Here is a 72,089-nt window from a genome sequence, read left to right on the forward strand (position 1 = left end):
TTCTGGGCACAGGTCTCCACCAGGATGAGCAGATGTGAAAAATTCCAGGCAAAGGTTTTTCCTTGGCCTCTAGGGAGTTGGCATACATAGTTATCCACAGATCCGTGCAGTTAGAGGTAAAAACACTTTTCGGCCAGTTATAGCGCCACCTTGGGGCTGAGTTGAAATTGTTCATGTGGCATTTCGTCCTCGGCCTAGTGGGAATGTGCGTGCACAATTTCACGGAAATCACGCGATGTGTTCATGATTTGCAGCATTTTGTTTGAAACTGAGCACTCCTGTGAACTTTGGAAGCCAATCTTAACCAATCAGGATGGAGTCTGTGAAATCTGAAAGACCGGTTTCGTTGAATGGCTCTAGAGAGACTGTGTACCCATTTGCGCGATGTTTGGACAAAGTTTGTAGGTGTACTGTGCAAAAACTTGTTTTGCACAAAGCGGCCTCCTGGTGGCGCTATAACAGGCCGTTCTGGAAAGTTTGGGGCAGAGGTTCATCGTTGGCATCCAGGGAGTGTGTGTGCAAAATTTGGCATCGACCGGGTTAACGGTGGCCGAGATTAGCTGCTCACGGACACACAGACACACACACACACGGACGGACGGACACACGGACGGACGGAGTGCAAAACATACTCTCCCCCCATGCCTTCGGCCTGGTGGAGACAACAACACAAAAAATATATAGCTGCAAGCAATGATGACCGGGCCCTCGCATCCCTGTCCACGTTAGGGGCAAATCAGTGATGACCGGGCCCTCGCATCCCTGTCCACGTTAGGGGCAAATCAGTGATGACCGGGCCCTCGCATCCCTGTCCACGTTAGGGGCAAATCAGTGATGACCGGGCCCTCGCATTCCTGTCCACGTTAGGGGCAGTGATGACCGGGCCCTCGCATCCCTGTCCACGTTAGGGGCAAATCAGTGATGACCGGGCCCTCACATCCCTGTCCACGTTAGGGGCAGTGATGAGCGGGACCTCGCATCCCTGTCCACGTTAGGGGCAAATATCGATCAGAGCCGGGAGCAGAGAGCAGAGATAATGAACTCTAAGCATCTGTGTGAAGTGAGGGGTGAAGTGAGGGGCACTGCTGCTTAAAGCAAACATTAAAAGTCCATAGACTTGGCTGCCACATGACGTTGGCGGGGCTACGGCATAGAGTTATAAAGGATAGAGGCCCCCACTCAGGCTGGTCAGCGCAATCCCCCGACAGCACCCCCAACTCAGACCCTCAAGCAATTGAGTTGTCGGCGTCACAGTTGTCGTGCCTGATACAGACAAATTGGCAGTTTACTGTACAGCTATTCCGAAAAGAAACGTAACTAATTGCATCTGTAACCTTATCTGTACAGTATGTTGAAGAGTTTGCGACTAAATAATAACTACATCGGATCCAGTCGGAACACATGCGTTCTGTTTTCCATAAAGGGAAAGGTAACACTTTTGGACATACAAGGTTTCCACATTGACGGTGACGATATGAAGGTCATTGGATTAACTGTTATCATGGAAACTAAATATGTATTAAATATATTTTCATACGGGAATTTGTATTATGTTTTGTTTAATTCCCTCTGAGACAGATTAAATGTTTATGTATTACTTTTTTGTTAAAGGGAACGAGCAGATGGTTCAAGTCAGTTTGGGGGCCAGTCGAGAGAGAGAGAAATGTTCTGCTCTCCATAAGTACAAAGACAGACTGTATCCCGAGCAGCAGCCTGCATGCTGGCGCAGTGATATCTCTGTTTGTCATACAGTAATACATATTCATGTTTCTCTCATTGTACGCATATTCATTAGTTTGGTTTTTAGAAGATGATTAACAGCCTTTATAGACTTAGTTGAGTATTCATGGAGGGCCCCACTGGAATTGGTTGACAGTATGTTGTGAATTTATTTATTTGACCCTCCATGTGGTCCTATAAGAGTCTCCCTCTAACTCGTATCAAACTTTCCAGGCCATGACCCCCTAAAATAGTCATATTTGAACTGGGGACCCCCCAGCCTGACGAGCACTTCTAACTCCCACACAATAATTGTAGGAGTTGAGCATTCCATTCTATTTTATTTGACTTGGTTCCACGAATAAATATTGTGTTATTGCTGCAATTTCACAATTTCTGACTATGTGGCATTCCGACTATGTCGCTTCCGCGTGCGGTTAGGTTTAGGGTTAGGGACGGACAGGGTTAGTAATGCGGTGAGTCGGAATGGCAGTGCTTTGGTAGCGGGCATACAATGTTGCATATTACGCAATTCATCTTTAAATGAGATCTGTAAGCTTTCGAGCTTGTATCTGCCGCACTGTTGATACTTTTGTGAGACGCTGTACTAGTATGATCAAGTAGGGGCGTTAATCCCCCCTCCTTGAGGGGGTTCCAGGTGGTCCCCAGCTAAATATTTAAGAGTTGGTAACTACTGCATTACTTATTACAAGAAGTCTACACGGTTAGAGAATGTAGAATAAACCGTGTGCCTGTTCTCTCCAATGGTGGCATCATGCAGGGGCGCAATAACCTAGGGGACGCAGGGGACGAATCCCCTGCCAGCGTCACATTGGTCCCCCCCAAATGAGTTAGGGGGTCCCCCCTGGCTGGGGGGTCCCCCCTGTATCCCCCCTGGCTCCAAAGTTATCTTAGGAGTAATACTTTTGAAATCCTGCGTTCATAAACGCGATATATTTTGAAGCATATATTTGATCCACCCCTGTGTAATTCCCAAAATGGTTTGGCCCGTTCTTTGGGAAAGGTTTGGGAGTTGTTACACCGCCATCAGTGACCCAATGTGCTTTGCACTCTGTAATGATTCTAATAATACAGGAACAGGATTCAATAGGTCACCACTTTTGGTGTCACGCACCACTTTTGGTAAGACGTGTATTGACTATATCAGTAGATTAATGGATTTACTTTATCCTTTTCATGTCAAGGACCCCCAAATGGACACGTATTAGCCCGCGGACCCCCCCCCATTTGAAGAGAAGAGAAGGACTCCCATAAGAGAAGATTTATACAGCTCGGACGGACCCTATTTTAATGCCATTTCTAGCTGTGGGACTCCAATTGATAATCAATGTTAATTAAAAAAACTGAGAGCGTCCACATGACATGCCACAAACTATCATGTAGTTGTACCCCATGGAACTCGCTCAATGACCTCTGGGGGTCCCCGGACCCCACTTTGGGAATTATATTATTACACCATTTTGGGATTTATGGGGAAAGGAGGAGATCGACGCCGCTAATGAAAGCACAACTGTCAACACCAGGTAAGGCGCTGCAGGTTTTCTATCCTCTTGAGTTGCATGGGTTTAACACTAACTACATCCTCTCCTGAAAACTTCCCAGGTGTTGTACATTTTATATAGGATAGGCTCAGTGGCGTCACTACGCAGCAACAGGCCCTGACGCAGGATGGTCAAGAGTGCCCCCCCCCCCCCCCCCCCCCCCCCCACACCAAGCCGCTATATAGAAACAAATTAACCATGTTTAAAACAACGGTTTTGTATCAGACCAAACACTACTCTAAAATGAATAGATTCAAGCTGTGGCAAGTGGCATTATATATCAAATTCGGTCTCTTTTCTGTTTAGCCAATTATGAAAAGAAACTAAGAAAACAGCCAAAACAATGCGCTGTCAATCTATAAGGCCATGTTGCACAGCACGGAAAACTAAAAAGCGGCAATAATCAAGTACTGTAAAACACTGGCATTTTATTTTAAACTATTCATTTTGTTTCTCAAAGCTGTTTTGACCACAATAAATGAGCTGATGGGCAGAATTGATAGTTAGTTGCGCAGCAGCGCGCTGTATGCGCCCATGCACAAGTCAATTAATTATGCTCAAGTCCTCCATGTAAAATGCAGCAACATTCCATTTCCAACACAACAATGTCCATATGAAATCTCCATATCTCCATATGAAAAGCTTCGTTTGAAGACCACCCACAGGCAGCAGGCCACCTTGGACAGCGGGTTGAGAGGAGAAAAAAAGAGAGTAAAAAAAGAGGTGAAGTTGAGCTATAAAAATATGGTGACGGCGCACCACGAAAATTAGACAGCAATTATGTAATTAAATAAAAAGGCTCTGCCTCTGCGCTCTGCTTACCTTATAGGTGAACCTTCCGGATTTTCTCTCTGCAAAATCATCTATCAGGTCCTTCACATCCAGCTGGCGTGCACGGGTATTCTCGATGGACAGAGTGGCAAGTCCACTGAGCCGACCCTGTCCCATTGTACTCCTCAAATAACTTTTGATCAGCTTTAATTTTGAGAATGACCGTTCGGCTGATGCCACTGTGGTTAGGAAAAACAGCAATACAGTGCAGACTTCGCCAAAACTAGCACTAATGCTGCTGTTCTCCACAATAAGCAGTTTTGTGAGCTCTCGGATGGTCTTCACGTTAACTAATGCTGTCTCTCAGGCACTCACGGAATGATACAAGTTGAATGGGGAATTCACAGGTTAAGTCGTGATTGTATTTTTCTACAATGGTTTGTGACGTAAAATCAACCTCAGTTAACAATATATTGTTAAGGGGCCCGGCCGCCTCGTTTATTTTTATTTTTTAAATTTGCCACCTCTTTTTTTTTTTTTCTCCCGACCTGGGTGTGCCCTCAGGCGTCATGGGCCCCCACGCAATCGCGTTGTCTGCGTCACGGTAGTGACGCCCCTGGATAGGCTAACTTACAGATCAGATGGTCAGTGAGTTTTGACCTGTTCGAGGCGCTGCTGATAATGTGGTTAAACTTTTACGTTTTGAAATGGGAGGAGGAGGAATCACAGCCAGGTAATTCATAATAATAATAATAACTGTGCCAAAACGCAGTTTTGTATGTACATTGAGTCACTGGAACAACCTCTCTGTAGTCCAACCCCAAACCCTAACCATAACCCCACGTTTTTGTGGTTAAACCCCCCCATCCCCCCCTCCCCTAGGGTGGTGGGGGGGACGGATTTTTCGGCGGCGCCGCGGCACGCTCTATATCCCCCCCTAGCGTTCGGTAAGTCTTGCGCCTCTGGCAGCATGGAATTGTGAACAAACTCTCGTCTCACCCAATGATAGCAATATTGTATGCGTTGTTGGGTCTGAGAGGGCGCAAAATAATGCAGAATAAATAATGGACCTTGATATGAAAAGGGTTGAAAACCACTGGTCTATCTGATAAAGTTGTTGATGGCGATGGCATCAAATGTGTCGATGTGCTTACGCAGAATGTGATTCAGCACATGTACTGACTGAGCCAAGCACATCAATGTCAGTCCTACAATCATCGTCTCTGTCGGGTGGAAACCAAAACTGTTACTTTTCACCATTCACATAAAATAAATAGCAAAAGTAGCAGATCTACAAGTGACACATTTTGAGCTTGTCCATCTGCTACTTTTACTAGGCTATATATTTTTTTATTTGTGTCCTGAAGAGTAACAGTTTTGGACAACCGGCAAAGTAAAATTATTCAGTTGTCTGTATTTTAATGTCGGAAGCCTGTTTGTTTCTGAACCAATCAGAGCGGCCCATACCTTCAGGCTATGGAACATTAGAATCTCAATCATTGCACCCGTGTAGCAGCACTACTGTTTGTTTACAGGTTAGAGAGAGACAGCCAGTCAAGCATGTTTGCTACTATGGCTCATTTCTAACCTATAATGTGTTCAGATACATATTTTAACGTGCTGATTAAGTTTAAAATGAGTATGCTAATAATACACTGTCTGGATGTCATTTTGAATGAGATTCAAAACGGAGTAGCCCTGTAATTAAAATCAGGTGTGTTTGAATGAACGTGCAGCTATGGGAATCAAACAGGTGAATAAAGTACTGATCACAAAAAAAATATTAATTCATATTCATAAGAGTAGACATATGTCATCACACGTTTTTGTTCACAGGAAGTAATTAAAATTGGCTTTTTAGGGACTTTTGATTAAAAAAATATTCACAAAACATGGAAACGTTCCCATTGTTTTGGCATCTATTGTCCTATTATTTTTTTGGCTTTTGGCTTTTCGCTTGGCATACGCTAACGCTCTGTGCAATTATTAGCTTGTCATTGACTCGCATGTTAGCGCGGCGGAAAGAATGACTCGTATCTCCTAATCCAGGGCGCTCTCCGTGGTGATGAATGGATCGATATGCTGGCGCTTCATTTCTGCTCCTCATCCGTCTCTCCCGCAAAATATGAACGATTTTTGGATCATATATCGTATAAATTAAAATGATCGGGATGTTAAGGTCAATTTGTCAAGTCAACTTTTTTAGGAAAGTGTTTCCGGTTCATGGCTTTCAGAGTAAAAGCGATCAGACAACTCCGGCACCCCAGAGCTCCTATTTTGATGCACTTCCGGCACTAAAAGTGACGACAGTTCGCCACCTAGTCGTGATCAGAGACATAGGCTTCACTTACACGGTCACAACAGATTGTTGTATAGCTGATGCATGAGACTTGTTTACTGATGCAAGCTCGCAATTCATTTCCAATGGGAGTCACATGGTTTGACACAACATTTTTGTTGTAAGAGGGGGAGGGGGGCAGTCGAAACACAGCCGAAAGCCGTACAACAAAAATGTTGTGTCAAACCATGTGACTTCCATTGGAAATGCATTGGGAGCTTGCATCAGTAAACAAGTCTCATACATCTAGCATGCATCAATATTGTATGCTAGATCGAAAGGTGTGAGTGAAGCCGAACAACACAGCACTGAAACCATTACAATGACTAAAACTCCATCAGTATAATCCTAACCATCCATGACAATTGTATCAAATTAATGCAATTAAAATGTTTGTGGAAATGTCATAATGTCATTTTTCATTAGTGGAAAGAGGCCCAACATATTTTCAGATGGGTGGTCCGCGGCCAAATGCATATCAATTATGGGGTCCTTGACATGAAAACGTATTTTGCTATTGGTGTTTAGCTAAGAACAATTTGAATTTAAGTGGAGCCATGATAGATAGATAGATAGATAGATAGATAGATAGATAGATAGATAGATAGATAGATAGATAGATAGATAGATAGATAGATAGATAGATAGATAGATAGATAGATAAAACCTAACCTACGTTTTCTGAAAACCGTCAAATTCTCAATAAAATAAATAATGTTCCTGCATTGTATTGCAACAGCTAATGAGACACAGAGGGGTCTCCTGGATTGAACGGTATAACAACATATAGTTACAACAGGTCTACATTCCACTGTGTGTAGAGGTTGAGTTGGTAAAGAATGCTCTCGCCAGCAAAACTGAAACCACAGGCTACTACGGGTCATACGGGTAGATTATAGAGTTTGTTTCAAGTGAAGGTCATGTGAATTGTTCCAGGAAACACACCTGCTTGGCCGGGGTCAGTCAGGCCAGGTGTGCCGCAGTCGCGTCCGTCCCTCCGTCTGTCTGTCATTGGCCACTCTCCATTGCTACGTGTGGATTAACACTAGAAGGTCTGAAGAAAAAAGGGCAAAACTAGCATGTGCTTAAATTCATATTTAGAAAATGTTCCAGATGTCAAACATTTCTGAGATGATAGAATGGTGATTGTTGATGATGGTCATGGAAGAGGGACCTTCTGAAACCTTCCTGGGCAAAGATAATTAATTTTAAAATATTTAAAAAACGGTCAAAATGACCTCTCAGACCTAGCTGGCAGTGGTGGGACAAGTGACAAAGTACATTTACTTTAGTACTGTATCTAAGGACAAGTCGTAGCCTACTTGAGTATCAGTACTTTATTTACCGGTATTTTAATGTTTTAAATGTTTTACTTTCACTCCACTACGACAAATATTGACACTTTTGAATATAAGTATATTGGTTTTTTTTAAGTATCTATACTTTGCCTCAAGTATACTGCTGGGATCAAGTCCACTGCCGCTCGCCTCACCTTCTATAGGGCTACGAGGGGTATAGGGGGCGTGTATGGGTGGGGGTGCGTATGGAAGGGGAGGTATAGGTGGGTAGGGGGCTAGGGGCCGCGTACGGCTGTGCGTGGAGTTCGGGTGTATAGCCCACAGTGTGGGGGTTTAAAAGGCGCGCTGGAGTGGTGATGTCCCTCCAGCTCAAGCATCAATCAACATGATCCCCATTGTGCTGGCCTCTTTGTTCATAGCTGCTGGTAAGAACATCTGGTGTCTCTCTTTCTCTCTCTCTCTCTCTCTCTCTCTCTCTCTCTCTCTCTCTCTCTCTCTCTCTCTCTCATTCTACCTCCCTCTGTTCTGTCAGTATGTCAGTGTCGTTTTCGTGTCGAGGACCCCCAGATTGATCTGTATTTATATTCGTATTGCAATTACTCAAACTTTTCCCAAACACATTTCATTATATTATATTATTATTATATTAAATAAAAATAAATACAGTTAAAATAATCTCATGACTTTTTTCTATATATCCGAACTATAAAATATAGGGTTAAAGTGGCTAGACAATTTTTTATGCTACAGTATAAGGAATTTCCCTGGACCCCACTTTTAAATGCTCTCCCCCTCTTGGCATCGATCGTCATTGATGGATAATTTGTAATTATTTAAGATGTATTGTTTGTGAATGAGTGCCCTGTGTCCTGCTTAATTATAAATCTTATGCCATATGACTTATATTTCATGTCACGCTGTTCCACTAAGTTAAATCTCACTTCTCCCCTAGCCAGTGTGAGATAAAGAATTGTTTTTCTCCCGTTTGCCACAGATTACATTTGAATCTGTGAGAACTGTTATTTGACCTTCTAGCTAGGTAGACATTCTGTCTCCCTCGCTCTCCTATTTATGTCTTAAAAACGTTATATTAGTCGGCACGGCCATATCTCCCAGCTATAGGTGTCGCTGTAATTCACTTTCTGTTAACCTCTGAACTCAAATTGAATGTCAAAGGGATGTTATGACTTATGCCCTTTAAATTGTTGTCACTGATGATGATGTCAGTGAGAGATCTTTTCAACGCTGTACGGACATACTATTATTTCTCTCCCGATATAATTGGTATTATGTCAAATGGAAAATCCTAAGCTTTGGCGTGTGGACTTCTCTTCTTTCGTGTCTGTGTCAAAATCATTATAAGGTATTCTGGTATACTCTGAAATACTTTTACTTTTTTACTCTTTAAGTATTGTAGTTTTCCCTCTAAAGTATTTATCCTTAAAAGGTTATTAATATAGGATTGCAGTTTTATACGGTTAACATTATAACATTAAAGATAAAGTTTAATATTCACTTGGTTTAAAAGGTTTATAACCATTTTTGGTAAGACTGGTACTAGGTACCTTTGACTTGAGTACTTTTACTCAAGTCTATATACTATTATATTCTTACAATGCTCCCCTTACAATGGAGCTAGGAGAAAATTGAATAATTAGGTCAAAATTTGTGTCAGAGCCTGTGTCTATGTGAGACATGACCTTTGACACGATCTAAATGTCTCAATATGCTCGTCCTCTTCCTCGTATTCATCGCTGTTTTCTTTTCTGCCGGCGGGGGTGATGGAGGAGGTGAAAACTCCTCCACAAAAATCTCCAATATGTCTTATTGTGTGTGTGTGTGTGTGTGTGTGTACACACATGCCTAGTTCAATGCGGGGACCAGAGGCTATACGTCCCCCGTGCGCAGCCTGCATGAACAGAATAGGCTCTGTGCCCCGGCGGTGAGAGGGGGCAGACGGGCTAGACTTTGATGTTGTCATGCGGAGCGACGCGGCGATAAATCATCATAGCGATATTGATTATTACAATGAACAAGCATAAACACACAGTTCACTTGAACAATGTTGTGGTACATAAGATATTTGAAGACGGATATGCATTTTAGCCTGGTGCAGTGCTGCTAGACAGCCAGGTAGTGAACCTGTGAACAGGGCTCTGCAGAAGGCCGCATGGTTGAGGGTATGTTAGCAGCGTTACAGAGAGCTGCATCCCAGCTCTCTGCCGGGGCATGGGACTCCGAGTGCGAAATTGCGATTATGCAACAGCTTACCCTAAAGCTTACACGTCAACTCAATGTCATTGTAACGAAGATTTTCGAGCGAAATTTCTTTTTTTTTCAATTACATTTATTATAATATGACCTAAATGTACCGTCAAAAACGCTAGCCTGAGCTAGCAGCCACTTGTTGCTAGCGCGGCACGCCGTAGCCCTGTTTCAAACAGTTTCAAACAGTTTTCAGTCAGACCACGTGATGTGCTGTACCACCCATATTAATTTCGGGGCGTGTCAGTGGCCCTTTAAGTTATAGTGTATTAACATACACATGTTTTTTTGGCAATGAACATTTGGAGCATATGGTAGGCTATTGATGTGGCACGACTGTGTGTGTGTTCTGTTTAACAAATACAAACACAGAGATTACTCACTACCCAACGCTTGCATCTATTACAATCATTCCACTGTATAATGAAAGGCAGAACTCAGTGGTACCAATTAGCCTCAGACTGGCATATATTTATTGACTACACGGGGGAGTTCTGAAATGAATAAGAACAGCGCCCCTCGAAAGCAGGACAGAAGACTCATCTGTCATGGAGAATTCTGAAGTTCTTATCTCTTACCACTTGATATATCAAAGCAGCGTTGGTCTATGACCTTGGGTTACAAGTGCTGCCCAGCCAAGCTGCAGTACACTATTATAAGTAAGGGTACTTACTTAAAAGGTCTATTTTATCCCACCACTATACACTAAATCATTTCCGTCCCGTCCGGCACTGTGGACAAATGTTTTGTTGTAGATTAATGCCCTACTTGATCATACTAAAGTGTTACACAAAAGAATAAAAAGTAGCAGATCTACACGCTTGTGGATCGGCATCATCGGCAACTTTTTACGAAAAAACGAAAGGTTCAAATACGCAGGTAAGAGGTTAATGCACGACAATATGAAATAATTGCCTAATTTCCACCTCTCTCTGTCTCTCTGTCTCCAGCCCTCGGGTGCGGCACCCCTCCCATCGAGCCCCTGACCACCCGTGTGGTCAACGGAGTCGATGCCAAGCCCCATAGTTGGCCCTGGCAGGTATGTGCTAACACACGCACGCATGCACGCAGCCACGCACACACACAGACGCACGCACGCATGCACGCACACATACAGAGGTTGCCACCTGACATGATATTATGGTTAATTATAAAAAACGCCAAGAATATTAATTTCTGGGGTTTAGCATAGAAAACAGATGAGCATGGTTGTTGCAGATGGCTTGAATTCACAGCTGAGGAGGAGTTTATCTGGGGCAAAGGAACCGACACACACTCGCACACATGCACACGCGCATACACACACACACACACACACACACACACCCTCACACACACACACACACACACACACACACACACGCACACACACACAGTGCAAAAAACAGTGACCTTCAGCAGTTCACACAAGACCTGCCAGCAGCAACAACGTCCATGTTCTGAGCCAACAGTACTGGCATATCCTAGCAGGATAAAATTGGACTATACCATGTTGGTTGCTAGCTGTTCTCTCATTGTCTTTACGAAAAATAATGAGGCTATGGGAATATATCGGAAAAGAGTTGCACTCCTTGTCTCCTTTTGTCCTTTATATCCCTATATAAACTTGTGAAGTGAAAACTAATTTATTAATTTGTGTATGGCTGGTGGGGGTATGCACAGCTTGCTTTTTGGGAAATGTAGAATATTACAATTTAAAAAAGGAAATCTGTATAACAAACCTATCATACAAGTTATTTTAGCTATATGCCAATATAGTGTAGTACTTTCGCCAAATTTAACTCAGAATTGACGTCGAGTCAACAAATCTCATCATGTCCATTATACACTTTCAATGTGACAAATTGTGTCACAAAGAACTGTACCAGGCATCATGCAATATATATATATTGTAATAGTGGATAATGTTTTCCATGGCATGTCTTGTTTTTAATACCCCTAATCTTTCTGACCTTTTTTAATGTAATTCCTGAGAAATACCCTCAATAAAAAATTAAAAGACCTAAAACCAATAAATGATGAATGCCAAATCTAAGTATTTTTTCAAGTAATAAAAGCTGATTAAAATACATTGCATACAAGAATAAACCAAATGAAGCCACACATGTGGAAAAAAGTGATAACTAACATTTACCAATTGTCTGTCTGTCTGTCTGTCTGTCTGTCTGTCTGCAGGTCTCTCTGCAGTATGAGAGGGATGGTGAGTGGAGACACACCTGTGGAGGGTCTCTGATTGCTGCCAACTGGGTCATGACCGCCGCCCACTGCATCAAGTAAGGACTTAACACACACACACACACGCACACGCACACGCACACACACACACACATGTGTGTGTGTGTGTGAGATACGATACTAACACACTTACTTACTGTTAGTATCGTATTGTATGTATTTTTTGTCTTGGTGAATCAACCGGACCAGATGGAAGAAACGCTTGCTTCACATTGTGTCTCACATCTGGGATCTCTGTAGCCCAATCGCTGAAGAAAGCCGGCCCTTTTTTGAAGCTACTTGGCAGGTGATTGGATGGGACTGTCTGTCACTCATATCGACGTGTCTATACATGACGTGTGGTAGCTGCGCCCGCTGGCGGGATGTGTACTGTAGGTCATGTCTTTGCTTTTGCTTTCAACAATAGAAGACGATTTTCCAATTTTAAGGCGCTGGGAAATTCAATTGCAACAGCGGCATCTCGATGGCGTCACACCCACTCTCGCTATAGATCCCACCAGTAGCTGCTGCTGATTGGCACACCTTGGCACGGGTCGGATTAAACGCCAATCCTTGCGCAATCCCAGACGGAGGCTGTATTGCCAACTTGTGAACTCAATACTGCCCCAGTCAGCTTAGAAATGAATGTATAGGCCACACAGGAGGACCACAATGGAAACAAGCCCTCAGGGCCCGTTATCCTTTTAGTTTCATGGTATAACTGTACTTTTAGCTAAACGGATGAATAAAGTATTAAATAATAAATAAAAATGATATATATTTTCGACCTTTTCTAATCCCAAAAGCTGAGTTACACAAAACTGTTTTACTAATATAAGTATAGAATAGAGTGGTCTAAGTACAGTACCAAACTGAAGGGACGAATTCTGAATAATCAAAGTGTTCCGAGCCACCCCTGGACTGGTGCCACGGCACTACCTGTTCTAATGGTCTCTCCTCTCTTGTCTCTCGTCTGTCCCAGCACCAAGCTGTCCTACGGGGTGTTCTAATGGTCTCTCCTCTCTTGTCTCTCGTCTGTCCCAGCACCAAGCTGTCCTACAGGGTGTTCGTTGGGAAGCACAACCTGGTGGTGGAGGAGTCCGGCTCCAAGGCCATCCTCCCTGAGAAGCTCATCGTCCATGAGAAGTGGAACCAGATCTTTGTGGCACTCGGGTGAGGAAAGGCAAAAGCCCAGTGGTGGGAAGTAACTTGTACATTTTCTCAAGTAGCCTATACTGTACTTACGTAACATTTTCAGGTACTTTTACTTCACTGGAGTATTTGCCATTTCAAATACCTTGAGTTCTGCTCCGTTACATCTCGGATGCAAATATTCTACTTTTACTTTTCAAGTACATTTTGAATTCCAGACCTTTTCACAGTATTTCTATATTGTAGTATTGATACTTACACTTACCTTTTTCACTTTTTTCCACCACTGGCAAAAGCCATTGTGTTAAGGCTCATACATAGTCTGGATTTACGGTGGTGGGGTGACCACCGAACTACAACATGACGTCACGAGCCGCGGTGAAGAGCAAACCACCGCCACCGCTCCAGCCCTTCTCTCTGTTTTTACTCACCACCGCTCAATGTTATTTCAGCTCCGGTGGTCCGGAGCGGTGGTCACCTCATCACCGAAAATCCAGACTATGAATAGGCCTTTACTGTACATCAAGGGTTCCCAAACGTTTCAGGCCGTGAATTAACTCCCCAAAATAATAATATTTGAACTGTCTCACTTTAGAATATTGCTAAGAGACCCCACTAAAGGCAACACTTGCACATCAGCTATGTTCACTATACTTTTGTGCAAAGTACAAAATCTATTTATAAATATTTGAGGTTTCTTAATTGCCCGACAACCAACGCTATCTAGAGGAAATTGCTTTGGCATACTGGAAGCAGCAGCCAGCAGACAACCTAACACTTTGACACCAGAAGACGCACGCGTCAGGCTGACATTTGAAACTCACATAAGTGTGCGCAATGGGAGAGTACAGTGCATGCACTACTGTACTCCGGTGCGTAGGCGGTTCGCTAAGCGCTGAGTGCCCTGCGTAATGGGCAGATTGCAATGAAGCAGCCTGTTGCACATGGCTTCATCACGCCTCCGGAGACAATAGGGCCCTAGCTGATTTAGGTGCCCTCTGATGGCCTCTTGCCTTTAGCAGGCAGCGTCACGGCTAAAGGGTATCAACTTGACAGCAGTTATCTCACGTTCTAATAGGCAGATTATCTCTTGAGAGGAGGCATACTATCATCCGACAGAGGTGCGCTGCGGGTCGGGAGAGGGTTGCGGTTAGGTTTAGGTGTCTGCCCTGGGGGAGGTTAGGGTTAGGGTGAGGGAGGAGGTAGGTTGTCGTTCGGACCAATGCTCCGTCGGATGAAAGTACTGCACTCTTGAGATTCGTCCTTGGCTCAGATGAAGCTAGCCCTTCATCACCTCCAGTCATCCTGGTTCTCCGTACGTCTGGCCAGCTCGTGTACATCCCACGTATGTTAATGGGGGAGGTCTTCGTGTCTTTAGCAGTGTCCTGCTAGTCTCATTCTCCTGGCTCATTCCAGGATACTGTTGGTAACATGTACATTCTTGCTGATGTTAAGTACAGAGCCCAACATTCTGGTCATCTATAGATTTCTACAGGGTTGTTTTCAGGGGTATTATGCTTTATACAGACTATTTTGGTGACCTTGTGACCTTTATTCTATATGGTATAGTCTTGTTTGGTTTTAAGAACGGAGGCTGCAAAAATGAATGTCTCCTCGTAAGATAACTCTCTCTCTCTCTCTCTCTCTCTCTCTCTCTCTCTCTCTCTATATATATATATATATATATATATATATATATATATCAGTAATGACATCGCTCTCATCAAGCTGTCAGAGTCGGTGACTCTCAGTGACCAGGTGCAGTTGGGTTGCATCCCGGCGGCCGGTACGCTCCTGTCCAACCTGTACCCCTGTTACATCACTGGCTGGGGACGCCTCTACAGTAAGTACCTGCTGGACCAGACTCATGCTCTTCTACAAATGTCTTCTACGTCAGTAAAGGTGGTTGCAACACTGGTGCGTTCTTTCGCTGCGTTTTTCGGATCCGAAAGTAGTAGGTTATCACTAGAAGAAAAAAGGTTTTCCGTTATTTCGAGTGAAAATTGGTAACATGAAATTGAAACAAAGATTATGTAGCAGACCAAAATTGGAACTGGAACACTTTCAAATGGTTAAGCTGATAAATGTGTCCCATCTCGTGATTGGCTGAAATTCGGCAAGCCACCTGAAAATGTATTGTCTATTCTACCAAGGAACTGGAGTTACAGTGTCTCCCTCCCTGTTACTGATAATAGACTGTACTGTACAGTATCAGGAAATGGAGTATTGACATTTTCACACAAAAAAAAGAAGTTTTAAGAGGGTACAGAATATGTATTACTAGGCTAAAACACGTACAGATGATTATACTTCACATTATGTATCTATGCACACACCTTCTATGCACACCTACAACAGCCTCAGGTCCTTATGAATCATTACCACTTTTCACTCCTTAATGACGGCCCTGTGGGCATATTTACCTAACAGTATTTATACATGTGCACGTGATGTGTTGTACAGAAATGGTTCTCAACCAGTGGTTGAGAGTCTTGCGACCATCAGTGGTCCTTGAGGCGGTTCCAGGTGGTCCCCAGAACAATTATGGAGAGTTGGTATACCCAAATGGACCCTTATAGATCTTTAAGTCTTGAGAGTGTAAAATAAGGGGGGTACAATAAATAACGGGGGTTGACTGGCCACATGCTGACTAAAATGAACTATTTAAGCCTGATTTAAGCGGTTGTTTCACCTCGCCCCAAACTTTTTACTTTCCACTCCAAATGCTATCATCTGTAGCTCTCCGGAAATACCTACACTTTTTGGATACGATACGATACTATTTATTTTTTGTCGATTTTGACCTATGCAGGGATATCCTCCTGACACGGAACCTCTTCTCGGTGAGGTATCAAACGGGGCTAGTGTAACACAGTGAAGGACAGACTGGTCTTGTCCTTCACATAACATTTGTCGCACGTGTGCGATATGGCAGAGATTGAGAGTGGACGGAGAGGTTACCTTTTAGTAAGGCCGACCGTGGAAGTATTCACAGTCACACATACTGCTTTTGGATTTATTGGTGAAAGGAGGAGATCAACGTCCATACAATATGTTAGCCATGGTGAAGCACAGCTAAGCACAGCTCCACAACACTCCGGTATAGGATTCAAATTCAATATTCAAACACAAGCCAATTCAAATACAAGCTCAAAAGGCATCACTTTGCGCTGCATTTTGAGCTTGTGAATCTGCTAACTTTGCTGCTCTTGCTGTAGTATGATCAAGTATAGGCGTTAATGTATGATAAAATATGAATTTAAATAGTATGGTGATAAGAGATTTCTTTCCGACAGCGACAATTAATTATAGTTGTGGTGTTTTTCCTCCTGTCCAGTCTGCATTCTGCAAGGACCTAAGTTAGTCAGAGACCATGCAGTCTTTTTATACTGTATACTTCCCTGCACTGACAGAAGGTTATAGTGTAATTGTAATTAGTAATGGATTAATGAATTAATCTCTTCAATGTTGCAACTGGTTAAAGGTGGGGCTGATTTTAATTACAGGCCTACTATCTGTGCTGCTGGCTATTAACCTATGTGTTACATCATCTTATAATCAATTCATGTTTGATTTCTATTAGTGGATTGTGCAGTCCAGGTAGAGAATGCGGCATTAGCCCAGGTGAAGGAGTTTAAATATCTCGGGGTCTTGTTCACGAGTGAGGGGAGGATGGAGGAGGAGATCAGCCGGTGAATCGGAGCGGCAGTTGTTGTACTGGCGTTGTGATGAAAAAAGAGTTGAGCCAGAAGGCAAAGCTCTCTGTGTACCGAGCAATCTTCGTTCCTACTCTCACCCATTATGGTCATGAAGTGTGGGTCATGACCAAAAGAATAAGGTTGCGAAGTGGCCGAAATGAGTTTTCTTAGAGATAGGGTGAGAAGTTCAGTCACACGAGAGAGACTCCGAGTAGAGTCGCTGCTTCTTCGCCTGGAAAGGAGCCAGCTCAGGTGGTTCAGGCATCTGGTTATAGGATGCCTCTCGGGCGTCTCCCTAGGGAGGTCCTCGAGGCACACCCCACTGGGAGGAGACCCCGGGGCAGACCAAGGCGCAGTTGGAGAAAACACATCGACCTACTGGCCTTGGAACGTCTCGGGATCCCCCAGGAGGAAGTCACTAATGTTGCTCTGGAGAGAGAAGTCTGGAGCTCTCTGGTGGAGCTGTTGCCCCCGCGACCCGACTACGGATAAGCGTTTGAAGATGGATGGATGGATGGATTTATATTAGTAGGCTAATCGAAATGACTAAAACATATCTGGAAACTACAGCTATCTACACTAAGAAGTGGAGTAGAAAAATAAAAAGTGCTTCCTCTGTGATGTTGTATAACATGTAAAATGTAAGCACTTTAAACACTGTAAAGTAAAATGTTCTCAAAGTTGTATATGGAGCAATCATTTCCGACCTTGTCTTCATAATCACTACGAAAAAACATTAAATCATGGAGATAAGCGGTTTCTGCTCGACAGCGTCAAGATGTATGTGTGATTGTGTTTATGGATCTATAAGCGGTCATGCGTGTTGCATCATGTATTACACAAGTCAAGCACAGAGAAAAACAATCCTTGTGCCGGCGGCACACATGCATGCACGCAAGCGCACGCACGCACGCAAGTGCACGCACACACACGCGCACACACACACGCACACACGCACGCACGCACACGCACGCACGCACGCATGCACACACACACACACACACACACACACACACACACACACACACAGCAGCATCACATCCCGGTTCAATAAATGCCTCCATAGATTGAACACTGACATCGTTGCTGTCGACAGGTAGAAACCTTGTATATCCACCCTTCAACTCTTTACACTTTTTCATAAATTAAAGCCCAACTCATGGATTCAAAATTTCAGTCATTTGGACTCCATTGAAGCCATGCATGTCTTCTATCTACAAGCTCTCAATGTCTGCAATGTATTGACAGGCTGACAGCTTGTAGATTTAGGCTATTTTGGTTATTATTTCAGATCAAACCAGCAATATGAACCATCTTCCATAAAATCTTAATAGTCTTGGATATTTCATATAAAAGCAAAGGTTAAAGCCTCAATCTACAAGCTCACAATGTGTCGCAATGCAGCGATGTTGTGCTTGTAGATCTGCAATTTTCACCATTCCACGAAGATTTCCATTCCATCACCTGACAAGTAACGGTTATGGACATATGAGGTTTCCAACGGCCGAGTGATGATGTATTTCATCGCCCGCGGACACGTTGTAATGCATGTCCAACAGGCTGTCTCCTGCGAGCATGAAAATGTCTGATTTGTTACGTAAGTAAAAGTAAAAGCAATATCACCCTGTAGAAATACCTTGTTACCAGTACAAGTATAATGACTCTATTCACATTTTGTTTACTTTGAACATTTGAAATGTCTACATTTTTGGTTAAAAATAAAAAAAACAGCATCTCTACAAGCTCTCTGCTACACCTATAGCTTCTCTCGAAAAAGGTTTTGCAACTTTTGAAAGAGCTTTTTTGGTTCTTAACACCAATATCACTTGTTTACTCAAGTCATGATTATTTTGAAAACAGGCTCTTTACTTGAAGTATTTCTACATTGTGCCATTCCTACTTTAACTTAATAATAATAATAATAATAATAATAATAATAATAATACTCACTTCCACCAGTGTACTGTATAATCGCCTTGCCTGGGGACACGCTGTAGTGCATATCTGACAGCTGTCTCAGTGTACACATGTCATGCATAATGCGCTGCTGTGTACATATGCATGCGTGTGTGCATGCAAACAACATTGCGATGACCATTTTCCTGGAGAAATGGCTCTTTTAATGGTTGTGCGCTATGTTATGGGGTTAAGATCAAACATTTAGAGTTCATCTTTAGCGCGTGAAGATTAAACATATGCATGCACACCGACGCCGTGCACTTTGAAAATGTTAACTTTTAGTCGAACCACCCTGCATTCTCGCTATAGTCATCGAATTATATCCAAAATGACATCCGTTTCAGGCTCAAACTGTGTGTGTGTGTGTGTGTGTGTGTGTGTGTGTGTGTGTGTGTGTGTGTGTGTGTGTGTGTGTGTGTGTGTGTGTGTGTGTGTGTGTGTGTGTGTGCATTCGTGCGTGCGTGCGTGCATTCCTGCGTGTGTGCGTGCTCTAGCCGGAGGCCCCATCGCTGATGCGCTGCAGCAGGCTCTGATGCCTGTGGCGGACCACGCCACCTGTTCTAAGCCCGACTGGTGGGGGATAGCGGTCCGTACCACCATGGTCTGTGCCGGAGGGGACGGCATCGTGGGCGGATGCAACGTAAGTGTTTGTGTGTGTGTGTGTGTGTGTGTGTGTGTGTGTGTGTGTGTGTGTGTGTGTGTGTGTGTGTGTGTGTGTGTGTGTGTGTGTGTGTGTGAATTAAGTGAATCATTAAATGTCTCAGTCCACTGACATAATTACATATCTCCCCATGGGTATGACAGAATGGCAGACAGACACATAGAGGGACGGACAGACAGACAGACAGACAGACAGACAGACAGACAGACAGACAGACAGACAGACAGACAGACAGACAGACAGACAGACAGACAGACAGACAGACAGACAGACAGACAGACAGACAGACAGACAGACAGACATTATAATGTGAGAGTATCAGCACACATTATATTATTATACACAATTAATCACATGTTAATTGTGATCCCGATTTTGGCTTCCCACAATTATATGAACATGATTGTTCGATTATTAGCATTTATTGACGTGTTAATTACCAGGAATGGTAGCACAATGTGAAAGTAAAAGCTATGTTGATTTAATGTAGTGCGCTTTGGTATTCATTCAAATACTTTATTAGGGGAATCAGGAGAACCTATTTTATTTTGATTACAAAATCACACCCGTGTGAAGTGAGTGGTGCAACTCCGTGTTGGGGTCCCTGGAAGTTCCAGACCCACAGTACCACGGCCAGGGTGCCGGCCCGGTTCCGGCATGCCGCCCCACGTCCGAAACGGTTGAGAAATGACAGAGTTACCGTGTGGGGGTCCTTCTACTGTACCCTTTGTATTGTACTGTACGGGCACACCCAAAATCATCATATATACGTGTGTGTTAGGTTGCACACAGGTGTTGAAAAACAGCCATGCTGTTTTGGTGCTCAGACCCACCCAGGCAGGCAGGCACCCACCCACACACACACATATAGCTCCGTAAGGGAGTGGTTCAGACCCACCCAGGCAGGCAGGCACCCACCCACACACATATAGCTCCGTAAGGGAGTGGTTGCACCACTTAAAAAAATTGTACATTAGCAGAAATATACATTAGACAGCAACAATATTTTTGTCACTAAAATAGGCTAATCGTGATAAATAATCGTGTGATGATGTGATCTCAATATTGATTAACATTGTGATAATCACTTGGCCATATGCATGATATTTTGGTGCATTGTGTGAGTTGACCTCTGTGCAGTGGTAGAAAGTTACATTTACTTAAGCATATACTTAAGTACAATTTCAAGGTATTTGTACTCACGGAGGCAAATATTGTACTTTTACACCACTACATTTATTTGAAAATGTTAGTTCCTAGTTACTTTTATTACCGGTATTACAAAACATATTAAACACCTCAGCCCTATATACATCTACAAGCTCACGGCACAAATATTTGTATACATTTTAAAACTTGACTTTACACATTCTGCATAATGAGTAGGCCTACTTTTACTTTTGGTACTTTAAGTACATTTTGATGGAAATAATGTAGTACTTTTACTCAAGCACATTTTGAATTCTGTATACTTTTACCTGTAACGGAGTAGCAGTATTGATACTTTCACTTACGTATGAGTAAAACATTTGAGGTACTTTTTCCGTCACTGCTGTCTGGTCTGTGCCTGCTGCAGGGAGACTCCGGTGGTCCGCTGAACTGTCAGAACGCTGAGGGGACGTGGGAGGTCCACGGCATCGCCAGCTTCGTCTCCGGCCTGGGCTGCAACTTCGTGAAGAAGCCCACCGTGTTCACCCGCGTGTCCGCCTTCAACGACTGGATCGACAAGGTACAGCAGTGGTTCCCCAAGTGGGGACCCGGGGGACCGCTATAGGGGTCCTTGAGATAGTTCCAGGGGGTCCCCAGCTAAATGATAATTAGGAACCAAATGATGGACCCTCATGGGTCTGTACCTAACGGGTCCATTTGGTTCCATTTGTACACTCTTAAATTGAACTTTGATTTTACAATATACAATATATCGGGGTCCCAGAGATAGAAATGCCATTAAATGGGGGTCCGTAGCCTAATTCAGGTCAAATCTGGGGGTCCTTGAAATGAAAATCGGTGAAAACTCACTGCCAGAGCCGTAAATATCTTCTCTTATGGGACTTCCTTGGCATATATTTTCTAATGAGGGTTCGCGGGCTAATAATGAGTGTTAATCTGGGGGTCCTTGACATGAAAAAGTGTGGGAACTACAGAGGTAAAGGACACGCCCATACACATACGCACACACACACACACACGCACACGCACTTGCACACAGCACACACACATGCGCGCGCACGTAGTGTTAATTTTGACGGAAAATTCAGATTTAGTCTTAAGCCCAAACCACACCAATGGGTCGCCATGCAACTCCTTGCAACCAAATGGTTTCGAGTAGACGCATGTAGATGCATGTAGTTGCAAGCAACCATTGAATTGAACCAATTGAATCACTTGGGTCGACTTGCGTCGCAGTGTCGACATGTGCCACCATGCGCCATCCCATCGCGCAACAGGACATCACAGGCCTATGACACCGCTGTGACGAACACACTAAAACCGTTTTGGTGCGTCTTGACCCATTGCTGTGGTTTAGGCTTGGCCGTATAATCTTGCGAGCCCTAAACGTATTAGCCTGCTACTATTTGGAAAACCATTTTTAAATAGTTCAACTTGCTGACCTACATCGACATGTTGTGAGCTTGTAGGCTATTGAACTATTTGAATATGTTTTGTTTTTGTTTTTTCAAAATAGTAAAACATGACAAAATCGTTTTTCTCCTTTGTACATCCTTTTAACCTTAAAGGACCACTTAATCACTTTTCAACATATTTTACACATTTTATACATTTTTTTAAAAATAATTTTCTACTCAGTGTCAAATAGGAGGGATGTGGGCACCGGGCAGTTCAGAAACCCGTCCACCAGTGACATTATCGATGGGGAATCCAAGCTAATAGAAACTGCAAGCTTTCTATTCCTGAAATGTTGCAATGCGAAAATGGAAGCCATCGTTTTAACGATAATAAAAATCAATAATAATAATAATAATAATAAATCTTGTTTAAAAAATGGCACGAAGCTCCGCCCCCTCCGCTATTCTGCCTATTCATGTCAGTGGAAGTTGCTCAGTGGCATTTTGAAGCACCCGGAAGGACCGTCTCAAAATGTCTACTTCCGCATTGGACCACCACATTTTGGTGGTCCAATGCGGAAGTGCAACAGAGCGCTCAATGTTAAAGCCCAGCTGCACGGGGTTTCCCTGTCATGAATCCACAGTTCCGCCTGTAGTCCCTCCTCTTACCACTAGTGCTTCAACGTTGAAGAGCCTCACTGGCCCCTTGGCGCAGATTCGCAAAAAAGTATTTAAGGGGGAGTATGTGTATAGTGTGTACCAAAATCTCCTGGAGGGGGCGTCAACATAATTGTCACGTGGTAGCGGCCGCCATACTTGTTGGCTTGTCTGGTTTGTTTACATTGAGCGACTATCCGGTGCGCTTGTATACATTCTTTTTTTAAACTGACCTCACAATGGTGCAGACTTGCTCAGTAAATAAGTGCCACAGCAGGTCACGTCGAAGAAATGAGCCAGAAAACGGAATTCGATTTTCAGCTTTCCAGCATTGAGACAGCATCAAGGAACCCAGATTGACGAGTTTACAAAAAGACATAGAATGGCTTGGATCTCGGCTGTACGGCGCACGGGCGCAGAGATATAACGTTCAACAAAGTATCTAAGCACAGCTGTGTTTGTTCACAACATTTTCCTTGTCCTTGTAATGTATTTGGGCCCGACGTTCTTTCTATCCATCCTGGGGCCTATTTCACGAAACTTGGATTAGAGATTAAGCCGGGTTTTAACACATATCCTGGCTTAATATATCCTGGATCAGTGCTTAACCGGTTTCATGAAAGCTGGTTGATCTTGCCAGATTAACTTAACCAGTTAACCTGGATATGTTGAGGCTTGATTCGGTTTCATGAAAGACTTAGCCTGCTCCGGACCAGGCTAACAGCCAGGTTTAACCTAATCCTGATGTCTTTACTGTTCATTAAGCAGTCAAACTGATCACAAACCAATGATGTTTTCCAGATTTATTTAATTATTATGGGTTTATGTTGCCTTATTTGTATCGGTCTGCATTAAAGGACTAATTTAAGCACTATATAAAATCAAATAACCAAAATATATAGGCTGCACAACATCATGACAGCTTGTGAGCTTGTAGATCAGCTGCTTTTGGTGAATGTTCCCCATGAATAGGTTTGCTGTCGTGCAAGTGCACGGTTAAGAAGAATTATTATATTATATTATTATTATATTTTTTTGTAAAAGTGAAAACCACTAAATATTACCATTACTCATTGTTTTACAACATATTACCATTGTAACTAGTCCTACATACTTACACCTAGAAACCACATTCAAACCTATTTAGGTTCATCCTATGGTGGACATGTGTGCCTGAAAAGGAATCTTTGAAATGTTTCATAGTTTTAGAAATATAGTGCTTTAAAATTTGAGACATTTATAGGCAGATAGTGGCACTTAAAAAAATCACTTTCACCTAGAAACTCCATTCACACTTTGTAAAATTCAGCTTACTGTGGAGACACATGCTGGAACTTTTTACTTTGAAATGTTTTATAGTTTCTGAGTTATTTAACTTAAACGCCCAATGCATTCTCAATGGCAATAGCACAAACTTTGGCATGCTACATGAACCCATGACCCGGCCCTGTCTGGACAACAACCCCCTTCCCCAAAGGTAGCTCCCTCAGAGGAGGGAGTTATGGCCAAATATCACAATGCGACAATATCATTATGCTTACAATATTAAGAATTCAGTTTTAAGTTAATAGTAGTGGTAAAATGTAAACAATATTTTTGGGGTAGTTAATCATTCAGTCTATCCACTATTGAGAGTATGTTCTCTCTTTAATTACAGCAGCAGTATTTATTTTAGAAGCTTAAGTCCTTGTATCAGTAAGTCTTGAATAGATTAGTAAAGATAATGAGATATACAGAAGGGGGCTGTAATGCAACTATTAAGGATGCAAACTGCCTTAATACCCCATGAAGAAGAAGGATCAGTAAATCTGTGATCCACATAAGGGGTCTAGAGACAAAAAGCCAGACTGTCTATTAAGCCAGGCTTGCTGATCCCGGCTCGCCAAATCCACCAATTCTGAGCCTCGCTTGCTTTAGTGGAACGGAATAAACCAGGCTGTAAAGATCAGGATTTAAAAAGCCTGGCTTTGGCCTAAATCCTGGATTAGTTAATCCAAGTTTCGTGAAACAGGCCCCTGGTGTTGGTTCACTATGTTGTCACCAAGAACCATAGACATTTCATAACATATTTATTTAAAGACATTTAAGCGTCATACGAAGCCAACTCGAGTCGTGACAAATCATGACAACAAACACAATATTTTGGACCAAACAAATAATTACAAAGAAGAAAAACAACAAAAAAAGTGTTGTAACCTGCCGTCTAATTCTTTGTTTGGCCCAAAACATTGTGTTGACCGAAAGGGCCTTTCTGTGTGGAGTTTGCATGTTCTCCCCGTGTCCCCTAGGGTAGGTACCCTCACAAAAAACATGCAGTAATCCTGGTCACTAAACTGCCAACTCGAGTCGTGACAACTCATGACAACAAACACAATATTTTGGACCAAACAAATAATTACAAACAAGAAAAACAACAACGTTTTTTTCTTTTTTCTAATTATTTGTTTGGCCGGTTTGTTGTCATGATTTGTCACGATAAGAGTAGTGTCACGATATGTAGTGGAACAATAAAACATGTTCAGGAATTCATTTTTTTTTTTAATAATAATCAAATAACAAAATGAGTCCATATATCTGCAGTGATATAGAGATATTCTAATTCATCAAATGTATTTTTGAGCTCATCTTCCATTTTAGAATATTCACTGTTCAGGTATTTGGAAAATGTATTTCTGCACATTGGCCCTGCTTTCACTGGTATTTTGCTGACCAAGGAACAGACTCCACTGTTGAGGGGAAGCTTTTCCTCAACAACATACTGGCTACCTAGCAATCATTTTGTCAAGTTGACTCTTGGTGACATGCTACTGTGGCGATTTAAAATCGATGTATCCAACCCACAAACCATCCGATCTCGCTGTTATCAACATTTGCCATTGTTGCGTGTGGTAATAATATTCGTTCAACCGGCGTTTTCTTCGTATGCGTTACAAGGGTTTGTGTGTCTGTGTCATAGACTGTAGGTCTGTGTTTACCTACAGGCATAAGAAAAGACCCGCCCTACTCTGTCAGACTATCTCTGATTGGCTTACCCTGAAATCTGGCCCTACGTTAGCCAATCAATGACCTCTTCTGCGACGTGCTTTGTTCATGTTAGGTGTGAAGCCATGGCCCATGTGGGCTCAGAGGCTAGTATGAGAGGCAGAGCACAAACGAAACTGTCAAGACAGAGAGCGCTCTCTCAGCAGCAGTCAGCACAGAGACGCCTGTATGACAGTCTGACTCACGGAGTGAAGTTGACATAATAACGCCATAACGCGGTTAACACACGCACAGTAATTATAACGCCGTTATGGAATGGGTCCCGTTGCCCAGGTGGAGCCTGCAGAACCACTGCGGCTCAAGAAACCACCACTCCTGAATGAAGTGTCTAGTGCTGGGAGTCTGGTGCAACGCACAGGTCCTGGCTGTACTCTTGGTGAGAGCAGGAGTAGACCTGGTGAGACGTAGGAGGGGCCCGGACAGGCGTCAACCCACAGAGCCTAGTCCCTCCACATGCCAGAATTGTACCTCCCAGTCCTGGCAGAGTAGTTCCGGAGTGGATCCAACGGATTGTGTGGCCCTGGTCTTTCCCTAGTGGGTCTGATCGAGGGTAGCTATTAGTACGTAAATCCGATCGGGACTTGATCACCCCTGCTGGATCACCTGAGTGAGGGGTATGATGTTTGTGAGACCCGAAACCCTGATGACCTTGGGATACATCACTGAGGATACGTCCCAGGTGCATCCAAGCGATGTATTTTTGTTCTGGCCCTGACACTGATGTCTTTGTTCTTACAATCCGACGGTACCATCAGCTGTGCAAGGACACCTATTTTATCACCGGAGTTGGGAACAAAAAAACATATCATCTCGCTGGAGCCAGTAGTGCAGGCACTGGGTAAAACGATGATTTTAGCCTTACCAGGGTTCCATGCCGTCTCTGGAGCTGACCAGACAGGCAATTTTGCCAGTCACATTGTTCTTGTCAATCTCAAAAATTTAACTGCTCTGAGATGTGCATGTGTGGGGCAGATGAAGAGGTGTGTGGTAATGTAAGCAAGGCACATCTGTTGGGGATTGACTATGACGACAACGAAGATGGAGACCCTTCAATTAAATGTGTTTTCAAAACCTACTGTAAATATTATAATAAATGTATAGGCGCGCATATATATGTGCCTATAAATTATGCTAATAAGGAAAGGTTGCATATCCTAGTTATGGAAAGAGAATATTTTCTAGACCTGCAAACAGACTTACACTGTCTGTAAGATCATGCATATTTATTAATTAACTTAAAGCAAAGAAATATAGCTATTCCTGGTTTTGGTGTGATTATTACATAATTATTACATAGACAATAGGTTGGATGATTTATTCATAGGATGATAAACATATGTAAACATACACAGAGTCTGTGAGAAGCTTTCAAAGTTCTCTAAAAGTAAAACATGCAGCAATTTGCTGATTTTCACCTAGTTTTTGCATAATGTATGCTAATTAGGAAAGGTTTTATGACTTCACAATGGTAACCGATGAATTTCTGGACATCATAAACACTTAGACTTAGACTTAGATCACCTTTATAAGTTTACCTAGAAGCAATGTTATTGCCATTTTCTGTTTTTGGCAATTCATTAGCTAATTATGCTAATTAAACATGCTAAACCCAACATAAAAAAATGGAGACATGTTTTTGCGGCATTCTGGTAACCCCAAGAATCAAAATATACCTGTCTCCAAAAATGTACACAAATCCGTGAAAATGCAGCCTGTCTCTTTAAGAAGCTAGTGTGCGCGCTCCCCACTATGTTCTCTGCAGCTGCTGCTGCATGTGCGCGCCGCTCAGTCTCTAACGCCAGGGCTCCACTGGGCGCGTCTGCGTGGCATCTGCGTCGCGTCTCCGTCAGCGTCGGGAATGTGCCCTTTTAATCAATGGAGGGTGGCTCCACTGCCCGCGTTGCGTCGCGTCTCCGTCACCATAAAATTGAACCGGTTCGTTTTTTGACGCACGCACGCGTGACGCACGCGTGACGCACGCGTGACGCAACGCGCCCAAACGCGCCCAGTGGAGCCCTGGCGTTAGTACAGTAAGTACAGACTAGAGAGAGCAGTGAGCAGGGTGCTGCTGACAGAGAGAGAGAGAGAGAGAGACAGAGAGCCTAAATACTTTCACATTTCCCTCTACCCAGGCCAGAACAGTGACAGTCACTGCAGTCAGAGGTTTTTTTTTAAATTAGCTTAGAGCAGTGATACTGTGGAGGATTTATTTTCAACGCAAATGTGTAGCCCAAACATTTAGATTCTCGTAGAGGTTTTTTTTCGATTCTGACGAATCTCTCTACGAGAGTCTAAAAGATAACCCCGCCCCTAACGTCGAAAAGGAACGTTTGTGCCTCAAAATCACTCTTACCCTGTACAAATGCAAAATCTAAGCTGCTTTAAATGTTGCCCCACTTGTTTGTGAGGTGTTCGCAATCAGATTAAACACCGCACATGCTTATTTTTCAATAAAAAAGGTATTTTAATCAACTGTCTCGGAATCTGGCGGCCATCTTGCTTTTCTCCCCATTGTAAATGCGCAAGAGAACCCTGGCCGCTAGGGGCGCGGGCAATATTCTGTTGCGCCGTTTACCGCATTTACAATGGAGGATTCAGAAACAGAGTGGATTAAAATACCTTTTTTATTGAAAAATAATCATGTGCAGTGTTTAATCTGATTGCGAACACCTCACAAACAAGTGGGGCAACATTTAAAGCAGATTAGATTTTGCATCTGTACAAGGTAAGAGTGATTTTGAGGCACAAACGTTCCTTTTCGACGTTAGGGGCGGGGTTATCTTTTAGACTCTCTAGAGAGATTCGCCAGAATCGAAAAAAACCTCTACGATAATCTAAATGTTTGGGCTACCCACTGCCCACCTATCACTGTATCCCATTTTAGTTGCCAAACCAATGGGTTCTCTTGTAATTGACTTTTGTTCTCACTTGCAACCTTATAATGCAAGGTGCATAATGGACTACTCAAGGCTACATGCCTATAAGTGTCTTTCTCTGTTTGTTTTTTTACTTCAACACACTGTTGCTATGCACCATGTGGCTGTAAAGTCAAGCCCTATAGTAATTTCAATATGAGTATTTATTGATTGACCAGACTAGCAATATAAATTAATACAGCATAACTTCAAAAGCTGCTTCTATAAAATGAAGCATGGATTGACACATTCGGTAAAGGTAACTTTGGGAAAACATAATTTTACAACCCCAAAATGTGGTGTGCGCTGTGCACACCATGTTTTTAATTTATGATTTATTTTACACTGACTTTTATCGCTGTCTATAGACAGGGGTAGATCGATGCAAATTTGGGTTGTTCGCCACATCGTTTGAAAATTGGTCTGAACATTTTCAGTCTTTTCTTTTGTCTTTAACCCCTGAGCCTTTAATGTCTACTGTTTTCTTTTCTGGATGCTGACTAATAAATTAATCAACTGTCAGAGTAGAAACCATGTATTAATTTGTAGTCTTTACTAACAGATAAATGAAGAGCCTTTTGTATTGCGTGTATAACGTTTTCAGATCAAATGCCACAACTGTATGTACGTTGACTCTTGTGATTGTTTGAGCAACTTGCAATGTCATTGAACTGAAATGCTGTTTTCTTGTTGTCGTTGAAACTAACAGATTCATTGTCGTTCTGTCTTTTTCTCTCTTCCAGACTATGATGAACAACTAAGTAGTTCTGAGGACGGTCAATAAAACAAGGCCCTCAAAAACACATTTGTCTCGTTGTCTGTGTTCACTTTTGTACTCCCCAAAAGACAAAATAAATGTTGTATCGGCAAAGCCATCAAAGAAACATTGCAGACATTGATCTGAACCTGTCGGGTTGAAATGTGATGAATTGGAAGCTGCTGTTCAATTGCATTTCCCCACAACTCTGTCACCATGCCCTCTCAAGGTTGGGTAAAACGTCTCTGCTTCTGAAAGCGGGGTCCTTGCAGGGATGTGTCTGGTCCAAAAAGATTTCTTTTTAGAAAAAGCTTAGGGGGAAAAAAATCACCACATGTCCACTAGGTGTCCTCATATACTCATCATAAGGAATAGGTTGTGAATTGTGAGTGTTAAAGGGATAGTTCAGATTTCTTTAACTTAAGCTGTATGAAATACTTGCCATTAATATAGTGGTTGCAACTGTATTAATTGATTGGTGGGAGTTCTGCTCTGGTTTTGGTGAAATATCAAGTAGTTCCGGTCATTTTGTGGGGGGCACGCAGTAAAGGTAAATTAATCCACAAAACAAACGTTATTTGTATTGTTGACCTATTTCTAAAATATTAGTGCAATTTTCAAGTTTTTACAACATATTGAGAGTGTAAAATGTAAAATGACCGAAGTAGCCATTGCACCAGGTCTTTTTTGCCAGCTACAAGTTCACAGTCACAATTTAGATCTTATATTCTGTATAGAAAAATCGCCAAACTTGAATTTATGAAAAATATGTTGTTTAAAAATGGCATTCATAAAATCACTGTCAAAAACGGTTGATGTCCTCAAAAATACAGTATAACAGTACAAACAGTGTGTGTGTGTGTGTGTGAGAGAGAGAGAGAGTGGGGGGGGGGGGGGGGGGGAGGGGGCTCAAGCCAGGCCTGGCTGGTTGGCTGACCAGAGAGGCCTGGCCTATGTGGGTCCCCAATTTTTGAAGGGGGCGGGAGGGGATGGCTTCTTGTGGTGAAATTGTGTCCTGATTTGCTGGGGGCTGGTGTGGTGATGGGGTGTCCGGAGGTGCTTGGGGCTGGTGCGGTGATGGGAGAGAGTGGGGGGGGGGGACCCAAGCCAGGCCTGGCTGGTTGGCTGACCAGAGAGGCCTGGCCTATGTGGGTCCCCAACCAGATTACGTCATATTGTCCCTCATTACGTTGTTGTCTCTTTATTGTTAATGGCATTTAATGTTTGTGTGGCACCGTTTGTTTACATCACATGACATCACGTACTCAACATGAGTTAAGACTTTAATATATTAGCGCACCTCACTTCACACGGGTGTGATTTCTTAATTGTTAGGTATACAACGCAACTTGACAAATACGACTGACTACATACATTTCTCACCTCTGGCACCAGCTGATGGAGAGTGCCAGCCCTCTGGAAGGCCCAGAACTCCCTCTTGGTTCTCTGGTGCTCTTCTTTGAGCCACCTCCAGTTTCTCTGGAGAGCACGGTGTTTTTGCTGTAGTGCCCGACAACAGTGCTTCTGACAGTCCCGCCTGGCATGGCCGCTTGCAGGTAGCGGGCAGGTCTGTCATCACCAGATCGTTATTCTGTGTGAAGGAGAGAAGAAACATGATCCGCATGCACAATAGGAGCACTAGATAAACTAGGAAATCAGAGGGAGAACGAGGTTGAGGATAAAGGAGCTAAGCCCAACATAATACAAAATATATTGTACATACTGTACGTCGTCCCAGGTGGTGATCAACGAGATCGCAGGGTTGGTGTGCCTGAGCTCCTGGAGGAGGCGATCAGTCTCCCGTCTCCTCGCCATATCCCTCAGGATCTCCAGCTCTCCCTGGCCAAGGTGCTCATGGACTATAGCCAGGTGCCGCTCCATTATGCGCCTACTATGCCACATCCTGGGACTGCACAGGATCCGAATCATCTTTATTGTCACATCAGTTTTACTTAGTAAAAAAGTGGGTTCTCTTATTTACACTAAAAACACAAATAAGGGTCTCTTTCTACAAGAAATAACTAAACGTATATAGTACCTGGACAGGGGCAGTGGCGGATGTTTGTCCGCTTGTTGTACAGGTTGAGCAGGTGTTTCCGCTCCTGCACATTTCGGACCTAGTGCACCGTCTTCAGGTGGCCCGACAGGGAGCCGACCGTGAGGGTTTTGAGGCACATATGACATTCTGGCATTCTAAATATTAAAAGCGAGCGGTACCAACAATCGATGCAATGGTACCAACATCAATGCAGCATGGAATTGTGAATCTTAGCAAAAAATAACAAAATATTATTTTAGTTTTGTGCATGTTTGAACAATCGTGAAAATGTGGCACAAATCTTAGAAAATGTAACATATATTATTTATTTTGTTATTCAACATCAGGCCTAAATGGCCCTAGTCAAAAAGTCCAATAGGATTCCGATAGACATTAGGGAGTTCCCGGTGAAGTATCCACTCCAACGGGTCATGATTGCATGTGCATCCCCGTCCTTGATGTTGTCAGAGAAATTGGCATAGGTCAGCCTCAGATCGTCCGGCTTCAACATCTCGATCGGGCCTTGTCCTTAGTAGAGAGGTGTGCGCGTCGTTTGCTGCCAGGGTTCTGTCGCAGTTGCGACTGAAACATACACGCTGATGGTCCTCCTGGGCCTGGTTGCGCTGTGTAGCGTCACCGCCAGTAGCCATGTTGCCTAGTGTAGTTTTTCAACCGTCTACTGAGGTGTAGTTATGGCTAGATAACTAACCAGGGTCTTCCGACACAAGGAAAGGGTCTTGTAGGCCGCGCGGTATAGGCCGCGCTGCCGTCTGGACGCCTGTGGTCGCGTGGAGCGGGGGCTTCCGAGCTAAGGGGGTCTCGCGACACAACGTAGCAGGAAAGAGCGTGGTTCAGCGTGGGCTGAGAGAGTCTGTAAACCGCGTGTTAGCTAGTAGGGTCCCTAAACAGTTTCCGACGGTAGAACGGAGAAACAGGGGAAAACTGAGCTAACGAGCTAAGGTTGCAAAACGGCGGCTTTTTCAACTCACCGTGGCAGAGCAACGCGGGTTGAGAGACTTCTGCAGGCCGCTGGACTGAAGGCTTCTTTACATTGTTTTGTGAGTATATGGACTTATTCTGTGTTTACGCCATGGAAATGGCGCCACCCTTAGGCGATTATTGAACGAGATGAGCTTAGATAAACTTGTCCTGTGTTTCATCATGTGTTGTTTTGTTTTTGTGGGCGTTCACTAAACTAGCGTGCCCCGCTGTTCGATTGACAGCCAAATGAGCCAATCCTATTCCTACCTACGGTATTAGGTACACACACACACACACACACACACACACACACACACACACATACAGCTGAACATGCTGAACATCTGAACATGCATGGATATCTATGTGATGTATGTATTACATACATAAAAAGTGAAATTGTACTGTGCTGTGCATTCCACAACCTTTGACAGATAGGGTTACACAGAGCAGGGGTTCTCAACCCGTGGGTCGCGACCCCTCGGGTGGTCGCCAAATTATTTTCGGGGGTCCCCAAAAAAAAAAAAAACTGAATGGCTGCAGGGAAATGGAAATGAAGCGTTTACATATAGTACACATAGTCCATGCACCTTCCATAATGATTATATCTGGTTTCAGTGTTTATTTATGGTGTATTGTCTCTATTAATAAGGTTATTGCGAACGCAGTGAGCCACTTACTATGACAGCAAGGGCTGAATGTCTGTGTGTGTGTGTGTCTGTGTGTGTGTCTGTGTGTGTGTCTGTGTGTGTGTCTGTCCCACTGTTACACCACCCGCCCGCCACCAGAGGGCGCAGCTGTAGCACACACACACACAGGGCGCAGCTGTAGCACACACACACACGCACACGCGCACACACACACACACACACACACACACACACACGCACACACAACCACACACACACACACACACAAGCTGCGTTCACTTCACGCGTTTGCGCGTCTTACTTGTTGTAGCAGTCAATTTATATTGGGGGTCGGGAGGGGGCGGGGCGGGAGTCCCGAGACATGGCCAAAGCATTTCTGGGATCCCCGGCCAAAAAGGTTGAGAACCCCTGAGACAGAGAACCCATCATCTAAATCAAATCAAATCAAACTTTATTTATATAGCACATTTACATCGACCAAGGTCGAAACAATTAAAGTGCTTCACATTACAAAGCATAATAACAAAATGTAAAATACAATAGGCAGTAGGCCTACATGGGGACATCGTACATGGGTAGATTTAAATTAAATTGAATTAAAAGCGATAGAGTAAAAATTTGTCTTTAATAGGGATTTGAAAACCGTCAACGACTGAGCAGAGCGAACATGGAGCGGCAGGGCGTTCCAGAGGTTGGGACCGGCCACGGCTAACGCGTGATCGCCTCTGGTCCTGATGTGTGTGTGTGTCAGGCACAATCAGGAGAGACTGATTGGCCGATCTCAGGGCTCTTGTTGGGACATATGGAGTGATCAATTCAGCTAAATATGGAGGGGACAGGTCATTTTTGGCTTTAAAAACAAACACTAAAATCTTAAAATCAATTCTGAAGCAGACAGGCTAGGGAGCCAGTGGAGGGAGGCGCATATTTGTGTTGGTGAGGAGGCGAGCGGCGGCATTCTGAACAAGCTGAAGACGCCTAATAGCTGACTGATCTGCATAAAGAGCGTTACAGTAATCTAGTCTAGTTGAAATAAAAGCATGGATGACTCTCTCGAGGTCAGTACGGGGCAGATAGGCCTTTGCCCTAGCTAGAAGACTAAGTTGAAAGAAGCTAGCCTTGACCACAGAACTAATGTGCTTGTCGAATTTGAGGTTATTGTCAAATGTGACACCAAGGCTCTTAACTGAAGAATGGATGTTATCACTGAGGGGACCGAGTGGGGTGATGGGTGAGCTAGGGTTATGGTTGAAAATTATGACTTCGGTCTTGCTTTCGTTCAGAGTGAGAAAGTTTGTATATGTATGCATAACCATGATGTGAACGTGCAGATATGGTTTCAAATAATATGATAGTTTTAGGATGCCACCACTAGGTGGCAGCTAAAGGCCACATTCAAAGCCAGATTCTACTTTCTTTTCAATAACATTCTTGTTTTAATCTTTCAAGATATGTAATTATGTAAATTTGTTTTCTTATTAACTTCTTATTTTTGTCATCTTAATTATTTTAATTTAACCAATAGATCTACATGTATCTGTCATGTACTGTCTCTATACTCTTGTCGCAAGAACTTGTTCAGCATCATTATTCTATTGGCTGCAACAGGTGCCTATTTATTTACCACTCTGTGCTGAGTTGAGTAGATAAAGAGTGTCATCAAAGGTCCTATAAGCAGCAATGGACTGTTCTGTTCATTCTACCATCTGGCAAAGGTACAGGAGCATCAGAATCACAGCCAAGCCATATGACTAGACTACTGGAAAAGATTATAAATAATAATAAATGTGGTCTATAGTTTTTTTTTATTTGCCAAAAATATTGCCTATATACATACATTCATGAATCCACTTGCTGACCGGCCGTCGTATTGAGTACTTTCTTATAGGGGTTTATATGTGGCCATACCATTGGCATCCTATATAAGGAAAACATTTAAACAATGACAAACTTTCCTTATGCTGTAGCATGTGACATGTCAAACTAGGGCGTTTTCATGATTCTGAATCCATTCCAAGCCTTAGTTTTGCACAAAAAACACTCTTAGGGCTAAAAACGGCCATTGCAATCATCACAAATGTGATGAGGTCAGCGCATTTTGGGGAATTTGGATGGAGCTGACCTGTTCTATATGCTGACATTCCATATGTTGATCTGACCTCATCAAACCCTGTACACTCAAGACTTGTTCCATATATGGCCAGACCACATCAAACCTTGTGCACTCAAGACACTGCCCCCGCTGCCACCCTGAGATCTCCATAATGGAGCTGACCTGTTCTGGTCAGCTCCATGCTCTCAGGGCGTCTTACTGGTGCGTGCCTGCCTGCCCGCCCTGCCCTGCCCTGCGGCCGTGTGTGCGTGCGTACGTGTGTGCGTGCATGCGTGCAAGCGGCCGTGTGTGCGTGCGTGAGGCTATGTGTTCCGGGGGAGTTGTGTGATGTGGTGAATCTGACTATTTGTAGTGTTCTGTTAAGTCTCTAGAGCACCAACTTTTTAGCTCAAGATCCCAAACAGAAATGAGATGAGTCTCCCCGGGACTCAAACTACTGAAAATAACAAGTAGATTGAAGTGCATTAACACAATGTGTGATGTGCTCTTGTAATTGCCAGTGGGAATTAAGGCAATTATTGTGGGGAAAAAAACAAAATAAATGGTGCATTTATATCTAACGCCTTTATCCAAGGTTCTTTACATAGATTGTGCATTTACATTCACCCATTCACAGACACAATACACCGATGACAGACGAAACCATGCAAGGCACTAACCTGCACATCAGGTTCAGTGTCTTGCTCAAGGACACTTCGACACTTCGAACAAGGGTGTGTTCGTACTGGTAACCTTACGGTTCCCATCCGACCACTCTACCCCTGAGCCACCGCCGCCCCGGTTCAGTGAAATAATCATTGTGGAAAAGGAATCAGTAGTTGTGTGGTTCATGGACTATAAATATAATTATAAGGGTTAAATGTACAGGCCTATCATAATTATGTTCTCTAATACACTGTTTCCCAAACAATTGGTCATGGTATACAGTATGTGGGTCGTGGACCAATCTTGTATTGGTCGCAAGTAAATATCCCCTGTATCCTTTTGTTTCCTACATTTAGTTTTTTTATTATTATTTCAAAGGTTTTCCCTAAAGAAAAAATCAAAAGAATTACATACAAATTAAAATAACAACAAATTGGTTAGTGTCTTGAACATATAGATTATTATACTATTTTCACTAGTTGGGTCCCTGGGAGAGTTAAAACATTTTGGAACGATATATAATATATAGGCTACCCCTTGGTGGAGTCCAGTCTCGAGTCTGGCAGACTCTAGTAAAAGGCTTGATTGATGGATTGTTTAAAGTATTTATTAACAGTTTGCAGAATTACAGTACATTCCAAGCACAACTCAATACAAATGTTAATTGTGAGTGGACGACACCATAAATTACACTTGTTTACAAGAGGGTCCACCGCTTTCAATTCATCATAATATTTAGAGACGTACAAGGGGTGACCTTTGAGAGCGGTTTTGAAGGAGTCAAGGGATTCACAGTTGGTAGGGTGTTCCACATTTTTGTGGCATAGGAGCGAAATTAATTTAGTCGCTTGTTTGTGCCGAATATGGGTTGCACATGGTTTGTTGAACTCCCTCTGGTGTTGTGGGTGTAGACAAAAAATATATAGAAATATAAAAAATGAATTAAAAAGATCTACAAGCTCACTAAAGCTACAAAATAAAAGTGACAAACTATCTTTTGGTTTTTGAGCTTGTAGACTGGCTATTTTTATTATTAAACAGGATATATTTTCCCCAAGCAAACACCAAATTTGTCTTTTACGGTCTCGAGCTAAACATGTTCAGGAGCCACTGGTCAGACCGTATGGGTTCAGCTGCATGTTCATGTTCTCTGCCGATTCCTCTGCAGAGCTTCAGCTGAAGCATGCTGGCTGAAACGAGAGCCGAGAGGCCCAACGGACGCTCTCAAAAGACTGCTTTGTTATAGTGGTCGGGGTCAGTCCCATCCTCCTCTCTCAATATATGAACTCTGGTTCTCTCTCTCTCTCTCTCTCTCTCTCTCTCTCGCACGCACGCACTCACGCACGCACACACACAGCTTGTGATCGGCTATTTTCTGTAACATATAGCATACAAGGTATAAATGAGGCATAGCCTAACTCCAAACCCCCTAAACCTAATCTTCAAATGTTTAATCCTAATCCTAACCACAACATGCATCTTTTGCTAAATGTAAACTCCCCAAATCTGTTTTAAACATAATTTTCTCTCACAAATGTCTCAAATTCTACTATATTATCGTCTCCGTCGGGAGGAAACCTCATTATGTCCAGTAGCTCGCCTGCTACTTGTTGATGCTGTTATGATCAGTGTTAATTTACAAAGAAACACAAAACATTTGAACATGGACATGAGGTCTCTGTCCTGACGGCAACGATATACTTGTGGGGACGTTTAGCCCTCACAAGTATACAAGGACACACACACACACACACGCACGCACGCACGCGCGCGCGCGCACACACACACACACACACACACACACACACACACACCAAAACACACACACACACACACACACACACACACACACACACACACACACTCTCTCTCTCTCTGTCCGTTATGTTCAGCACAAAGGAGTGCTGGGACACCCTGCTGTTGTCCAGAATACTAATGAGGAAGACAAGCCAGCCCCACTGTGTGTGTGTGTGTGTGTGTGTGTGTGTGTGTGTGTGTGTGTGTGTGTGTGTGTGTGTGTGTGTGTGTGTGTGTGTGTGTGTGTGTGTGTGTGTGTGTGTGTGTGTGTGTGAAGTGTGTGTGTGTGTGTGTGTCCTCTCTATGAAGCCAATTTTTCACTTCTCCCAAATGTAAGCTGTTTATAAGCTCTTTTTTTGGTGAATGGTCCTCTCACAGTCAATAGGATCTGTAGTCGTGGTTGCAGTCCCATAGCCCGGATGGATGGTAGGTTGGAAATGATATGCTTCCCAGCTAACATGTCCATCTGGGCCCAATTGGGTTTTGACATGGGCTATGGACATGGGTTCCAAGTGGGCCGTGCACCCAGTTTTCACAAAGGCCCCACCCGTGTTAGCCCATATGGGCTTACGTGGGTTTCTAACTGGATCTTAGGTGGTATCCAAATGGGCCATTTTATTTCAGAACCATGTGTGCGCCACCTGTGTTTGCCTATATGGGTTTGAACTGGGATCTGATTGGGCCTTAACACATCGTTTGCGGGGTCAGTATCTATACGTCATTTGTCAGCCGATCGCCATGTGCGTATCACATATCTACAGTATACGCATTTATAGCTTTTTTATTGAATACTTTAGTTCATCTTTCTATGTGCCCGGACAACATAAGCCCCCCCCCCCCCCCTCATGAAAAGAGGTGGCGGTCTATGGGCGGTCCGCTTCCTTTACGTGTATATGTCAGGGGATCTAAAATGGACGCGCCCATGATCTAGTGTGTGTGAATAGAAGAGTAACACTCGATTCCCCCTCCCCTCCTGTTTCTACATGGTTTCTCCTGAGGAGGTGGATGGATTTTCCGAGAACGAGAGAGAGACAGACCCCCCCCCCCCCCCAGGGGTCGGTCTCTCTCTCGTTCTCGGAAAATGATTGAACGCACTACGCCTAAGAAGTGCATCGACTTGCCCGCAGCCCGTATATGCCAATCGCCATAAAACCCCACGGCGAATAAGAATAATCTGCAACGGATCACATGGAGTCATGGACAGATACATGTTTCCTTCTTCATATTATGAACTAACAAACTAATCACATTATCGAGGGACCGCCATGAAAACAGTGGCCGCTGACATGTCTTCCGTTGGGGATCTGCACATAGCCGTCTTCGCCAGCAATCACTATAGCTCGTGTGATTGTAACACCTTTTTATTCATTATAATTCCAGTGATAAGACCGCAATTAACGCGTCGGGGACGTCATCGACCCGGTTGTAATGTATAACGAATACACATTTCCTCATCCTAAACCGTTGTGTTCTGTGGTGGAAGCCATTTCCCCTTCCTCGTCGAGTTATCATCTTGACATCACAGCCGGGCTTAGCTCCTTTTTAGACGTTTTTTATCCCATTTTTAGACGTCTAATAGTCTAATAGCCGGCTATTGTTTAGTGGGATGGTCAAAAATGATGAAAAACGAGATTTAAAAAATAATAAAAAAACGATGGGCTATAACCCATGTTTTTTTTTTTTTCATTTCTTTCAAATCCTCAAAAATGATGAAAAACGTGCTATGATGAAAAAGCGTGCTATAGTATGCCGTACGGTATGGGCTATAGCCCATGGTCAAAAATGATGAAAAACGAGGATTAAAATAAAAAATCAATAATTCAAAAAACGATGGGCTATAACCCATCGTTTTTTTTTTCATTATTTTCAAATCCTCAAAAATGATGAAAAACGGCGTGCTACAGTATGCCGTACGGTATGGGCTATAGCCCATGTTCAAAAATGATGAAAAACAAGGATAAAAAAAATAATCAAAAATTCAAAAAACGATGGGCTATAACCCATGATGAAAAACGAGGTAAATTCTTTTTTCAAAAATTCAAAAAACGATGGGCTATAACCCATCGTTTTTTTTATTTTTTTTCAAATCCTCAAAAATGATGAAAAACGGCGTGCTATAGTATGCCGAACAATATGGGCTATAGCCCATGGTCAAAATGATTAAAAACGAGGATTTTTTTTCTTCAGAAATTCAAAAAACGATGGGCTATAACCCATGTTTTTTTGTTTTGTTTTTTTATCCTCCAAATTGATGAAAAACGGCGTGCTATAGTATGCCGTACAATATGGGCTATTAGACGAGCGTCTAAAAATGGGATAAGAAACGTCTAAAAATAGACGTCTAAAACACGTCTAAAAATAGACGTGTTTTAGACCTCTATTTTTAGACGTTTTTTATCCCATTTTTAGACGCACGTCTAATAGCCGGCTATTTCTCAGTGGGATGGTCAAAATTGATGAAAAACGAGGAGAATGTTGGGCTATAACCCATCGTTTTTTTAATTTTTTAATTTTTTTCAAATCCTCAAAAATAATGAAAAACTGCGTGCTATAGTATGCCGTACGATATGGGCTATAGCCCATGGTCCAAAATGAAGACGTTCTCTCTACCACAACATACTTACAAGTATAGCAGTGTATGAGAATGGGTGTTGCGGAAGATGAGAAACATTAGCATTGTGCTATATAGGAGCAATGGGACTTGAACATGGAATGTCCGTACAGAGAGAAAAATGAAAAATGATGAAAAACGGCGTGCTATAGTATGCCGTACGATATGGGCAATAGCCCATGGTCAAAAATGATTAAAAACGAGGAATCTTTTTTTCTTCAAAAATTCAAAAAACGATGGGCTATAACCCATCGTTTTTTTATTTTTTTTCAAATCCTCAAAAATGATGAAAAACGGCGTGCTATAGTATGCCGAACAATATGGGCTATAGCCCATGGTCAAAATGATTAAAAACGAGGAATTTTTTTCTTCAGAAATTCAAAAAACGATGGGCTATAACCCATGTTTTTTTTTTTTTTTTTTTTATCCTCCAAATTGATGAAAAACGGCGTGCTATAGTATGCCGTACAATATGGGCTATTAGACGAGCGTCTAAAAATGGGATAAAAACGTCTAAAAATAGACGTCTAAAACACGTCTAAAAATAGACGTGTTTTAGACCTCTATTTTTAGACGTTTTTTATCCCATTTTTAGACGCACGTCTAATAGCCGGCTATTTCTCAGTGGGATGGTCAAAATTGATGAAAAACGAGGAGAATGTTGGGCTATAACCCATCGTTTTTTTCATTTTTTCATTTTTTTCAAATCCTCAAAAATGATGAAAAACTGCGTGCTATAGTATGCCGTACGATATGGGCTATAGCCCATGGTCCAAAATGAAGACGTTCTCTCTACCACAACATACTTACAAGTATAGCAGTGTATGAGAATGGGTGTTGCGGAAGATGAGAAACATTAGCATTGTGCTATATAGGAGCAATGGGACTTGAACATGGAATGTCCGTACAGAGAGAAAAATGAAAAATGATGAAAAACGGCGTGCTATAGTATGCCGTACGATATGGGCTATAGCCCATGGTCAAAAATGATTAAAAACAAGGATTTCGTTTTCTTCAAAAATTCAAAAAACGATGGGCTATAACCCATGTTTTTTTCTTTTTTTTTTCTTTTTCAAATCCTCAAAAATGATGAAAAACGGCGTGCTATAGTATGCCGTACGATATGGGCAATAGCCCATGGTCAAAAATGATTAAAAACAAGGAATCTTTTTTTCTTCAAAAATTCAAAAAACGATGGGCTATAACCCATCGTCTTTTTTTTTTTTTTTTTAATCCTCAAAAATGATGAAAAACGGCGTGCTATAGTATGCCGAACAATATGGGCTATAGCCCATGGTCAAAATGATTAAAAACGAGGAATTTTTTTCTTCAGAAATTCAAAAAACGATGGGCTATAACCCATGTTTTTTTTTGTTTTTTTTTAATCCTCCAAATTGATGAAAAACGGCGTGCTATAGTATGCCGTACAATATGGGCTATTAGACGAGCGTCTAAAAATGGGATAAAAAACGTCTAAAAATAGACGTCTAAAACACGTCTAAAAATAGACGTGTTTTAGACCTCTATTTTTAGACGTTTTTTATCCCATTTTTAGACGCACGTCTAATAGCCGGCTATTTCTCAGTGGGATGGTCAAAATTGATGAAAAACGAGGAGAATGTTGGGCTATAACCCATCGTTTTTTTCATTTTTTCATTTTTTTCAAATCCTCAAAAATGATGAAAAACTGCGTGCTATAGTATGCCGTACGATATGGGCTATAGCCCATGGTCCAAAATGAAGACGTTCTCTCTACCACAACATACTTACAAGTATAGCAGTGTATGAGAATGGGTGTTGCGGAAGATGAGAAACATTAGCATTGTGCTATATAGGAGCAATGGGACTTGAACATGGAATGTCCGTACAGAGAGAAAAATGAAAAATGATGAAAAACGGCGTGCTATAGTATGCCGTACGATATGGGCTATAGCCCATGGTCAAAAATGATTAAAAACAAGGATTTCGTTTTCTTCAAAAATTCAAAAAACGATGGGCTATAACCCATGTTTTTTTGTTTTTTTTTTCTTTTTCAAATCCTCAAAAATGATGAAAAACGGCGTGCTATAGTATGCCGTACGATATGGGCAATAGCCCATGGTCAAAAATGATTAAAAACGAGGAATCTTTTTTTCTTCAAAAATTCAAAAAACGATGGGCTATAACCCATCGTTTTTTTATTTTTTTTCAAATCCTCAAAAATGATGAAAAACGGCGTGCTATAGTATGCCGAACAATATGGGCTATAGCCCATGGTCAAAATGATTAAAAACGAGGAATTTTTTTCTTCAGAAATTCAAAAAACGATGGGCTATAACCCATGTTTTTTTTGTTTTTTTTTAATCCTCCAAATTGATGAAAAACGGCGTGCTATAGTATGCCGTACAATATGGGCTATTAGACGAGCGTCTAAAAATGGGATAAAAAACGTCTAAAAATAGACGTCTAAAACACGTCTAAAAATAGACGTGTTTTAGACCTCTATTTTTAGACGTTTTTTATCCCATTTTTAGACGCACGTCTAATAGCCGGCTATTTCTCAGTGGGATGGTCAAAATTGATGAAAAACGAGGAGAATGTTGGGCTATAACCCATCGTTTCTTTCATTTTTTCATTTTTTTCAAATCCTCAAAAATGATGAAAAACTGCGTGCTATAGTATGCCGTACGATATGGGCTATAGCCCATGGTCCAAAATGAAGACGTTCTCTCTACCACAACATACTTACAAGTATAGCAGTGTATGAGAATAGGTGTTGCGGAAGATGAGAAACATTAGCATTGTGCTATATAGGAGCAATGGGACTTGAACATGGAATGTCCGTACAGAGAGAAAAATGAAAAATGATGAAAAACGGCGTGCTATAGTATGCCGTACGATATGGGCTATAGCCCATGGTCAAAAATGATTAAAAACAAGGATTTCTTTTTCTTCAAAAATTCAAAAAACGATGGGCTATAACCCATGTTTTTTTTTTTTTTTTCTTTTTTTCAAATCCTCAAAAATGATGAAAAACGGCGTGCTATAGTATGCCGTACGATATGGGCTATAGCCCATGGTCAAAAATGATTAAAAACAAGGATTTTTTTTTCTTCAAAAATTCAAAAAACGATGGGCTATAACCCATCGTTTTTTTAATTTTTTTAATTTTTTCAAATCCTCAAAAATGATGAAAAACGGCGTGCTATAGTATGCCGTACGATATGGGCTATAGCCCATGGTCCAAAATGAAGACGTTCTCTCTACCGCAACATACTTAAAAGTATAGCGGTGTATGAGAATGGGTGTTGCGGAAGATGAGAAACATTAGCATTGTGCTATATAGGAGCAATGGGACTTGAACATGGAATGTCCGTACAGAGAGAAAAATGAAAAATGATGAAAAACGGCGTGCTATAGTATGCCGTACGATATGGGCTATAGCCCATGGTCAAAAATGATTAAAAACAAGGATTTCTTTTTCTTCAAAAATTCAAAAAACGATGGGTTATAACCCATGTTATTTTTTTTTAATCCTCAAAAATGATGAAAAACGGCGTGCTATAGTATGCCGTACGATATGGGCTATAGCCCATGGTCAAAAATGATTAAAAACGAGGATTCTTTTTTTCTTCAAAAATTCAAAAAACGATGGGCTATAACCCATCGTTTTTTAATTTTTTTTTTTTTTTTCAAATCCTCAAAAATGATGAAAAACGGCGTGCTATAGTATGCCGTACAATATGGGCTATAGCCCATGGTCAAAATGATTAAAAACGAGGATTTTTTTTCTTCAGAAATTAAAAAAACGATGGGCTATAACCCATGTTTTTTTTTTTTTTTTCATTTTTTTCAAATCCTCAAAAATGATGAAAAACGGCGTGCTATAGTATGCCGTACAATATGGGCTATAGCCCATGGTCAAAATGATTAAAAACGAGGTTTTTTTTTTCTTCAAAAATTCAAAAAACGATGGGCTATAACCCATCGTTTTTTTTCATTTTTTTAATTTTTTTCAAATCCTCAAAAATGATGAAAAACGGCGTGCTATAGTATGCCGTACGTTATGGGCTATTAGACGAGCGTCTAAAAATGGGATAAAAAACGTCTAAAAATAGACGTCTAAAACACGTCTAAAAATAGACGTGTTTTAGACCTCTATTTTTAGACGTTTTTTTATCCCATTTTTAGACGCACGTCTAATAGCCGGCTATTTCTCAGTGGGATGGTCAAAATTTATGAAAAACGAGGAGAATTTTTCTTTTCAAAAATTCAAAAAACGATGGGCTATAACCCATGTTTTGTTTTTTTTTTGTTTTTTTTTAATCCTCAAAAATGATGAAAAACGGCGTGCTATAGTATGCCGTACGATATGGGCTATAGCCCATGGTCAAAATGATTAAAAACGAGGTTTTTTTTTTTCTTCAAAAATTCAAAAAACGATGGGCTATAACCCATCGTTTTTTTTCATTTTTTTCAAATCCTCAAAAATGATGAAAAACTGCGTGCTATAGTATGCCGTACGATATTCATGGTCCAAAATGAAGACGTTCTCTCTACCGCAACATACTTAAAAGTATAGCGGTGTATGAGAATGGGTGTTGCGGAAGATGAGAAACATTAGCATTGTGCTATATAGGAGCAATGGGACTTGAACATGGAATGTCCGTACAGAGAAAAAAATGAAAAATGATGAAAAACGGCGTGCTATAGTATGCCGTACGATATGGGCTACAGCCCATGGTCAAAAATGATTAAAAACAAGGATTTTTTTTCTTCAAAAATTCAAAAAACGATGGGCTATAACCCATCGTTTTTTTCATTTTTTCATTTTTTTCAAATCCTCAAAAATGATGAAAAACGGCGTGCTATAGTATGCCGTACGGTATGGGCTATTAGACGAGCGTCTAAAAATGGGATAAGAAACGTCTAAAAATAGTCGTCTAAAACACGTCTAAAAATAGACGTGTTTTAGACCTCTATTTTTAGACGTTTTTTATCTCATTTTTAGACGCACGTCTAATAGCCGGCTATTTCTCAGTGGGATGGTCAAAATTGATGAAAAACGAGGAGAATTTTTCTTTTCAAAAATTAAAAAAACGATGGGCTATAACCCATGTTTTTTTTTTTTTAAATCCTCAAAAATGATGAAAAACGGCGTGCTATAGTATGCCGTACAATATGGGCTATAGCCCATGGTCAAAATGATTAAAAACGAGGATTTTTTTTCTTCAGAAATTCAAAAAACGATGGGCTATAACCCATCGTTTTTTTAATTTTTTAATTTTTTTCAAATCCTCAAAAATGATGAAAAACGGCGTGCTATAGTATGCCGTACAATATGGGCTATAGCCCATGGTCAAAATGATTAAAAACGAGGATTTTTTTTCTTCAGAAATTCAAAAAACGATGGGCTATAACCCATGTTTTTTGTTTTTGTTTTCATTTTTTTCAAATCCTCAAAAATGATGAAAAACGGCGTGCTATAGTATGCCGTACGATATGGGCTATAGCCCATGGTCAAAAATGATTAAAAACGAGGATTTTTTTTTCTTCAAAAATTCAAAAAACGATGGGCTATAACCCATGTTTTTTTTGTTTTTTTTCCTTTTTCAAATCCTCAAAAATGATGAAAAACGGCGTGCTATAGTATGCCGTACGATATGGGCTTAAGCCCATGGTCAAAAATGATTAAAAACGAGGATTCTTTTTTTCTTCAAAAATTCAAAAAACGATGGGCTATAACCCATCGTTTTTTAAATTTTTAATTTTTTTTCAAATCCTCAAAAATGATGAAAAACGGCGTGCTATAGTATGCCGTACAATATGGGCTATATCCCATGGTCAAAATGATTAAAAACGAGGATTTTTTTTCTTCAGAAATTCAAAAAACGATGGGCTATAACCCATCGTTTTTTTAATTTTTTAATTTTTTTCAAATCCTCAAAAATGATGAAAAACGGCGTGCTATAGTATGCCGTACAATATGGGCTATAGCCCATGGTCAAAATGATTAAAAACGAGGATTTTTTTTCTTCAGAAATTCAAAAAACGATGGGCTATAACCCATGTTTTTTGTTTTTTTTTCATTTTTTTCAAATCCTCAAAAATGATGAAAAACGGCGTGCTATAGTATGCCGTACGATATGGGCTATAGCCCATGGTCAAAAATGATTAAAAACGAGGATTTTTTTTTCTTCAAAAATTCAAAAAACGATGGGCTATAACCCATCGTTTTTTTTATTTTATTTTATTTTTTCAAATCCTCAAAAATGATGAAAAACGGCGTGCTATAGTATGCCGTACGATATGGGCTATAGCCCATGGTCAAAAATGATGAAAAACGAGGATTAAAATAAAAAATCAATAATTCAAAAAACGATGGGCTATAACCCATCGTTTTTTTTTTCATTATTTTCAAATCCTCAAAAATGATGAAAAACGGCGTGCTACAGTATGCCGTACGATATGGGCTATTAGACGAGCGTCTAAAAATGGGATAAAAAACGTCTAAAAATAGACGTCTAAAACAGGTCTAAAATAGACGTGTTTTAGACATCTATTTTTTTTTTCTTAAATATTTATCCCGCGATTTTGTAATCCAGTTTTCTTTTCACCCAGTGCCAATTATCTAATGTAATCCTGGGCGCTACACTTCCTCTGCCAACCTGGGGGGGCAGCGGACTGACCTCATGCCTCCTTCTATGCATGAGGAGTCCAAGCTGCTTCTTTTCACCTGACAGAGGGGAATTTCCCCGGCCGGACGTAGCGCGTGGAAGGGACACGTCATTCCGACCAGTTCCTTTCCCCTCCATCAGGCGCCCCGGCTGGCCAGGGGGAGGTAGTTTTAGAGACCAGGGTTACGGCATGTTTTTGTGAGGGTATCTACCCTAGGGGACACAGGGAGAACATGCAAACTCCACACAGAAAGGCCCTATCGCCAACCCCCGCCTCGGGTATGGGCACTGATGACGCGGAGGAGGGAATCAAACCCAGGACCTTCTAGCTGTGAGGCGACAGCACTACCAACTGTGCCACCGTGCCCCTTAGACGTCTATTTGTTAGACGTTTTTTATCCCAAAAACGAGGATAAAAAAAAATTGAAAATTGAAAACACGATGGGCTATAACAAATGTTTTTTTTTTTCAAATCCTCAAAAATAATGAAAAACGGCGTGCTATAGTATGCCGTACGGTATGGGCTATAGCCCATGTTCAAAAATGATGAAAAACAAGGATAAAAAAAATAATCAAAAATTCAAAAAACGATGGGCTATAACCCATGATGAAAAACGAGGTAAATTCTTTTTTCAAAATTTCAAAAAACGATGGGCTATAACCATAGAGTTATATATCTATAGAGAAGACACCCGAGTTCTCCTCCCATCCACTTGCATTAAGTTGCTCAAAAGCGCATGAGGCGGATTCACTCCTCCTTCCTGGTAGGAACAGAGTGCATTCTGGGACGGTTTGGTTACAAACACATGAACGCGCTGCCGTTGACTATCATTGTGCCGTTTGTGCGCGTTCACGTATGAAACATTCGTTCATGTGTCATGGCCCCAATCACATGAACATGCGCAATGATAGTCAACGAAGCAGCGCTGGCTCGAGCTGCACTACCAAATCCGGCCACTATGTCCATTTCGCCTCAGGGTTTCCTCTGGGTGCCTTCTCTAGAAATATATACTCTAAGGCTATAACCCATGTTTTTTTTTCTTTTCATTTTTTTCAAATCCTCAAAAATGATGAAATACGGCGTGCTATAGTATGCCGTACGGTATGGGCTATAGCCCATGTTCAAAAATTCAAAAAACGAGGTTAAAAAAAAAAATATATATCAAAAAACGATGGGCTATAACCCATCGTTTTTTTCATTTTTTCATTTTTTTCAAATCCTCAAAAATGATGAAAAACGGCGTGCTATAGTATGCCGCACGATATGGGCTATAGCCCATGGTCAAAAATGATTAAAAATTAGGACTTTTTTTTCTTCAAAAATTCAAAAAACGATGGGCTATAACCCATGTTTTTCTTTTTTTTCTTTTTTTTCAAATCCTCAAAAATGATGAAAAACTGCGTGCTATAGTATGCCGTACGATGTGGGCTATAGCCCATGGTCAAAAATGATTAAAAACGAGGATATTTTTATCTTCAAAAATTAAAAAAACGATGGGCTATAACCCATCGTTTTTTTCATTTTTTAATTTTTTTCAAATCCTCAAAAATGATGAAAAACGGCGTGCTATAGTATGCCGTACGATATGGGCTATAGCCCATGGTCCAAAATGATGAAAAAAGAGGATAAAAAATAAATAAATCTAAAATTCAAAAAACGATGGGCTATAACCCATCGTTCTTTTTTATGCCGTACGATATGGGCTATAGCCCATGGTCAAAAATGATTAAAAAGGAGGACTTTTTTTTCTTCAAAAATTCAAAAAACGATGGGCTATAACCCATGTTTTTCTTTTTTTTTTTTTTTTTTTAAATCCTCAAAAATGATGAAAAACGGCGTGCTATAGTATGCCATACGATATGGGCTATAGCCCATGGTCAAAATGATTAAAAACAAGGACTTTCTTTTCTTCAAAAGTTCAAAAAACGATGGGCTATAACCCATGTTTTTCTTTTTTTTCATTTTTTTCAAATCCTCAAAAATGATGAAAAACGGCGTGCTATAGTATGCCGCACGATATGGGCTATAGCCCATGGTCAAAAATGATTAAAAACAAGGATTTATTTTCTTCAAAGATTCAAAAAACGATGGGCTATAACCCATGTTTTTCTTTTTTTTTTTTTTTTTTTTAATCCTCAAAAATGATGAAAAACGGCGTGCTATAGTATGCCATACGATATGGGCTATAGCCCATGGTCAAAATGATTAAAAACAAGGACTTTATTTTCTTCAAAAATTCAAAAAACGATGGGCTATAACCCATGTTTTTCTTTTTTTTCTTTTTTTTCAAATCCTCAAAAATGATGAAAAACGGCGTGCTATAGTATGCCGTACGATATGGGCTATAGCCCATGGTCAAAAATGATTAAAAAGGAGGACTTTTTTTTCTTCAAAAATTCAAAAAACGATGGGCTATAACCCATGTTTTTCTTTTTTTTCTTTTTTTTCAAATCCTCAAAAATGATGAAAAACGGCGTGCTATAGTATGCCGCACGATATGGGCTATAGCCCATGGTCAAAAATGATTAAAAACAAGGATTTATTTTCTTCAAAAATTCAAAAAACGATGGGCTATAACCCATGTTTTTTTGTTTTTTTTTTTTTTTTTTTAATCCTCAAAAATGATTAAAAACGGCGTGCTATAGTATGCCGTACGATGTGGGCTATAGCCCATGGTCAAAAATGATTAAAAACGAGGATATTTTTTTCTTCAAAAATAAAAAAAACGATGGGCTATAACCCATCGTTTTTTTCATTTTAAATTTTTTTTCAAATCCTCAAAAAGGATGAAAAACTGCGTGCTATAGTATGCCGTACGATATGGGCAATAGCCCATGGTCAAAAATGATTAAAAACGAGGAATCTTTTTTTCTTCAAAAATTCAAAAAACGATGGGCTATAACCCATCGTTTTTTTTTTTTTTTTTTTCAAATCCTCAAAAATGATGAAAAACGGCGTGCTATAGTATGCCGTACAATATGGGCTATAGCCCATGGTCAAAATGATTAAAAACAAGGATTTATTTTCTTCAAAAATTCAAAAAACGATGGGCTATAACCCATGTTTTCTTTTTTTTCAAATCCTCAAAAATGATGAAAAACGGCGTGCTATAGTATGCCGCACGATATGGGCTATAGCCCATGGTCAAAAATGATTAAAAACAAGGATTTATTTTCTTCAAAAATTCAAAAAACGATGGGCTATAACCCATGTTTTTCTTTTTTTTCTTTTTTTTCAAATCCTCAAAAATGATGAAAAACGGCGTGCTATAGTATGCCGCACGATATGGGCTATAGCCCATGGTCAAAAATGATTAAAAACAAGGATTTATTTTCTTCAAAAATTCAAAAAACGATGGGCTATAACCCATCGTTCTTTTTTATGCCGTACGATATGGGCTATAGCCCATGGTCAAAAATGATTAAAAAGGAGGACTTTTTTTTCTTCAAAAATTCAAAAAACGATGGGCTATAACCCATGTTTTTCTTTTTTTTTTTTTTTTTTTAAATCCTCAAAAATGATGAAAAACGGCGTGCTATAGTATGCCATACGATATGGGCTATAGCCCATGGTCAAAATGATTAAAAACAAGGACTTTCTTTTCTTCAAAAGTTCAAAAAACGATGGGCTATAACCCATGTTTTTCTTTTTTTTCATTTTTTTCAAATCCTCAAAAATGATGAAAAACGGCGTGCTATAGTATGCCGCACGATATGGGCTATAGCCCATGGTCAAAAATGATTAAAAACAAGGATTTATTTTCTTCAAAGATTCAAAAAACGATGGGCTATAACCCATGTTTTTCTTTTTTTTTTTTTTTTTTTAATCCTCAAAAATGATGAAAAACGGCGTGCTATAGTATGCCATACGATATGGGCTATAGCCCATGGTCAAAATGATTAAAAACAAGGACTTTATTTTCTTCAAAAATTCAAAAAACGATGGGCTATAACCCATGTTTTTCTTTTTTTTCTTTTTTTTCAAATCCTCAAAAATGATGAAAAACGGCGTGCTATAGTATGCCGTACGATATGGGCTATAGCCCATGGTCAAAAATGATTAAAAAGGAGGACTTTTTTTTCTTCAAAAATTCAAAAAACGATGGGCTATAACCCATGTTTTTCTTTTTTTTCTTTTTTTTCAAATCCTCAAAAATGATGAAAAACGGCGTGCTATAGTATGCCGCACGATATGGGCTATAGCCCATGGTCAAAAATGATTAAAAACAAGGATTTATTTTCTTCAAAAATTCAAAAAACGATGGGCTATAACCCATGTTTTTTTGTTTTTTTTTTTTTTTTTTTAATCCTCAAAAATGATTAAAAACGGCGTGCTATAGTATGCCGTACGATGTGGGCTATAGCCCATGGTCAAAAATGATTAAAAACGAGGATATTTTTTTCTTCAAAAATAAAAAAAACGATGGGCTATAACCCATCGTTTTTTTCATTTTAAATTTTTTTTCAAATCCTCAAAAAGGATGAAAAACTGCGTGCTATAGTATGCCGTACGATATGGGCAATAGCCCATGGTCAAAAATGATTAAAAACGAGGAATCTTTTTTTCTTCAAAAATTCAAAAAACGATGGGCTATAACCCATCGTTTTTTTTTTTTTTTTTTTCAAATCCTCAAAAATGATGAAAAACGGCGTGCTATAGTATGCCGTACAATATGGGCTATAGCCCATGGTCAAAATGATTAAAAACAAGGATTTATTTTCTTCAAAAATTCAAAAAACGATGGGCTATAACCCATGTTTTCTTTTTTTTCAAATCCTCAAAAATGATGAAAAACGGCGTGCTATAGTATGCCGCACGATATGGGCTATAGCCCATGGTCAAAAATGATTAAAAACAAGGATTTATTTTCTTCAAAAATTCAAAAAACGATGGGCTATAACCCATGTTTTTCTTTTTTTTCTTTTTTTTCAAATCCTCAAAAATGATGAAAAACGGCGTGCTATAGTATGCCGCACGATATGGGCTATAGCCCATGGTCAAAAATGATTAAAAACAAGGATTTATTTTCTTCAAAAATTCAAAAAACGATGGGCTATAACCCATGTTTTTTTTTTGTTTTTTTTTTTTTTTTAATCCTCAAAAATTATTAAAAACGGCGTGCTATAGTATGCCGTACGATATGGGCTATAGCCCATGGTCAAAAATGATTAAAAAGGAGGACTTTTTTTTCTTCAAAAATTCAAAAAACGATGGGCTATAACCCATGTTTTTCTTTTTTTTCCTTTTTTTCAAATCCTCAAAAATGATGAAAAACTGCGTGCTATAGTATGCCGTACGATGTGGGCTATAGCCCATGGTAAAAAATGATTAAAAACGAGGATATTTTTTTCTTCAAAAATAAAAAAACGATGGGCTATAACCCATCGTTTTTTTCATTTTTAATTTTTTTTCAAATCCTCAAAAAGGATGAAAAACTGCGTGCTATAGTATGCCGTACGATATGGGCAATAGCCCATGGTCAAAAATGATTAAAAACGAGGAATCTTTTTTTCTTCAAAAATTCAAAAAACGATGGGCTATAACCCATGTTTTTCTTTTTTTTCTTTTTTTTCAAATCCTCAAAAATGATGAAAAACGGCGTGCTATAGTATGCCGTACGATATGGGCTATAGCCCATGGTCAAAAATGATTAAAAAGGAGGACTTTTTTTTCTTCAAAAATTCAAAAAACGATGGGCTATAACCCATGTTTTTCTTTTTTTTCTTTTTTTTCAAATCCTCAAAAATGATGAAAAACGGCGTGCTATAGTATGCCGCACGATATGGGCTATAGCCCATGGTCAAAAATGATTAAAAACAAGGATTTATTTTCTTCAAAAATTCAAAAAACGATGGGCTATAACCCATGTTTTTTTGTTTTTTTTTTTTTTTTTTTTAATCCTCAAAAATGATTAAAAACGGCGTGCTATAGTATGCCGTACGATGTGGGCTATAGCCCATGGTCAAAAATGATTAAAAACGAGGATATTTTTTTCTTCAAAAATAAAAAAAACGATGGGCTATAACCCATCGTTTTTTTCATTTTAAATTTTTTTTCAAATCCTCAAAAAGGATGAAAAACTGCGTGCTATAGTATGCCGTACGATATGGGCAATAGCCCATGGTCAAAAATGATTAAAAACGAGGAATCTTTTTTTCTTCAAAAATTCAAAAAACGATGGGCTATAACCCATCGTTTTTTTTTTTTTTTTTTTCAAATCCTCAAAAATGATGAAAAACGGCGTGCTATAGTATGCCGTACAATATGGGCTATAGCCCATGGTCAAAATGATTAAAAACAAGGATTTATTTTCTTCAAAAATTCAAAAAACGATGGGCTATAACCCATGTTTTCTTTTTTTTCAAATCCTCAAAAATGATGAAAAACGGCGTGCTATAGTATGCCGCACGATATGGGCTATAGCCCATGGTCAAAAATGATTAAAAACAAGGATTTATTTTCTTCAAAAATTCAAAAAACGATGGGCTATAACCCATGTTTTTCTTTTTTTTCTTTTTTTTCAAATCCTCAAAAATGATGAAAAACGGCGTGCTATAGTATGCCGCACGATATGGGCTATAGCCCATGGTCAAAAATGATTAAAAACAAGGATTTATTTTCTTCAAAAATTCAAAAAACGATGGGCTATAACCCATGTTTTTTTTTTGTTTTTTTTTTTTTTTAATCCTCAAAAATTATTAAAAACGGCGTGCTATAGTATGCCGTACGATATGGGCTATAGCCCATGGTCAAAAATGATTAAAAAGGAGGACTTTTTTTTCTTCAAAAATTCAAAAAACGATGGGCTATAACCCATGTTTTTCTTTTTTTTCCTTTTTTTCAAATCCTCAAAAATGATGAAAAACTGCGTGCTATAGTATGCCGTACGATGTGGGCTATAGCCCATGGTAAAAAATGATTAAAAACGAGGATATTTTTTTCTTCAAAAATAAAAAAACGATGGGCTATAACCCATCGTTTTTTTCATTTTTAATTTTTTTTCAAATCCTCAAAAAGGATGAAAAACTGCGTGCTATAGTATGCCGTACGATATGGGCAATAGCCCATGGTCAAAAATGATTAAAAACGAGGAATCTTTTTTTCTTCAAAAATTCAAAAAACGATGGGCTATAACCCATCGTTTTTTTTTGTTTTTTGTTTTTTTCAAATCCTCAAAAATGATGAAAAACGGCGTGCTATAGTATGCCGTACAATATGGGCTATAGCCCATGGTCAAAATGATTAAAAACAAGGATTTATTTTCTTCAAAAATTCAAAAAACGATGGGCTATAACCCATGTTTTTCTTTTTTTTCAAATCCTCAAAAATGATGAAAAACGGCGTGCTATAGTATGCCGCACGATATGGGCTATAGCCCATGGTCAAAAATGATTAAAAACAAGGATTTATTTTCTTCAAAAATTCAAAAAACGATGGGCTATAACCCATGTTTTTCTTTTTTTTCTTTTTTTTCAAATCCTTAAAAATAATGAAAAACTGCGTGCTATAGTATGCCGTACGATGTGGGCTATAGCCCATGGTCAAAAATGATTAAAAACGAGGATCTTTTTTTCTTCAAAAATAAAAAAAACGATGGGCTATAACCCATCGTTTTTTTCATTTTTAATTTTTTTTCAAATCCTCAAAAATTATGAAAAACTGCGTGCTATAGTATGCCGTACGATATGGGCTATAGCCCATGGTCAAAAATGATTAAAAACAAGGATTTATTTTCTTCAAAAATTCAAAAAACGATGGGCTATAACCCATGTTTTTTTTGTTTTTTTTTTATCCTCAAAAATGATGAAAAACGGCGTGCTATAGTATGCCGTACGATATGGGCAATAGCCCATGGTCAAAAATGATTAAAAACGAGGAATCTTTTTTTCTTCAAAAATTCAAAAAACGATGGGCTATAACCCATTGTTTTTTATTTTTTTATTTTTTTCAAATCCTCAAAAATGATGAAAAACGGCGTGCTATAGTATGCCGTACAATATGGGCTATAGCCCATGGTCAAAAATGATTAAAAACAAGGATTTATTTCCTTCAAAAATTCAAAAAACGATGGGCTATAACCCATGTTTTTCTTTTTTTTCAAATCCTCAAAAATGATGAAAAACGGCGTGCTATAGTATGCCGTACGATATGGGCTATAGCCCATGGTCAAAAATGATTAAAAACAAGGATTTATTTTCTTCAAAAATTCAAAAAACGATGGGCTATAACCCATCGTTTTTTTTTTTTTTTTTTTTTTTTCAAATCCTCAAAAATGATGAAAAACGGCGTGCTATAGTATGCCGTACAATATGGGCTATAGCCCATGGTCAAAATGATTAAAAACAAGGATTTATTTTCTTCAAAAATTCAAAAAACGATGGGCTATAACCCATGTTTTTCTTTTTTTTCAAATCCTCAAAAATGATGAAAAACGGCGTGCTATAGTATGCCGCACGATATGGGCTATAGCCCATGGTCAAAAATGATTAAAAACAAGGATTTATTTTCTTCAAAAATTCAAAAAACGATGGGCTATAACCCATGTTTTTTTTTTTTTTTTTTTTTTTTTTAATCCTCAAAAATGATGAAAAACGGCGTGCTATAGTATGCCGTACGATATGGGCTATAGCCCATGGTCAAAAATGATTAAAAAGGAGGACTTTTTTTTCTTCAAAAATTCAAAAAACGATGGGCTATAACCCATGTTTTTCTTTTTTTTCTTTTTTTTCAAATCCTCAAAAATGATGAAAAACGGCGTGCTATAGTATGCCGCACGATATGGGCTATAGCCCATGGTCAAAAATGATTAAAAACAAGGATTTATTTTCTTCAAAAATTCAAAAAACGATGGGCTATAACCCATGTTTTTCTTTTTTTTCAAATCCTCAAAAATGATGAAAAACGGCGTGCTATAGTATGCCGCACGATATGGGCTATAGCCCATGGTCAAAAATGATTAAAAACAAGGATTTATTTTCTTCAAAAATTCAAAAAACGATGGGCTATAACCCATGTTTTTTTTTTTTTTTTTTTTTTTTTTTAATCCTCAAAAATGATGAAAAACGGCGTGCTATAGTATGCCGTACGATATGGGCTATAGCACATGGTCAAAAATGATTAAAAAGGAGGACTTTTTTTTCTTCAAAAATTCAAAAAACGATGGGCTATAACCCATGTTTTTCTTTTTTTTCTTTTTTTTCAAATCCTCAAAAATGATGAAAAACGGCGTGCTATAGTATGCCGCACGATATGGGCTATAGCCCATGGTCAAAAATGATTAAAAACAAGGATTTATTTTCTTCAAAAATTCAAAAAACGATGGGCTATAACCCATGTTTCTTTTTTTTTCTTTTTTTTTTTTTTTAATCCTCAAAAATGATTAAAAACGGCGTGCTATAGTATGCCGTACGATATGGGCAATAGCCCATGGTCAAAAATGATTAAAAACGAGGAATCTTTTTTTCTTCAAAAATTCAAAAAACGATGGGCTATAACCCATCGTTTTTTTTTTTTTTTTTTTTTTTCAAATCCTCAAAAATGATGAAAAACGGCGTGCTATAGTATGCCGCACGATATGGGCTATAGCCCATGGTCAAAAATGATTAAAAACAAGGATTTATTTTCTTCAAAAATTCAAAAAACGATGGGCTATAACCCATGTTTTTCTTTTTTTTCAAATCCTCAAAAATGATGAAAAACGGCGTGCTATAGTATGCCGCACGATATGGGCTATAGCCCATGGTCAAAAATGATTAAAAACAAGGATTTATTTTCTTCAAAAATTCAAAAAACGATGGGCTATAACCCATGTTTTTTTTTTTTTTTTTTTTTTTTTTAATCCTCAAAAATGATGAAAAACGGCGTGCTATAGTATGCCGTACGATATGGGCTATAGCCCATGGTCAAAAATGATTAAAAAGGAGGACTTTTTTTTCTTCAAAAATTCAAAAAACGATGGGCTATAACCCATGTTTTTCTTTTTTTTCTTTTTTTTCAAATCCTCAAAAATGATGAAAAACGGCGTGCTATAGTATGCCGCACGATATGGGCTATAGCCCATGGTCAAAAATGATTAAAAACAAGGATTTATTTTCTTCAAAAATTCAAAAAACGATGGGCTATAACCCATGTTTTTCTTTTTTTTCAAATCCTCAAAAATGATGAAAAACGGCGTGCTATAGTATGCCGCACGATATGGGCTATAGCCCATGGTCAAAAATGATTAAAAACAAGGATTTATTTTCTTCAAAAATTCAAAAAACGATGGGCTATAACCCATGTTTTTTTTTTTTTTTTTTTTTTTTTTAATCCTCAAAAATGATGAAAAACGGCGTGCTATAGTATGCCGTACGATATGGGCTATAGCACATGGTCAAAAATGATTAAAAAGGAGGACTTTTTTTTCTTCAAAAATTCAAAAAACGATGGGCTATAACCCATGTTTTTCTTTTTTTTCTTTTTTTTCAAATCCTCAAAAATGATGAAAAACGGCGTGCTATAGTATGCCGCACGATATGGGCTATAGCCCATGGTCAAAAATGATTAAAAACAAGGATTTATTTTCTTCAAAAATTCAAAAAACGATGGGCTATAACCCATGTTTCTTTTTTTTTCTTTTTTTTTTTTTTTTAATCCTCAAAAATGATTAAAAACGGCGTGCTATAGTATGCCGTACGATATGGGCAATAGCCCATGGTCAAAAATGATTAAAAACGAGGAATCTTTTTTTCTTCAAAAATTCAAAAAACGATGGGCTATAACCCATCGTTTTTTTTTTTTTTTTTTTTTTTTTCAAATCCTCAAAAATGATGAAAAACGGCGTGCTATAGTATGCCGTACAATATGGGCTATAGCCCATGGTCAAAATGATTAAAAACAAGGATTTATTTTCTTCAAAAATTCAAAAAACGATGGGCTATAACCCATGTTTTTCTTTTTTTTTCAAATCCTCAAAAATGATGAAAAACGGCGTGCTATAGTATGCCGCACGATATGGGCTATAGCCCATGGTCAAAAATGATTAAAAACAAGGATTTATTTTCTTCAAAAATTCAAAAAACGATGGGCTATAACCCATGTTTTTTTTTTTTTTTTTTTTTTTTTTTAATCCTCAAAAATGATTAAAAACGGCGTGCTATAGTATGCCGTACGATATGGGCTATAGCCCATGGTCAAAAATGATTAAAAAGGAGGACTTTTTTTTCTTCAAAAATTCAAAAAACGATGGGCTATAACCCATGTTTTTCTTTTTTTTCCTTTTTTTCAAATCCTCAAAAATGATGAAAAACTGCGTGCTATAGTATGCCGTACGATGTGGGCTATAGCCCATGGTAAAAAATGATTAAAAACGAGGATATTTTTTTCTTCAAAAATAAAAAAACGATGGGCTATAACCCATCGTTTTTTTCATTTTTAATTTTTTTTCAAATCCTCAAAAAGGATGAAAAACTGCGTGCTATAGTATGCCGTACGATATGGGCAATAGCCCATGGTCAAAAATGATTAAAAACGAGGAATCTTTTTTTCTTCAAAAATTCAAAAAACGATGGGCTATAACCCATCGTTTTTTTTTTTTTTTTTTTTTTTTTCAAATCCTCAAAAATGATGAAAAACGGCGTGCTATAGTATGCCGTACAATATGGGCTATAGCCCATGGTCAAAATGATTAAAAACAAGGATTTATTTTCTTCAAAAATTCAAAAAACGATGGGCTATAACCCATGTTTTTCTTTTTTTTCAAATCCTCAAAAATGATGAAAAACGGCGAGCTATAGTATGCCGCACGATATGGGCTATAGCCCATGGTCAAAAATGATTAAAAACAAGGATTTATTTTCTTCAAAAATTCAAAAAACGATGGGCTATAACCCATGTTTTTCTTTTTTTTCTTTTTTTTCAAATCCTTAAAAATAATGAAAAACTGCGTGCTATAGTATGCCGTACGATGTGGGCTATAGCCCATGGTCAAAAATGATTAAAAACGAGGATCTTTTTTTCTTCAAAAATAAAAAAAACGATGGGCTATAACCCATCGTTTTTTTCATTTTTAATTTTTTTTCAAATCCTCAAAAATTATGAAAAACTGCGTGCTATAGTATGCCGTACGATATGGGCTATAGCCCATGGTCAAAAATGATTAAAAACAAGGATTTATTTTCTTCAAAAATTCAAAAAACGATGGGCTATAACCCATCGTTTTTTTTTTTTTTTTTTTTTTTTTCAAATCCTCAAAAATGATGAAAAACGGCGTGCTATAGTATGCCGTACAATATGGGCTATAGCCCATGGTCAAAATGATTAAAAACAAGGATTTATTTTCTTCAAAAATTCAAAAAACGATGGGCTATAACCCATGTTTTTCTTTTTTTTCAAATCCTCAAAAATGATGAAAAACGGCGTGCTATAGTATGCCGCACGATATGGGCTATAGCCCATGGTCAAAAATGATTAAAAACAAGGATTTATTTTCTTCAAAAATTCAAAAAACGATGGGCTATAACCCATGTTTTTTTTTTTTTTTTTTTTTTTTTTTATCCTCAAAATTGATGAAAAACGGCGTGCTATAGTATGCCGTACGATATGGGCTATAGCCCATGGTCAAAAATGATTAAAAAGGAGGACTTTTTTTTCTTCAAAAATTCAAAAAACGATGGGCTATAACCCATGTTTTTCTTTTTTTTCTTTTTTTTCAAATCCTCAAAAATGATGAAAAACGGCGTGCTATAGTATGCCGCACGATATGGGCTATAGCCCATGGTCAAAAATGATTAAAAACAAGGATTTATTTTCTTCAAAAATTCAAAAAACGATGGGCTATAACCCATGTTTTTCTTTTTTTTCAAATCCTCAAAAATGATGAAAAACGGCGTGCTATAGTATGCCGCACGATATGGGCTATAGCCCATGGTCAAAAATGATTAAAAACAAGGATTTATTTTCTTCAAAAATTCAAAAAACGATGGGCTATAACCCATGTTTTTTTTTTTTTTTTTTTTTTTTTAATCCTCAAAAATGATGAAAAACGGCGTGCTATAGTATGCCGTACGATATGGGCTATAGCCCATGGTCAAAAATGATTAAAAAGGAGGACTTTTTTTTCTTCAAAAATTCAAAAAACGATGGGCTATAACCCATGTTTTTCTTTTTTTTCTTTTTTTTCAAATCCTCAAAAATGATGAAAAACGGCGTGCTATAGTATGCCGCACGATATGGGCTATAGCCCATGGTCAAAAATGATTAAAAACAAGGATTTATTTTCTTCAAAAATTCAAAAAACGATGGGCTATAACCCATGTTTTTTTTTTTTTTTTTTTTTTTTTTATCCTCAAAAATGATGAAAAACGGCGTGCTATAGTATGCCGTACGATATGGGCAATAGCCCATGGTCAAAAATGATTAAAAACGAGGAATCTTTTTTTCTTCAAAAATTCAAAAAACGATGGGCTATAACCCATCGTTTTTTTTTTTTTTTTTTTTTTTTTCAAATCCTCAAAAATGATGAAAAACGGCGTGCTATAGTATGCCGTACAATATGGGCTATAGCCCATGGTCAAAATGATTAAAAACAAGGATTTATTTTCTTCAAAAATTCAAAAAACGATGGGCTATAACCCATGTTTTTCTTTTTTTTCAAATCCTCAAAAATGATGAAAAACGGCGTGCTATAGTATGCCGCACGATATGGGCTATAGCCCATGGTCAAAAATGATTAAAAACAAGGATTTATTTTCTTCAAAAATTCAAAAAACGATGGGCTATAACCCATGTTTTTCTTTTTTTTCTTTTTTTTCAAATCCTTAAAAATAATGAAAAACTGCGTGCTATAGTATGCCGTACGATGTGGGCTATAGCCCATGGTCAAAAATGATTAAAAACGAGGATATTTTTTTCTTCAAAAATAAAAAAAACGATGGGCTATAACCCATCGTTTTTTTCATTTTTAATTTTTTTTCAAATCCTCAAAAATTATGAAAAACTGCGTGCTATAGTATGCCGTACGATATGGGCTATAGCCCATGGTCAAAAATGATTAAAAACAAGGATTTATTTTCTTCAAAAATTCAAAAAACGATGGGCTATAACCCATGTTTTTTTTTTTTTTTTTTTATCCTCAAAAATGATGAAAAACGGCGTGCTATAGTATGCCGTACGATATGGGCAATAGCCCATGGTCAAAAATGATTAAAAACGAGGAATCTTTTTTTCTTCAAAAATTCAAAAAACGATGGGCTATAACCCATCGTTTTTTTATTTTTTTATTTTTTTCAAATCCTCAAAAATGATGAAAAACGGCGTGCTATAGTATGCCGTACAATATGGGCTATAGCCCATGGTCAAAAATGATTAAAAACAAGGATTTATTTCCTTCAAAAATTCAAAAAACGATGGGCTATAACCCATGTTTTTCTTTTTTTTCAAATCCTCAAAAATGATGAAAAACGGCGTGCTATAGTATGCCGCACGATATGGGCTATAGCCCATGGTCAAAAATGATTAAAAACAAGGATTTATTTTCTTCAAAAATTCAAAAAACGATGGGATATAACCCATGTTTTTTTTTTTTTTTTTTTTTTTTTCAAATCCTCAAAAATGATGAAAAACGGCGTGCTATAGTATGCCGTACAATATGGGCTATAGCCCATGGTCAAAATGATTAAAAACAAGGATTTATTTTCTTCAAAAATTCAAAAAACGATGGGCTATAACCCATGTTTTTCTTTTTTTTCAAATCCTCAAAAATGATGAAAAACGGCGTGCTATAGTATGCCGCACGATATGGGCTATAGCCCATGGTCAAAAATGATTAAAAACAAGGATTTATTTTCTTCAAAAATTCAAAAAACGATGGGCTATAACCCATGTTTTTTTTTTTTTGTTTTTTTTTTTTAATCCTCAAAAATGATGAAAAACGGCGTGCTATAGTATGCCGTACGATATGGGCTATAGCCCATGGTCAAAAATGATTAAAAAGGAGGACTTTTTTTTCTTCAAAAATTCAAAAAACGATGGGCTATAACCCATGTTTTTCTTTTTTTTCTTTTTTTTCAAATCCTCAAAAATGATGAAAAACGGCGTGCTATAGTATGCCGCACGATATGGGCTATAGCCCATGGTCAAAAATGATTAAAAACAAGGATTTATTTTCTTCAAAAATTCAAAAAACGATGGGCTATAACCCATGTTTTTTTTTTTTTTTTTTTTTTTTTTTTAATCCTTTAAAAATGATTAAAAACTGCGTGCTATAGTATGCCGTACGATATGGGCTATAGCCCATGGTCAAAAATGATTAAAAAGGAGGACTTTTTTTTCTTCAAAAATTCAAAAAACGATGGGCTATAACCCATGTTTTTCTTTTTTTTCTTTTTTTTCAAATCCTCAAAAATGATGAAAAACTGCGTGCTATAGTATGCCGTACGATGTGGGCTATAGCCCATGGTCAAAAATGATTAAAAACGAGGATATTTTTTTCTTCAAAAATAAAAAAAACGATGGGCTATAACCCATCGTTTTTTTCATTTTTAATTTTTTTTCAAATCCTCAAAAAGGATGAAAAACTGCGTGCTATAGTATGCCGTACGATATGGGCAATAGCCCATGGTCAAAAATGATTAAAAACGAGGAATCTTTTTTTCTTCAAAAATTCAAAAAACGATGGGCTATAACCCATCGTTTTTTTTTTGTTTTTTTTTTTTTTCAAATCCTCAAAAATGATGAAAAACGGCGTGCTATAGTATGCCGTACAATATGGGCTATAGCCCATGGTCAAAATGATTAAAAACAAGGATTTATTTTCTTCAAAAATTCAAAAAACGATGGGCTATAACCCATGTTTTTCTTTTTTTTCAAATCCTCAAAAATGATGAAAAACGGCGTGCTATAGTATGCCGCACGATATGGGCTATAGCCCATGGTCAAAAATGATTAAAAACAAGGATTTATTTTCTTCAAAAATTCAAAAAACGATGGGCTATAACCCATGTTTTTTTTTTTTTTTTTTATCCTCAAAAATGATGAAAAACGGCGTGCTATAGTATGCCGTACGATATGGGCAATAGCCCATGGTCAAAAATGATTAAAAACGAGGAATCTTTTTTTCTTCAAAAATTCAAAAAACGATGGGCTATAACCCATCGTTTTTTTATTTTTTATTTTTTTCAAATCCTCAAAAATGATGAAAAACGGCGTGCTATAGTATGCCGTACAATATGGGCTATAGCCCATGGTCAAAAATGATTAAAAACAAGGATTTATTTCCTTCAAAAATTCAAAAAACGATGGGCTATAACCCATGTTTTTCTTTTTTTTCAAATCCTCAAAAATGATGAAAAACGGCGTGCTATAGTATGCCGCACGATATGGGCTATAGCCCATGGTCAAAAATGATTAAAAACAAGGATTTATTTTCTTCAAAAATTCAAAAAAACGATGGGATATAACCCATGTTTTTTTTTTTTTTTTTTTTTTTTTAAATCCTCAAAAATGATGAAAAACGGCGTGCTATAGTATGCCGTACGATATGGGCTATAGCCCATGGTCAAAAATGATTAAAAAGGAGGACTTTTTTTTCTTCAAAAATTCAAAAAACGATGGGCTATAACCCATCGTTTTTTTTTTTTTTTTTTTTTTTTCAAATCCTCAAAAATGATGAAAAACGGCGTGCTATAGTATGCCGTACAATATGGGCTATAGCCCATGGTCAAAATGATTAAAAACAAGGATTTATTTTCTTCAAAAATTCAAAAAACGATGGGCTATAACCCATGTTTTTCTTTTTTTTCAAATCCTCAAAAATGATGAAAAACGGCGTGCTATAGTATGCCGCACGATATGGGCTATAGCCCATGGTCAAAAATGATTAAAAACAAGGATTTATTTTCTTCAAAAATTCAAAAAACGATGGGCTATAACCCATGTTTTTTTTTTTTTTTTTTTTTAATCCTCAAAAATGATGAAAAACGGCGTGCTATAGTATGCCGTACGATATGGGCTATAGCCCATGGTCAAAAATGATTAAAAAGGAGGACTTTTTTTTCTTCAAAAATTCAAAAAACGATGGGCTATAACCCATGTTTTTCTTTTTTTTCTTTTTTTTCAAATCCTCAAAAATGATGAAAAACGGCGTGCTATAGTATGCCGCACGATATGGGCTATAGCCCATGGTCAAAAATGATTAAAAACAAGGATTTATTTTCTTCAAAAATTCAAAAAACGATGGGCTATAACCCATGTTTTTCTTTTTTTTTTTTTTTTTTTTTATCCTCAAAAATGATTAAAAACGGCGTGCTATAGTATGCCGTACGATATGGGCTATAGCCCATGGTCAAAAATGATTAAAAAGGAGGACTTTTTTTTCTTCAAAAATTCAAAAAACGATGGGCTATAACCCATGTTTTTCTTTTTTTTCTTTTTTTTCAAATCCTCAAAAATGATGAAAAACTGCGTGCTATAGTATGCCGTACGATGTGGGCTATAGCCCATGGTCAAAAATGATTAAAAACGAGGATATTTTTTTCTTCAAAAATAAAAAAAACGATGGGCTATAACCCATCGTTTTTTTAATTTTTAATTTTTTTTCAAATCCTCAAAAAGGATGAAAAACTGCGTGCTATAGTATGCCGTACGATATGGGCAATAGCCCATGGTCAAAAATGATTAAAAACGAGGAATCTTTTTTTCTTCAAAAATTCAAAAAACGATGGGCTATAACCCATCGTTTTTTTTTTTTTTTTTTTTTTTTCAAATCCTCAAAAATGATGAAAAACGGCGTGCTATAGTATGCCGTACAATATGGGCTATAGCCCATGGTCAAAATGATTAAAAACAAGGATTTATTTTCTTCAAAAATTCAAAAAACGATGGGCTATAACCCATGTTTTTCTTTTTTTTCAAATCCTCAAAAATGATGAAAAACGGCGTGCTATAGTATGCCGCACGATATGGGCTATAGCCCATGGTCAAAAATGATTAAAAACAAGGATTTATTTTCTTCAAAAATTCAAAAAACGATGGGCTATAACCCATGTTTTTCTTTTTTTTCTTTTTTTTCAAATCCTTAAAAATAATGAAAAACTGCGTGCTATAGTATGCCGTACGATGTGGGCTATAGCCCATGGTCAAAAATGGAGAGACAGCGAAATGCCTTCACGACGGACGACGTACGTCGCGACGTATATTTTTCCGTCGCAACGTATATTCGAGTACGTCCTGGCGTAAATATCAATTCGTCCCGGCAGAACGGACTCGTCGCGGCTATATCTACCCGTTTGCGACGTAATATGTTGGCTATTATTTTCCGTCGCGCCAGAACGGGACTCGTCGCAGCTATATCTACCCGTTGTGGCGTGAGCTGGACTCGTCGCGGCAGAACGTGACTCGTCGCGACTATATCTACCCGTTTGCGACGTGCGCCTCGCCGGTCCGGTCTCCACTCTCCAGGCGAGCCTGCGTCCTTCAAATATTTTTTTTTCTGCTCTCGTTGGACTTAACTTTAAAAGTCCAATGGAACACCTCTTTGTAACGGGTCGCTGTAGTATAGTGGTCTAATTCCTCGCCTCTCTATTCTTTTTTGCTGAGGACGCTGGTTCAATTCCCGCTCGCGGCAAACCAAAGTTATTATATTTTAGACAGACAGACAGACAGACAGACTGCCTGTCTGCCTGCCTGTCTGCCTGCCTAATGTATTGTAAATAATGTATTCATTCCATACGGCTATTTTTTTTTAATATAAAAACTTTGTCTTTCGCGCGATTCGAACCAGCGTCGTCAGCACCAAAACATTGAGAGGCGAGTGATTAAACCGCTGGACTACAGCGGCCATACGTTACAAAGAAGTGTTTCATTGGACTTATAAAGACAATAGCACCCAGCTGCAGTCTCGCAAGGGGAGGGACCGGAAGTGCTTTTATTTCCGGCTTCCACGTGCACAAGCGCACATACACGCACGCGAAATATAATGCGCGTGCACGACACGCACTTGCTGGTGCGCGCTTAAATGCCGGGTGTATATAGTACCATCTGTGCTTAAACATAATTACGTGGTCGGTTTGGAAAAGTTTGAAGTAGTTTGTTGTAGGTAATATTTTAATTGAAAGCTTATTAGTTGGTGGTATAAGTGTGCATATTTGAAGAAATGCAAATCTAACAATAATAAAATGATATGCAATAATAGGCTAGGCCTATATGGTCGATTATAACATAATGATATCAAGGCATTTAAGTAATGTAATAAGTTGCTATAACCCCGTACCCCTGTCCCACACACACCATGTCCAGACCATAGATCACAGACACACGACCATATGCATTTAATTTACTATGAAAACCTGCATTTCCCGTCAGTCAGTCAGTAAGTGTGTCATGTCACGCCTCGTGTCATGCCTCCATATATGGTCACGCCTCATGACACGTCACACCGCCATATATGGCCGTTTCCATATGATATAAGATCCCGACACTGACCTCATCAAACCCTGGATAGCCATACATTGAAAAGACTGGATCATCACCTAGATCTCCATATATGGAGCTGAGGCGGCCAGCAACTCTACATCTGACCTCATAATGTAATAATCAGCTCATAATGTAATTAAAAGACGAGCACATAACTTAATAGATTTTTCTATAATGTAATAATGTGTTACATTAAGAACCTCCACATAGGCGACTCATACTGTAATAAAACTTCATAATGCAATAATGTCTTTATAATGTATGAGCTGATTATTACATATTGCATTATATTTCGCGTGCGTGTATGTGCGCTTGTGCACGTGGAAGCCGGAAATAAAAGCACTTCCGGTCCCTCCCCTTGCGAGACTGCAGCTGGGTGCTATTGTCTTTATAAGTCCAATGAAACACTTCTTTGTAACGTATGGCCGCTGTAGTCCAGCGGTTTAATCACTCGCCTCTCAATGTTTTGGTGCTGACGACGCTGGTTCGAATCGCGCGAAAGACAAAGTTTTTATATTAAAAAAAAATAGCCGTATGGAATGAATACATTATTTACAATACATTAGGCAGGCAGACAGGCAGGCAGACAGGCAGTCTGTCTGTCTGTCTGTCTGTCTAAAATATAATAATTTTGGTTTGCCGCGAGCGGGAATTGAACCAGCGTCCTCAGCAAAAAGCCAGAATAGAGAGGCGAGGAATTAGACCACTATACTACAGCGACCCGTTACAAAGAGGTGTTCCATTGGACTTTTAAAGTTAAGTCCAACGAGAGCAGAAAAAAAAATATATGAAGGACGCAGGCTCGCCTGGAGACCGGACCGGCGAGGCGCACGTCGCAAACGGGTAGATATAGTCGCGACGAGTCACGTTCTGCCGCGACGAGTCCAGCTCACGCCACAACGGGTAGATATAGCTGCGACGAGTCCCGTTCTGGCGCGACGGAAAATAATAGCCAACATATTACGTCGCAAACGGGTAGATATAGCCGCGACGAGTCCGTTCTGCCGGGACGAATTGATATTTACGCCAGGACGTACTCGAATATACGTTGCGACGGAAAAATATACGTCGCGACGTACGTCGTCCGTCGTGAAGGCATTTCGCTCCACCTGCAAAAATGATTAAAAACGAGGATATTTTTTTCTTCAAAAATAAAAAAAACGATGGGCTATAACCCATCGTTTTTTTCATTTTTAATTTTTTTTCAAATCCTCAAAAATTATGAAAAACTGCGTGCTATAGTATGCCGTACGATATGGGCTATAGCCCATGGTCAAAAATGATTAAAAACAAGGATTTATTTTCTTCAAAAATTCAAAAAAACGATGGGCTATAACCCATGTTTTTTTTGTTTTTTTTTTATCCTCAAAAATGATGAAAAACGGCGTGCTATAGTATGCCGTACGATATGGGCAATAGCCCATGGTCAAAAATGATTAAAAACGAGGAATCTTTTTTTCTTCAAAAATTCAAAAAACGATGGGCTATAACCCATCGTTTTTTTATTTTTTTATTTTTTTCAAATCCTCAAAAATGATGAAAAACGGCGTGCTATAGTATGCCGTACAATATGGGCTATAGCCCATGGTCAAAAATGATTAAAAACAAGGATTTATTTCCTTCAAAAATTCAAAAAACGATGGGCTATAACCAATGTTTTTCTTTTTTTTCAAATCCTCAAAAATGATGAAAAACGGCGTGCTATAGTATGCCGCACGATATGGGCTATAGCCCATGGTCAAAAATGATTAAAAACAAGGATTTATTTTCTTCAAAAATTCAAAAAACGATGGGATATAACCCATGTTTTTTTTTTTTTTTTTTTTTTTTTAAATCCTCAAAAATGATGAAAAACGGCGTGCTATAGTATGCCGTACGATATGGGCTATAGCCCATGGTCAAAAATGATTAAAAAGGAGGACTTTTTTTTCTTCAAAAATTCAAAAAACGATGGGCTATAACCCATGTTTTTCTTTTTTTTCTTTTTTTTCAAATCCTCAAAAATGATGAAAAACGGCGTGCTATAGTATGCCGTACGATATGGGCTATAGCCCATGGTCAAAAATGATTAAAAACAAGGATTTATTTTCTTCAAAAATTCAAAAAACGATGGGCCCATGTTTTTTTTTTTTTTTTTTTTTTTTTTTTATCCTCAAAAATGATGAAAAACGGCGTGCTATAGTATGCCGTACGATATGGGCAATAGCCCATGGTCAAAAATGATTAAAAACGAGGAATCCTTTTTTCTTCAAAAATTCAAAAAACGATGGGCTATAACCCATCGTTTTTTTTATTTTTTTTCAAATCCTCAAAAATGATGAAAAACGGCGTGCTATAGTATGCCGAACAATATGGGCTATAGCCCATGGTCAAAATGATTAAAAACGAGGAATTTTTTTCTTCAGAAATTCAAAAAACGATGGGCTATAACCCATGTTTTTTTTGTTTTTTTTTTAATCCTCCAAATTGATGAAAAACGGCGTGCTATAGTATGCCGTACAATTTGGGCTATTAGACGAGCGTCTAAAAATGGGATAAAAACGTCTAAAAATAGACGTCTAAAACACGTCTAAAAATAGACGTGTTTTAGACCTCTATTTTTAGACGTTTTTTATCCCATTTTTAGACGCACGTCTAATAGCCGGCTATTTCTCAGTGGGATGGTCAAAATTGATGAAAAACGAGGAGAATGTTGGGCTATAACCCATCGATTTTTTCATTTTTTCATTTTTTTCAAATCCTCAAAAATGATGAAAAACTGCGTGCTATAGTATGCCGTACGATATGGGCTATAGCCCATGGTCCAAAATGAAGACGTTCTCTCTACCACAACATACTTACAAGTATAGCAGTGTATGAGAATGGGTGTTGCGGAAGATGAGAAACATTAGCATTGTGCTATATAGGAGCAATGGGACTTGAACATGGAATGTCCGTACAGAGAGAAAAATGAAAAATGATGAAAAACGGCGTGCTATAGTATGCCGTACGATATGGGCTATAGCCCATGGTCAAAAATGATTAAAAACAAGGATTTCGTTTTCTTCAAAAATTCAAAAAACGATGGGCTATAACCCATGTTTTTTTCTTTTTTTTTTCTTTTTCAAATCCTCAAAAATGATGAAAAACGGCATGCTATAGTATGCCGTACGATATGGGCAATAGCCCATGGTCAAAAATGATTAAAAACGAGGAATCTTTTTTTCTTAAAAAATTCAAAAAACGATGGGCTATAACCCATCGTTTTTTTATTTTTTTTCAAATCCTCAAAAATGATGAAAAACGGCGTGCTATAGTATGCTGAACAATATGGGCTATAGCCCATGGTCAAAATGATTAAAAACGAGGATTTTTTTTCTTCAGAAATTCAAAAAACGATGGGCTATAACCCATGTTTTTTTTTTTGTTTTTTTTTTAATCCTCCAAATTGATGAAAAACGGCGTGCTATAGTATGCCGTACAATATGGGCTATTAGACGAGCGTCTAAAAATGGGATAAAAAACGTCTAAAAATAGACGTCTAAAACACGTCTAAAAATAGACGTGTTTTAGACCTCTATTTTTAGACGTTTTTTATCCCATTTTTAGACGCACGTCTAATAGCCGGCTATTTCTCAGTGGGATGGTCAAAATTGATGAAAAACGAGGAGAATGTTGGGCTATAACCCATCGTTTTTTTCATTTTTTCATTTTTTTCAAATCCTCAAAAATGATGAAAAACTGCGTGCTATAGTATGCCGTACGATATGGGCTATAGCCCATGGTCCAAAATGAAGACGTTCTCTCTACCACAACATACTTACAAGTATAGCAGTGTATGAGAATGGGTGTTGCGGAAGATGAGAAACATTAGCATTGTGCTATATAGGAGCAATGGGACTTGAACATGGAATGTCCGTAGGCCTACAGAGAGAAAAATGAAAAATGATGAAAAACGGCGTGCTATAGTATGCCGTACGATATGGGCTATAGCCCATGGTCAAAAATGATTAAAAACAAGGATTTATTTTTCTTCAAAAATTCAAAAAACGATGGGCTATAACCCATGTTTTTTTGTTTTTCAAATCCTCAAAAATGATGAAAAACGGCGTGCTATAGTATGCCGTACGATATGGGCTATAGCCCATGGTCAAAAATGATTAAAAACAAGGATTTTTTTTTCTTCAAAAATTCAAAAAACGATGGGCTATAACCCATCGTTTTTTTAATTTTTTAATTTTTTTCAAATCCTCAAAAATGATGAAAAACGGCGTGCTATAGTATGCCGTACGATATGGGCTATAGCCCATGGTCCAAAATGAAGACGTTCTCTCTACCGCAACATACTTTTTTTTTTTTTTTTTTTTTTTAAGATATTTTTTTTGCGGCTTACGCCTTTCATTGATTTTTTAAGGGACAGATAGTAGGCTGACAGGAAACGGGAGAGAGATGGGGGGATGACATGCGGTAAAGGCCGTGTCGGGTTCGGGAGTCGAACCCGCGGCACACCGCGACTGGATCACCAGTCCGGTGCCCAGACCGTTACGCTACGGCCTGGGCCGCAACATACTTAAAAGTATAGCGGTGTATGAGAATGGGTGTTGCGGAAGATGAGAAACATTAGCATTGTGCTATATAGGAGCAATGGGACTTGAACATGGAATGTCCGTACAGAGAGAAAAATGAAAAATGATGAAAAACGGCGTGCTATAGTATGCCGTACGATATGGGCTATAGCCCATGGTCAAAAATGATTAAAAACAAGGATTTCTTTTTCTTCAAAAATTAAAAAAACGATGGGTTATAACCCATGTTTTATTTTTTTTATCCTCAAAAATGATGAAAAACGGCGTGCTATAGTATGCCGTACGATATGGGCTATATCCCATGGTCAAAAATGATTAAAAACGAGGATTCTTTTTTTCTTCAAAAATTCAAAAAACGATGGGCTATAACCCATCGTTTTTTAATTTTTTTTTTTTTTTTCAAATCCTCAAAAATGATGAAAAACGGCGTGCTATAGTATGCCGTACAATATGGGCTATAGCCCATGGTCAAAATGATTAAAAACGAGGATTTCTTTCCTTCAGAAATTCAAAAAACGATGGGCTATAACCCTTTTTTTTTTTTTTTTTCATTTTTTTCAAATCCTCAAAAATGATGAAAAACGGCGTGCTATAGTATGCCGTACAATATGGGCTATAGCCCATGGTCAAAATGATTAAAAACGAGGTTTTTTTTTTTCTTAAAAAATTCAAAAAACGATGGGCTATAACCCATCGTTTTTTTTCATTTTTTTTATTTTTTTCAAATCCTCAAAAATGATGAAAAACGGCGTGCTATAGTATGCCGTACGTTATGGGCTATTAGACGAGCGTCTAAAAATGGGATAAAAAACGTCTAAAAATAGACGTCTAAAACACGTCTAAAAATAGACGTGTTTTAGACCTCTATTTTTAGACGTTTTTTATCCCATTTTTAGACGCACGTCTAATAGCCGGCTATTTCTCAGTGGGATGGTAAAAATTGATGAAAAACGAGGAGAATTTTTCTTTTCAAAAATTCAAAAAACGATGGGCTATAACCCATGTTTT

At 39.1% G+C, this 72,089-nt stretch overlaps 1 protein-coding gene across 1 annotated transcript; it reads left to right on the top strand.

Moving 5' to 3' along the window:
* Positions 1 to 8,067: 8,067 nt before the first annotated feature.
* ela3l (elastase 3 like) lies at positions 8,068 to 29,579 on the top strand (the record flags this gene model as incomplete). The annotated part of the gene is made up of 8 exons (XM_083783404.1): positions 8,068 to 8,113; positions 10,904 to 10,992; positions 12,129 to 12,226; positions 13,212 to 13,340; positions 15,026 to 15,162; positions 19,471 to 19,616; positions 21,214 to 21,366; positions 29,562 to 29,579. Exons 1-8 carry the CDS (start codon positions 8,074 to 8,076, stop codon positions 29,577 to 29,579), a joined length of 810 nt encoding a protein of 269 aa, XP_083639530.1. The 5' UTR covers positions 8,068 to 8,073.
* Positions 29,580 to 72,089: the final 42,510 nt, after the last annotated feature.

The sequence above is a fragment of the Protomyctophum parallelum genome (assembly GCF_964188405.1).
Source record: "Protomyctophum parallelum genome assembly, chromosome: 15".
Lineage (NCBI taxonomy): Eukaryota > Metazoa > Chordata > Actinopteri > Myctophiformes > Myctophidae > Protomyctophum > Protomyctophum parallelum.